Raw genomic sequence first — 61620 nt, forward strand, 5'->3', positions numbered from 1 at the left:
ATTTAAGATTTTATGTATGTATGTATTTATTTATTTTTGAGTGAGGGGAGGGGCAGAGGGAGAGGGAGAATCTCAAGCAGGCTCCCCACTGAGCACAGAGCTCCATGCAGGCTCAATTCCACAACCCCGAGATCACGACCTGAGCTGAAATCAAGAGTCGGACGCTCAACCGACTGAGCCACCCAGGCGCCCCTCAGCTCCTGTATTCTTGAATCAGGAAAGGAAGGGTGAATGTTAAGAAGTGAAGAGAGTGTATGAGAATGAGCTTTTCTTGCTTGATCTTCCAGTGTTCGGCTTCCAGTTTCACTGTATAGAGACCATTTCTCAGCAGTGCAAGCGCCCCTGAATGCCATCATTTTATTTAATTCACGGTTTAAAATCTTCAGCACGTCAGTGGTGCTCTCTCCGGACCCAGAGTCATCTTCTCCTTCCCCTAAGTTAGAGAAACAGCGGGAGGGAGAGGGAATGTGGGAGGAAGACAGAGCACGGGGGACAGGGCGGACAGGTCATTTGGGGATAGGGAGCAAGGAAGGTTGGGTTTGTTTTCCAAGGCATAGATCCCAAGGCGTGCTCTGAGCCAGAAGGCGAGCGGGGAGGTGGCGAGCAGCCTCACAGGTGTGCACGGGGGTGGTGACAGCCTCAGACAGAGACCGTGTGGGCGGTGAATCAAGGTGAGGGCAAGGTCCGGGGGCGGGGGAGGCAGGGGTGGGCTTCAGTCTACATGTTCAGTTCCTGTGCCAGGGTGTGGTCCATGTGGTCAGTCTCCCACCCTCCTTGAGGCCAGCTCAGGCTTACATTTGCATTCCTCCCAAGAAAAAAGCAGAAGTAGAGGTTAGATGACTCCACTGGGGTTTTTTCTTTTTTAATCATGATTAAACATGCTCGAATCACACAGAGTGGCTCTTCCACTTCTGCTGTGACTCCGCAGTGGGGCAGGTGGAAACTACAGGGGTCCCTTGGTTGGCGCGGCCTCTAGGGATGGCTGGATTTGGGAAGTTAGAGGTGGGCAGGGGAGCAGAAATCCTTTGTCTAGTACACGTAGTACACGTCTACCGGCAGTAGCTGTGTTTCCAGAAAGCTCCCTGCCCTTACCTCTCTTTCCCCCCCAAATCTACTCTAGGCCCATCTCCCTGCCCGCAGCCCTTTGAAACCCCTTCTGCCTCTGCCCCTGATGGTCCTAGACTGGACGGTGAAGGCAACTTTCTCTGGCCTCCACCCGTCCCAGGCTCCCTGCCTTGGAACTCATCTACTCAGCATGCACTAATGTGGAAGGTGCTTGATCTGGGTTGGCCTCGAGGAGAGGGAGGCTCCGGTCCCCATGGTCGCTTAGCTCATAGGAGGGAAGGAAGATGTGTTGGTGCAGAAGGATGTGAAGAGCAGAAACACGTTACCTGAAGTGTGACTGTTGTAACTGGCGGAACAGTGCCTAGGCCCCCCCCTCAGGCACCCTACTCTGACTGCTTCCCCCCCCGCCCCCGACTGCCAGGGGTCCCTCTCTCAACCTCAAAGCCTCTTGCTCTTCAACCTCACGGGGCAGACATAGGTGCTGGTCAAGGAGGCTTGTCCCAAGGACAAACTGGTCCACCCTCAGGCAAGGGGCTGCCAATTGAATTCTTCACCTTCCCCCACGTTCCTTGTGCCTCCACTGTTGCGATGGCTTGGGGGGGACCAGAGAAAATAATATATAAGGATTGAACTTGCCTCAACAAGAGGCTAGAGGGACAAAGAGACAAAGACACATAGGAGTCAGAACTGCAGCGAAGGGGAGAAAAGGGAGAGAGTGAAGGACAAGGCTGGTTATTCAGGAGCTAGGATCCTTTTTCCTTTTCTGGAATCTCCGGAACTTGCCCTGAATAGCAAGGGCAGCCTTCTCTGTTTCTGGCGCTGTCAGATCAATGTCAATCTCCTCCTCCTCCTCAGCCTTCTTGGCACCACCAGCTTTCCCTGCAGAGAGTTGAGAGATTCACTGATGAGTAAACCGGCATTGTCCCTGCACCTTTCTCCAGGCCCCAAATACAGTGGTTAGGGTCCACTTCCTGCTGGGCTCTGGGAGGTTCTCCAGTCTTTGCTAGGACCAAGAATGCCTGATCACTCTCCTGGAAGCTTGAGTCAGGGTACTGAGGCCGAGAACTAGCTCTAGTTACTTAGGAGCTTTGCTACTCTTAGACCAAGATGACAAATGTCTTCTATCATCACTTATTCCTCAGTCTTACAACTCAGAGTCCCAGAGCATACTGACTTTCCCCAGCTTTCCCCCAATTTCTGATTGAGACAGTGGCTGGATTATCTCACGAGCCTCTTCCTATCACAGTGCCTGTTTCCAAGCACTCCAGAGCCAGCTTCCACAATCAAGGAGTAAATACTGGTAGGTTTACTTCTTAGGAAAAAGTGGAAGAAAGCCTACAGGTATAGTGGTTCTAACCTAGTGCTTTGTTTCACTTGTCCATATTCCTATTCCAATTACATCCCACTCTAGGAGCTTCCAGACTTATAGCCCTACCTGTCCTCACATCCCTGTAATTACCCACTCTACAAACCACCTGGGCCAACCCCACTCACCCTTTTCCTCTGGGCCAGGTGCCTGGTTGGTTGCTGGGGATGTTTTGGTATTAAGCTGGAAAAGAGAAATCAGAGTATTAGATATTCATAGAAGTATTAAGGTGCCATCCCTTTAGACTCATCATCAACAATTTAAAGTCCTGCTATCATTAGGTGCACTCCTTAATCTTTTGAAGAAGTGGGTCTGAAGATCAGAGAGAGGGAGAAAAGTCATCAAAATTCATTCAACAAGCATTTATTGGTGCTAGGGACATTGCAGAGGACAAAACAGACAAAACCCCTGCCCTCATGGAGTTTACATTCTAGTACACAGAGAGACTAATAAAATATTAGGTTAGGTGGTGGGAAGTGTTACAGAGAAAAGACAGGGAAGCGGGTGGTGAGTGCTTGTGGGAATGGAGAAACACAGTTTTATACAGAGTGGTCAGGAAAATTCTGTCTGAAAGTGGCATTTGAGCCAAAAGCTAAAAGAGATAAGTGAAGAAGGGTTACCCGAGTCTGGGCAGAAGCTTCCAATGACCGTGGGTGGAAGTGAGATGAGCTTATTTGAGGAATAGCAAGAGACCGATGCAGCTGGAGTGGAGAGAGGAAGGAAGCAGGAGGAAGGGGGCTGGAGACCAGATCAGAGATAACTAGGGTGGGCAGATGACGTAGGGCCCCGGGAGTCCTCTTAAGGAGTTTGACTTTTATAAGTGAGATGAGAAGGCATCGGAGACCATCAATTTGCACAAAGCGGGCACGAGGGAGGAAGCAGGAAAACCTGCTAGGAGGTTATTGCAGACAACTAGGCAGGAGGTAATGGTTGCTGGGGTCAGCACCGTGGTGGTGGAGGTGGTGAGACGTGGTTCGATCCTGGGTATATTTTCAAGCTATGACCAAAGGGACTGGTTGATGGGATAAGTGGCATTTTGAGAAAGGGGTCAAGGATGACTCCAAAGTGTTTGGCCTGAGGAACTAAAAAAAACAGAATTGTCATTTCCCGAAATGGAGAAGACAGCAGGAGCAGCAGGTTTTAGGAAAAAAGAGAGGCCTATTAATTACTCAAGAGGAGATGCTTTTATAAGCTGCTGGATATCCAAGAGGAGTTAAGGAGCAGGATCTGGCCTAGAGATATAAATTAGGCCTTTATTAACATATGGATGACATTTAAAGCCATCAGACTGTGAGATCACCATCATAAAGAGAAAAGGATCAAATCCTGGGGCATTCCAGTGATGAGAGGTTGTAGAAATGAGGAAAAATCAGTAAGGAAAATTGAGAAGTCAGGTAGGAGAAAAGCCAAGAGAGTATAGGAATTTAGAAAGCATGTGAAGAAACTATTTCAAGCAGGAGAGAGTGATTAGTTGTGTCTAATTCTGCAGGTAGGCCAAGTAAGATGAAGACTGGGGATTGACCACTGGGTTTTGTTGTGTGGAAATCACTGGTGGCTTTGACAAGAGAAGTCACAGTGGAGGAAGGGAGCAAAAGTCTGGTTAGAGTAGGTTCATGAGGGAAATGGAGAAGAGAGATTGAAGCAGCAAAGAGAGAAGGAGTTCCAAAAAAATGGGGGTGGGAACGTGGTTTGAGGGGGATATGGGGCATGAGAAGATTTGACTTAAGATGGCAGAAATTATAGAATGATTGTGTTTTATGAAAATGATTCAGGGGCGCCTGGGTGGCTCAGTGAGCTAAGCATCTGCCTTCAGCTCAGGTCATGATCCCAGGGTCCTGGGATTGAGCCTGGAGTCCAGGCTCCCTGCTCAGCAGGGAGTCAGCTTCTCCCTCTGCCTCTGCCCCTCCCCCTGCTCATGCTCCTTCTCTCTCTCTCTCTCTCAAATAAATAAAATCTAAAAAAGAAAGAAAGAGGGCGCCTGGGTGGCTCAGTTGTTTAAGCGACTGCCTTCGGCTCAGGTCATGATCCTGGAGTCCCTGGATCGAGTCCCGCATCGGGCTCCCTGCTCGGCAGGGAGTCTGCTTCTCCCTCTGACCCTCCCCCCTCTCATTTGCTGTCTCTCTCATTCTCTCTCTCTCAAATAAATAAATAAAATCTTTAAAAAATAAAAATAAAAAAGAAAGAAAGAAAGAAAATAATTCAGTAGAGAAGGGCAAAGTGTAGGGACAGAAAGAGGATCCTTGGGGTGCCTGGGTGGCTCAGTCGTTAAGCGTCTGCCTTCGGCTCAGGTCATGATCCCAGGGTCCTGGGATCGAGCCCCGCATTGGGCTCCCTGCTCGGCGGGAAGCCTGCTTCTCCCTCTCCCACTCCCCCTGCTTGTGTTCCTGCTCTCACTATCTCTCACTATCTCTCTCTCTGTGTCAAATAAATAAATAAAATCTTAAAAAAAAAAAGAAAGAAAGAGGATCCTTGCTGGAGGAGAAAGGGGGTGAGATCTAGTGCCTAAATAGTGGGTGGCCCTGAACAGGAGCTAAGCACAGATCACCCACAGTAACTGGAGGGAAGGCAGATCTTATAGGCCCAGAGGCAGGCAGGTGGGGACATTTGCAAGGTCTCTTCTCATTGCTTCTGTTTTTGAAGTAAAATAGGTAACAAGGTCATCATCCAAGAGGAGGAGGGAAAAGGTCTTGAAGGAAAGAAGGGGGAAAGAAAGTATGAAATACTCATCTAAGCAAAGTAGGAAAGTGAATGAACTAGGGGACAGTAATATTCCCATTGCTGGGAAGCACTGGGGCCCCTCCTAAGGCCATGGCCATGAATTTGAAATTGGATTAATCAACTGATATGTGTGCTTTTTTCTAGCTTCTCTGTCCAGATGGAGAGTTAAATTTAAAATAATAGGAATTCCCCTTCCTTGGAATTATATCAATAGAGCTGCTCCATCTGGACATTCCTATCTCAAGGTACACTTGATCTTGAGACAGAGTCACGCCTGTGGGCTCCTAGGTACCCTTGGAGTCTGTTTACTCATTTCACAATTTGAGTACTTGCTATTTGCTAAAATACAGGCTTCTCACGAAGGTTTTGCCATCGCATCCTTAGAATAGTTCAGTGGAGTATACTGTATTCTCCCTCATTTTATCGATGCAAATCTTGGTTGAATGACTGCCAGATATCAGGGCTCTGCTTTAATAAGCTGATAGAATCCAGTTTATGTTATGTAGATTATGCCATTTAGACCGGATTTTGATAAATATTTATCAGCCACTTACTTGTGTTTTGTTCTATGCACTTACAGGGTAGAGAAGGAACACGAGATTCATTTATTCAACCAAGATGTCAGCGGCTCATACATGCCCAGTATGATTCTAGACACTGGGGACACGGCAGTGAGCAAAATAAAGTTCCTGAACTCATTAAACAACTATGCCCGCTAGGGACACGTTCCAAGAAGGAAAATAAAACAGCGCCGTCTAGGAAGGCCTCTCTGATGAGTGACATTTGAGCAGAGGTTTCAGTGACATATAGAAGGAAGCCCTGTCAGTGTGTAGGAGAAGAGCCTTCTAGGCAGATGAAACATGAGGTGGAAAGTCCCTGAGACAGGTTTTGTGCCTGGTTATGTTCAAGGAAGAGTAAGAAAACCAGCACGGCTGGAGCTGAGTGAATAAGGGAGAGAGCAGAAGAAATGAAGTTGGGTGGGTGGCCAGAATATGAATATCTCTGGACCAGAGCAAAGGCTTGGACTTTTTTCTGAGTTGATGGAAAAGCATTACAAAGTTTGGGGCGGAGGAAACATGGTTTGACCTGTTTCTAAGAAATCACTTTAGGGGCGCCTGGGTGGCTCAGTCGGTGAAGCGTCTGCCTTCGATCCCAGGGTCCTGGGATCGAGCCCCACATCGGGCTCCCTGCTTGGCGGGGAGCCTGCTTCTCCCTCTCCCTCTGCCTGCTGCTCCCCCTGCTTGTGTTCTCTCTCTCTCTCTCTCAAATCAATTAATAAAATATTAAAAAAAAAAAAAAAGGTTTGAGGAGAAAAGAGAAAGAGTGAGATAATCATGTAAGAAAGTAAGAGAGTGAACAATGAGACATGGTAGGTAGGATTACCAGGCAGCACTTAGGGCCCACATGAGGGTAATGGACATGGATTTAAAGTGAAACCAGTTAAGAGATTGTCCCTAACTTCCAGGCTGAGTGAAGAGATAAGACAAGTACCCAAACAATATTTACTGAGAATTTATTACATGCTCAACATTATCCCATTGAATCCTCTGAAATTTCCGAGGTGTCATCCGCATTTTATAGTTGAGGAAACAGGCTTTGAGATGCTAAAGATCTTGTCCAAGGTCAAGCCACACTGCTAGAAACCAGCAGAACTGGCTTTGGGACCCAGAGCAGCGGACTCCACATTCAAACCACCAAGCTCTACTATTCCCACAAGATGGAATATTGTCACATGCTCGCCCAAATATGGTAACATGCTAATAATGACTGAATCTAGGTGAAAAACATATGGATGCGCACTGAACTATTATTCTTTCAACTCCAATACATTTTTCTAATAAAAAGTTAGGGGGGAAAAAAGAAAATATTAATTTAAAGTAAAACAAAATTATTATTTTTAAAAGTAGGATGTAGATTGATATGGTCCAATTTTGTAAAAGATATAGACTGCTTATCTATCTATCTATCTATTTAAAAATCTGGAAGAACTGTCACAAAATTGTTCCTGAAACTCTATGGAATTCTTGCTAGTCCCCCTTTGACCAAAAGAAAGGATCCATGAAAAGAAAGGTTGTTCCTGAGATTCTTGGGAGACCGGCAGGTCATTGCTTTCTTCCCCCATGATCTTCCTGTGGTCATAGTCATTATTTATTTATTTATTTGTTTGCACACGATTGATGTAATGGCCCAGCAGTCACCTACTTGACACGCTCCACTCTGGTACGCCATCACCACAAGAGGTTCGCCCATACTGCAAAAGCAGGCCATGGATGGGTAATAGGCTAACAGTCGATAGTCCAGACAAGAGGGTCAGGGGTCAAGAGGCAAATTCTATAGTCCCATGATCTCTGACTTTAAATCCTACTTTCTCGATTGCCAGCAATTGAGACTCTGACCTTGCTTTGTTATCCCTCTGTCTGACTCTAAGCCTGTTCCCTTAATCCACTGACTCTTTTCTCTCACCCCAGCCCCTCCCCTTTGGAGGAAAATCTGGTCCCAATTCTAAATATCTCCCCTCCGATGGCTGTCTCTTCCTCTACTTTGCTTCTTGGATCAGCTAATCTTGAGCATCCTCCAAGCCCGAATATGTGTCAGGACAGAACCACCCGGGCCACGCTTCCCTCCACCCAGCAGGCTGTCCCCCTGCCTGAGTCTCCCCTGACATTACTGACCCTGGAATGGAGTCATGGCTCAGCTGCTGTCTGGTCCTCCAGGGCTTCCCAGCTCCATTTGGCTTAAATGTATGAGAGGGCGCTGGGGAGACCAGAAAAGGGTGCTATAAGGAGGAGAAGACCCCTATTGCTCACCATGCCCCCTTGAAATCTCCCTCGTACCTCCTGCTGAAAAGCACTATGCTGAGTCTTCTACCTCCTGCCCCTCCTCCCTCCACCCTCTCCAGCCAGTTCTCAAAATAGCCACTCAGAACACGGGATTTCTAGATTTAGTTTTTGGTGATTTGCTGAGGTTGGGGGTGGGGACGGTTAGATCACAGGTTGTTAGCTCCCACACTCTCTATAGTTCTCAGCCCTTTCCTGGTCCCTGGTCTCTGCCCCAACCCTCTGTTTGTTTTCCAGAAACTCAGCGATTTTCGATGAATCAAGGTCCTCTGGTACATCACCTGTAAGCAATCAGACTAGCTGCACTGTGGGTAAACCAAGGAGGCACGGAGGTCCGCTCTGGGTGAACCAGATACCACATGCTCCGTAAGAGCATCTCTCCGACAAACTCACACCTCCGCAGGATCGATGCTAACCCACAGGAGCTGTGACCAGGGAGGGTTTCTCAGCCTCTCTCTGCCTCACATCCTAGCCAGGTATGGATTACAAACTCTCGGGGGCTCTTCTGCTTCTTTCAACACTGAGCTCTTCTGACCTGTAATAACAACAGTGAAGTGGGTTAGCAAGTCCTTCCTTTTCCTCATAGGACTCAGCAGGAGAACGCAAGGAGATCCCGGACTGCAGCACGCCACCTCCCCTGGCCTTGTTAATAACCACATGTGTCATACCTTCTACGTGCCAGTCACATCTCTACACACTTCATAAACACTGGCACATGAGTCATTATAACAGCCCCATAAGAGGGCTATTGTAACTATTCCCATTTTACAGGCATGGAAACTGAGGTAAGAGAGGTTCATTAACTTGCCTACGGTCCTACAGCTAAGAAGTAGCAAAGCCAGAATTTGAATCAAGACAGTCTGACTCCATGGGGCCACTGGGTGGCTCAGTCGGTGAAGCGTCTGCCTTTGGCTCGAGTCATGATCCCAGGGTCCTGGGATGGAGCGCTGGGCTCCCTGCTCACTGGGGAGTCTGCTTCTCTCTCTCCCTCTGCCCCTCCTCTCATGCTCTCTCTCTCCAAATAAATAAATAAAATCTTAAAAAAAAAAAAAAAAGGGCACCTGGGTGGCTCAGTCGGTTAAGTGACTGCCTTTGGCTCAGGTCATGATCCCAGGGTCCTGGGATCGAGCCCCGCATCGGGCTCCCTGCTCAGCGGGGAGCCTGCTTCTCCCTCTCCCACTCCCCCTGCTTATGGTCCCTCTCTCGCTGTGTCTCTCTCTGTCAAATAAATAAATAAAATCTTAAAAAAAAAACAAAGGGACAGTCTGACTCCAGAGTCCGTGCGTTTGAACACCATGCTATGCTATCTCCTCAAGTCTAGCCAAGGAAGGAAGGTAGGAAGGAAAGTCCTAGGGATCGTGACTTCCTACCATTCCCACTGTCAAGGACCGGTCTGTCTCTCAATCCACAGTCCCCAGCACTCTCTTCACGTGTGCTCTACCGGGAACATGTCCGCCCATTATGGGGAAATCTTACCTGTTCTTGCAGAACCTGATCCCAGACCATGCCTACTGACTCAGAGTCCTACTCTGCTAGCTGAGCAGACCACCCTGATTCTGCCTTTTATCTCGACATGTGTTCGGTGGGCCTCCTGGCACACGCTAGGCTGACCTCTGGGCGACAGCTATCACCTGAGGGTATGCTCGTCACTCCCAGGGCCAGATGCTAGCCCTTCAGATTCTCAGAATTCCGTGGGTAGGACCATCCCACTGGTTTCCATTCCAAATGACTCCCTCACCCACATTCAGGTCTGCTATTCCACGTTTCTAGTGAGCTTGGAGCTTGGTTCAGTTCAGCCTCACCGCGCACACAGGACTCAATGTTTCTCACTTCTCAACACGCACCAAACACTAATTAGCAACCCTGAGGCCCATCTGCTCTCGCCTTTCCCCAAAGGGCCCTAATTTTTCCCCTTGCCTACCTTCCTATATTCCTTCTCTCCTCACCTCTGGGCCTGACAATGTTCCATTCCGTCATCCTGGCGGTGGCTGCCGGGCCCCTGTGAATATACCCTTGTTTCCTCTGCAGTTCGAAGTTGTGGACTCTCCCTCCGCACGGGGGAAGGAGAAAAAGGGTAGGCAAGGCCTGTTAGCCTAAAGAAAGGCTTGGAGAGTGCCGAGAGGGATCTGACATGGCCACGGCCTCCCTTTCCCTGGATGACACCTCCTCCCAGGGCATTCATCAGCATTTGGATGAACTCCTGTCCTTCCATCTGAGCTTAAGATCCCATTCTCCTTCCTCCTTCTCAGGAGTCCTTACAATCAACTCCCCTCACTCTCGTATATAAAACCTCTCCCTCTTTTTAAAAAAGGAAAAGAAGGCTTCCTCAATCTGAATTCCTTCTTCAACTACCATTAGAGGGAAAAGAAGCAGGCCTAGGACCATGCATTGAGGAACCCCAATATTTAAAGGTCAGAGGGATCTTTTCAAAAAATATGAATAGCCATATGCAAAAAAACCCCAACAACCAAAAAAACTGAATCTAAACCTTGCACTTCATACAAAAATTAACTCCAAATGCATACAAAACCTAAAACTATAAAACTTCTAGAAGAAAATATAGAAAAAAAAATCTTTGAAACCTTGGGGTAGGCAAAGATTTCTTAGACATACCAAAGGTAGAATTCATAAAAGAAAAAAATTATAAATTAGACCTTGTCAAAATTAAGAACTGCTCTTTGTTTTGTTTTGTTGTTTTTTCAAATTTTTATTTAAATTCTGGTTAGTTAACATATAGTGTAATATTGGTCTCAGGAATAGAATTTAGTGATTCATCACTTACATACATACCCAGGGCTCATCATAAGTGCCCTCCTTAATACCCATCGCCCATCTAGCCCATCCCCTACCCACTTCCCTCCATCAATCCTCAGTTTGTTCTGTATCATTAAGAGTCTCTTATGTTTGCTTCCTTCTCTCTCTCTTTTCCCCCCTTCCCACAGGTTCATCTGTTTTGTTTCTTAAATTCCACATATGAGTGAAATCATATAGTATTTGTCTTTCTCTGACTGACTTATTTCACTTGGCATAATACACTCTAGTTCTATCCATGTCATTGCAAATTGCAAGATTTCATTCTTTTTGATGGGTAATATTCCATTTATATATATATATATATATATATATATATATATAGAGAGAGAGAGAGAGAGAGAGAGAGAGAGAGAGAGAGAGTCAGTCATACGGTTAAGAAGTAGCAATCCAGGGCGCCTGGGTGGCTCAGTTGGTTAAGCAACTGCCTTCGGCTCAGGTCATGATCCTGGAGTCCCTGGATCGAGTCCCGCATCGGGCTCCCTGCTCAGCAGGGAGTCTGCTTCTCCCTCTGACCCTCCCCCCTCTCATGTGCTCTCTCTCATTCTCTCTCTCTCAAATAAATAAATAAAATCTTAAAAAAAAAAAAAAAGAAGTAGCAATCTGTATTTTTGTATCCTCTGGGCAAATACCTAGTAGTGTAATTGCTGGATCATAGGGTAGCTCTATTTTTAACAAGAACTGCTCTTTGAAAGACATTCCTAAGAGAATGAAGAGACATGCTACAGACTGGAAGAAAATATTTGCAAATCATATATCTGACAAAGGACTTGTATCCTGGATTTTTAAAGAGCTTTCAAATCCTGGTAACATGAATGCAATTTGCAAAAATGGGCAGGATATTTGGACATGTCACCAAAGATACATGGATGACAAATGAGCACAAGAAAAGATATATAACATCATTAGTCATTTGGGAAATTCAAATTAAAATAACACAGATACCATTACATACCTATTAGAATGGTTCTTTTAAAATGATAATGCCATGTGCTAGCAAAGATATGGAGTGTCTGGAGCTCTCATACATTGTTGCTGGGAATGCAAAATGGTGGAGCTACTTTGGCAGGTTAAGCACACCTTTATTGCTAACACCAGCAATCCTACTCCTAGGTATTTACTCAAGTGAAATTAAAACCTCTACACATAAACCTGTAAGTGAATGTTTCTAACAGCTTTACTTATAATCACCAAAAACTGGAAACAAACCAAATGTCGCTCAACTGAGGAACGGATAAACAAAGTGTGGTCCATCCATACTATATGATACTACTCAGCAATTAAAAGAAGGAATAAACTACTGATACACACAACCACGTGGATGAACCGCAAATGCATTATGCTAGGGGCACCGGGCTGGCTCAGTCGGCAGAGCATGTGACTCCTGATCTCTGGGTTGTGAGTTCAAGCCCCACGTTGGGCGTAGAGTTTACTTAAAAAAAAAAAAAAAAGTAGCATGAGGCTAAGTGAAAGAAGCAAGACCCAATTTTACGACATTCTTGTAAAGGCAAAACTATAGCGAAAGCATAAAGATCAGTTCGGTGCCTGATAAAGGCTGAGGTCACAGGAGGGGTGACTACAAAGGGGAAGTGGGGAATTTGGGGATGATGAAACTGCTCTGTATCTTGATTGTGGTGGTGGTTTCCTGACTACATGTTTGTCAAGTTCACAGACCTGGGGCATCTGGGTGGCTGAGTCTGAGTCCGTTAAGTGTCTGACTCTTGATTTGGGCTCCGGTCATGAACTCAGGGTCATGAGATTGAGACCCACGTCAGCTCTGTGCTCAGTGGGGAGTCTGCTTGGGATTCTCACTCTCCCTCTCTGTCTGTTCCTGCCCCTGCACACCCTGTCTGTCTCTCCCTCTCTCAAAGATAATATCTTTTTTAAATACATAAATCTTAAAAAAAAAAAAAAAAGATTCACAGAACTATACACTGATAAGGGCACATTTTACTGCATAGAAATTATACCTTTATGTTTTAAGTGTGAAAAACAGCGAAGGAGAGGTCAAGAGGCTGGCCAAGACTGAGAAGGAGCACTTAGAAAGGCAGGGGAGAAAGGTGTACGGGGCGGGGGCGGGGGGGGGGCAGGCCTCTCCCAGCTCCCTTCTCTTCATAGCTGAGCCCTCTGAACACTTACTGTCTCCCACTTCCTCAGCTCCCACACTCTCCACCCCACTTCAGCCTCACTTGTCCCCCCTCCTACTCCCAGAAACTCCAATGCTCTCTCTGATAACCAATACTCTCTCTGATACCAAGTCAAATGCAAAGGGGCAAGCTCCATTTGGCTTGACCTCTTGAGGCATTTGACGCTCAGTCATGTCACCTTCTTCTCCCATCTTCTTTCCTTGGCTCCTGAGGCATCATGGTTTTCCCTGATTTTCTCCTACCTTTCTGGGCATTTCTTCCCAGTGTTTAAGTATTGGAGACTCTCCAGGTTTAGAGCTAGGCTCCCTTCTGTTCTCTCTTCCTAGGTGATCCTCTCTGTACCTATGACTTGTTATCATTTATACCGGCTCCGTCCAGTAGCATGGGGGTTGACAAACCACAGCCCCCTGCCAAATCTGGCCTCTAGCCTGTTTTTGTAAATAGAGTTTTGCAGCCATACCCATTGTTTACGTCTTATCTTTGGCACCACATCAGCAGAGATGAATAGTTGCAACAGAGGCCATATGGTCCACGAAGCGAAAAATATTTAGTATCTGGCCCATGACAGAAGAAGTGTGCAGTAGAACTGCAACAGAACTTTCTGCAATGATCGAAATGTTTTCTACCTGTGCTGTCTGATGTATGGCATCCACTAGATGCATGTGGCTGTTGAATATGTTGTAATGTGGCTAGTGCAACCGGGGAATAAAATTGATAATTTTATTTAATTTTAATCAATAAGTCAATCATTTTTCATGAAATAATTAATAAGGAGAATAGCTACATGTGGCTAGTGGCTACTATATGGAGCAGCACACCAGGCCACTGAGGGCTCAAATGCACATCTCTATCCCAGACCTCTCCTTCGTGTTCTAAAACACCTGCACCGGATGTTTTACAGACACCTCAAACTTTAGGGGCACCTGGGTGGCTCCGTCGGTTAAGCGACCAACTCTTGATTTCGGCTCAGGTCATGATCTCAGGGTTGTAGGATTGAGCCCCGCATCGAGTCTGCTTGTCCCTCTCTTGCTGCCCGCCCCACATGCTCTTTCTCTCTCCCTCAAATAAATAAAATCTTAAAAAAAAATCTTAAAAAAAAAAACAAACCTCAAACTCCATGTGTCTCAAACTGGATTCATAATTCTACTGACCCAACCTAATCTTCTGTAAATATTCTCTATCTCATCTACTTGTACAAGCCAGAAACCTGGAAAGCATCCTTCACACCTTCTTCCCATCACATTGCATATCCAGTTGGGTGTTAACTCCTGTTAACTTTATCTCCCATCTCTTACTCCATTCACGTCTCCCCACTGCGACGGCCCTCACACAGCTGTTTCCTACGTGGACCACTGCAATAGCCCAAGTGGTTACCGATGCCCTTAGGATAAAGAAAATCCTTAATGTGGTCATAAGGGCCCTACGTTTGCAGCCTCTGATTACTTCAGTAACCTTGTCTCTGGAACATACCTTGTCCCTTCCCATCTCAGGACCTTGGCACATGGTTCTCTTTTTTTTAGTTATTTATTTAGTTAATTCCTGCTTATCTTACAGAGCTCCCCTCAAGGGCTCCTCCCAGGAAGCTCTTCTCAGCTCCCCAGATTCAGCAAGGGCCTTCATTTTTTTTTAAGATTTTATTTATTTATTTGTCAGAGAGAGAGAGAGAGAGTACAAGCAGGGGGAGCAGCAGGCTGAGGGAGAAGTAGGATCCCCACTGAGCAGGCAGCCTGATGTGGGGCTCGGTCCCAGGACCCTGGGATCATGACCTGAGCTGAAGGCAGACGCTTAACTGACTGAGCCACCCAGGCGTCCCATCTAGGGCCTTCGTTATGTTTTAATAGCACCCAGATTTCTTCTCGGCAGCACTTATTACTCGTGTAACTAAATTAATTCCGTGGTTAGATACTGAATGTATTCTCTTCCATTTCCGTGCAAGTTCCTATGCGGGTGGGGGCTCTACGTATCTTCTTCACTGCTGTACCCCCAGGGTCTAGGAAAGACCTTACACATGATATGCACCCCATATCTGTGGGATGACTGAAAGGCGCCCCCACTCTGTTCTTTTTGCCACTGCATCTAGGTTTCTGAAATCAAAGTTGTTTCCAGGTTGCTGAGGGCCTCAGCATCACCGGTTCGGAGATGGTGAAGATACCAGAAGCCAGGTCACTGCTTTTCCTCAGCTCAGCCTATGGGCCTGAAAAGGAGCTGAGGATGAAGGAGAACTTCTCTAGAAGTGTATTTCCCATTACCTGGATAAGAGCTACTGTGTATTTGCCTTTCCTTCGCCACCCTCCTCACCCACCAGATTGCCATTCCCTCCAAAGCAAAGTCCACAGTTACCGTTTATTTGTATATCATGGTAACAACAACCTATGTCTTGCATAGAGTAGGTACTCCACATTTATGTGAATGAAAATTTCGCGAGCCTCAAATTCCTGGGAGGAGCACCACGGCATATTAGGTAGAGCTAGACAGATCTGGTTTCATATCCTGGATCTGCACTGACCCTCTTCAAGCCCCGGCTCTGCCATCCCTAGCTGTGGGACATTGGGTTGTGCTCAAATCTCTCACTGCAGAAAAGGCTAATATACTGTTTCGAAGGGGGAAAAGAACTGGAGACAATATATGTAAAATGCCTAGCATATATGAAATAGTTATTGTTTTGAAGTAATGTAACTCTGGGTTATATATAAGAATAGGTCAAGGGGGATGGGGCGCCTGGGTGGTTTAGCCTTCGACTCTTGGTTTTGGCTCAGGTCGTGATCTCAGAGCCGTGCTCAGCACAGAGTCTGCTTGAAACTCTCTCTCCATCTCCCTCCCCTCCAAAATAAATAAATAAATCTTAAAAAAAAAAAAAAAAAAAGACCAGGTCCAGTCCCTGGGGTAATGTGTGGTTAAGGTCCTGGGATCAAAGCCTAAAGTGGCCATCGAGTCAGTCTTCACTAAGTAGAACTGAAGGAGGAAGACGATGCCCAGGATTGCTCTAAGGGCCCTTGAGGCTTATTCTGCCACTGTGGGAGCTTCATAACCAATCTCTTTTTACTGTAAACCGACACTGGAAATCAAAGTCTCCATCTTCCCTATGTTTGTCCCCAGAAATGCTGATGAGGGCCCTAAGCCTCTGGTAAAGGGCCCAGCAATGGTCTGCTGGGCAGAAACCGCCTTCTGTCCAGCTGCTGCCCATGTCTGGAGCCTGGAGCCTCCTGGAGCCCCTCCCAGGTGCACAGGAGGGGTGTCGTGAACCCCCGTAAAAGTTCACATTTCATTTCAAAGAACCCTAAGACACGACACACACGTTTTTGTTTTAATCATAAAGATGGTTGTGCAAATCTACCCGCTATCTCAGAGAGATGGTTGCGTGGTGTTGTCTCGGCAAAGAGCCTGAGAGCAGACAGGCAGCGGTAACTGGGGAAGAGAGACCTTCTCCCGCTGGGCCTGGCTCCCCCTGCCTCCTGCCCCGGCTGTGTCTCTTCCTTTCTTTGTCTTTTTCCTCAGTGATGCTGTTGCCACAGCAACCCGTGTTACCAGAAGAGGCAAGAGGGTGTCACCCCCTCTGCTCCAAGCAGCAAGTGAGACCTAACCTGGGGAAGGGAAACTGCGCAGATTTCCCTGTACCCCTCTTGCCCCGGGGCTCTGAAAAGCAGCATCACAGGTTGTTAGCGGCAGCAACAGAAGGAACAAAGGAGCACCTCCGCACACTCTGGATTTGCACGATCCGGCTTGGGTGCTTTGCAAATGAAAACACATCATATACACAGTTCGGCCGGAGTCACTTGGCTCACATGAATGGGCACAGGTACTCAGAATCCTGTCCTGCAGTCCACAGCAGGAAACCTCCAAAGGGCCTGAATCCTAAAAGTCCTAAATAGAGGAGTCCCAAAAGACCCTTTCCTCACTGGTGTATTGTCAGAAATCCTAGGCTCTGTCAGCTCCCGGCTTGCTTTAGAGGTGCAGAAAGTGAAGGCGGACTGGAGTGAGTGCATCTGCTTCCAAGTGGTGACGAAGAGGGTCCCCAGGGACCCTTCTCCCCCTGCTGACGTATCCTCCCCCGATGCTAGACGAAGGTCGCTGCTGCAGGGCTTCCGAGGGGCCCCAGGAGCCGCCCGGCTGCCTGGGAGAGACCCCAGCCGGCTGTTTGGAGCGCGGCTGGAGCCTTTCCAATTCCTCCAGTGCGGCAACCAGCTGCAGTCCTCAGACAGCCTCGGAAAGACTTGTTCAAGGTCACCCTCCACATACTAACAGAAGGAGAACCAGGAATTCTTCCCTCAGGCTCTATATACACACATTCTTCTCCTCAAATAAGGACTACAACCCAAATACCTTATAACTCAGATGCCTCCCAAGACAGGAATAGAACCCAAGCAGAGTCCAGCTCCCAAGCCCCCTGTCCCCTCAGCCACCCCAGCCCTGTTGCCTGGAATAGCAGTAACCCCCCACCGGAGTCCAAGGCAGAGTTCCTTGGCCATGCCAGCTCACGGTACGCAGTGAGTCAACAGCCCCGGCCCTTCCCCCCAGCATGGGCTGCCATGGTTTAATGAGTGGTTATTTGTGGTGCTCTGCACACAGCTTGGAGCTGTGCCTTCTACCCCACACTGAGGGCAGGGGTGGGGGAGAGCGAGTAGTGCCAAAGCATCATTTATTACTATAATCTTCAATGTGCATCCCACCCATGGCGTTAATGTCCCAGAATAAACGTATTAATCCCCCCACAGCCGACAAAGGAAACACTCAGCTGGAGGGCTTTGTGTGGGAGGGAGGCAGCAGCAAGGACGACAGAGTGGTAAACGGCACCTCTTTTCCCTGGGGCATGGGGGGGAGCTGGGAAACCAGGTGGGCAGGCCTTTAGGAGTCAGCCTGGAATGAGGCAATCGTTAGACCTCGGGGAGGAGAACAGGTCAAGGGCCAGCTTTTGAGGCACTGGTTTATAGGCACCTGCAGGGATGCAGATCTCCTAGGAAAAGTGGCTTCGGATCTGCTTCTCACTTGGCTTACTCTTGCAGGTAAAACAAGTCTGGGGCAAGTCAAGGCATTTTGAGCAGCCGGTCCGGGGTATGGATGTAGAACACCATGCACTTAGGATCCCGGGATCCCAGTAGGCTCCCATCACTTACTTAGCAGGTCGAATACATTCTCCTGTTCCCCCCTTCTTAGAGTTTTCCTCCCAAAGCCTTTGTACTCTTCTTGGAAGTCAAGGAGCCCAACGAAGGGCTCAATGTTCAGCGCCTGTTTGGTTAGCAGGGACACCAACTCTACTTCCGGCACTGGGTCCTCCAAGTCAAGTACTTTAGAGTTAAGAGTATTGCTCTCATTTCTTTCATTTCAGAAAGAAAACTGCTCCTTCTGGTCCTTGATGCTCTGCAGTTATGGGGATCAATGATGGACACCAGGAACTAAGAACCACAAAAGGGGGCCTCCAGGCTTCCCACGTCACTTCAGCACCCACTTCCAGGATGACCAGACATCATCCTGCATCAGGAAGGATAGTACTCGTCCTGCCTAGTATTCTACCCAAATGTCCACTGCTGATAACTCTTATCTCATGCTGGTCTCTCCTCTCTCTCTCCCCTCTGGTTCAGCATTTATTAAATCACACTGCTCAGATTTCCTGTAAAAAGTACTTGGCGATCTATTCCTTAACAGTTGCATATAAATTAAAGCATTCTAAACTCACCGGGGTAACACATTAAAGGACTCTTAAGGAATTCTTTTGCTGTGAGAAGTCTGTGCCCCTCGTCTTGGTTCTAGCATTGTGTAAACTTACATAAGGTTTGGGCCTCAGTTTCCTCATCTATAAGATGAGAAGATGGGGTCAGATGAGCTTTAGGGCTTCTTAACAAATCTAAAATTATATCACTAAAATGTCTGGATATATTATTTGAGAGTCTCTTGGTGAAAGATATACCTGTATTTCTATCTGAAAGAATTTTTGCAAACCAAGTTCATTTTTTTTCCCATGATAAAAACAGACTCATGAAAGACAGTTTGGAACTACATAAAAACAGAAAACGGGGAAAGGCATTCATAGAACACTACCTTGAAAAGACAATTACTGACCTGATCCTTCTTCCTCCCTCTCCCCCTTCAACCCTATCTCCATCCAGTTCATCGGTTAAGACCCTCCACAGACAGACATGAAAGAGGCATCAGGTTTGCATATCTGGACTCCAGCCACATTATTTATGGGTGCCTGCCCTTATAGAGACTTGCCCTTCTGAGAGGTAACAGATCCCAGCTGCAGCTTAGGAGAAAGACTCGTCCATATCCCCGGTTAGAAGACAACTGTCATCCACTTTTCCCAGTGAGAGGCTCCTGCTCAAGCAGCCAGAGACAACAACCTGGGATCGGTGACTAAGAAAGGGACGAGCAAGTTCTAGAACCAAGTTCCGGTTTCCCTTACTTTGGAAGACAGATTATTTCCAGAGGTGGAAGGCATCCCAATATTAAGTAGCTAGCCCTTCTATTTTATATGTCCAATAGAACCATAATCATAGGGCTCCTGGGTGGCTCAGTCGTTAAGCATCTGCCTTCAGCTCAGGTCATGATCCCAGGGTCCTGGGATCGAGCTCCGTATCGGGCTCCCTGCTCGGTGGGAAGCTTACTTCTCCCTCCCCCACTCCCCCTACTGTGTTCCCTCTCTCGCTGTGTCTCTCTCTGTCAAATAAATAAATAAAATCTTAAAAAAAAAAACATAATCATAAAAAAATACCAAAGAGAGAGAGACACTTGGATTTCCTCCAAGTCCCTACCAGGTTCCCTAAAAACTGGCTCACAGAAGACAACCTGACCAAACTTCCGTTGTGGGGATGCTGACAGATATGCACAGGAAAGAGAATGTGATCCCCCAAATGTGATATCCCATTCCTATTACCTAAGAGGACAGCAAGCAGAATAATAAAGGAGGAGGTATCAGTTCTAAGCTCTCTCCTAGTGAGATTTCTCATTGATCTGTTCCTTGGTCCAGCCCCTGCCAGCCCAAACACAAGACAGACACCATGAGGACAGTTCCCAATCATCCATGACCCCCATTGCAACAGAATGACTGCCAGACCAAGGGATTCCCCCAGCTGGGCTCCTCCCGGTTGAGAAATGCAACAGGATCACAGGAGAACTTACAAGTGTACCTGGAAGCAGCCAGCTCCACCATATGACAAGGGATTACAGGCAAGAGCCCCCAGGGAATGAATGCATCGCCCATTCCCATCCCTCACTGAAACTAGCGAAAAGTTAGGAACTCTCAGAGATAGACTGTGATTCACAGCAATCAACTCCGGCCTGCAGCTGTGAATACGACAAGCTGGGGATGAGTCCCCGCAGCTCCTCTGTGCACGAATATACACGCACATGGACAGGGAGATGCTCTGCTGCCGTACTGAGGGACAGCAAACAGCCACGAAGGCAAAGTAGAGCTGGAGATCCTCCCCAGCGGCCCCACCAACACCCTTACTCTTCGGTCGCGCCAGGTCTGAAGACTGCTCTCCAGTTTTTATTCTTCAGTTGAAATGCGAATCTCTTCATGAGATCCCAACTCCTCTCATTTCATGCAGTTTCTCTGAAGCAAGCAAAAAAGCAGGTGGGGGAGGTGAAGCTTATGTAAGATTCAGGGTGCACAGGGCTTTCCTGGGCTGGGCACTTCTGCCTGAGCAAGGAGCCCCGTGGGGATGCACCGAGAGAAATGAAGCGGTCGGGAGTCTCCCTAGAGCTCCAGAGCCCTGAGCAATACTTCCGCTTTTTATCAGAGCTCTTTCAAGAGGAAGAAAACAGGCCTGATCTTGGCCTCTAGGGAAGCAGAGCCCCTCTGGGGATCTGGCTCAGAAGGAGCTAGTCTCTGTGTACACCCAGGTGGCTGCTTCTGGATTTTATAAATACTCATCCCTGAAGCCAGGCTCAGCTCCATATTAGAAGGCAGCTTTGACAGCTAAATTGTTAGTTAGAACCAACTCACTCTGACAGCCTGGAGGCTGGGCAGCCCTGCACACACACTGACAGCTAGTCCCCATCCAAGGATCCTATTGTCGTCATTCTGCTGAGCTCCTGAGTGAGGCTAGCCAAGTTCAGCAACTAAGTCAAGACTTGACTTTCCCCTCAAACACGAAACTGTTTTCCGTGTTGCTGAAACAGCTTTGAACTCCACCAAATACCACCGTAGATGCCAGCCCCTGTGGCATGTCCTACAGAGTCTGTGCACTTGCCCCCAAAAGCTCAGACCAACCACACATCTTCATGTTGGCATAGCCTTCAGATCACAAACTCCCAGGGGATGGCTTGAATTGCAACTTGCAGATTTAGAAACTCTAGAGGGGGCCTTGAACTCCAGCCCTCAGTGAAAAAGAGGGCAAAGAACACCTCTCTTCTCATATCACAGCTGCTCATGTTAGAAGCAAGAGGAAAGAAGACTGAACAATATATATATTTTTTTTCCTTTTCTTTCTGAAAGGCTGCCATGGTCGCAGTCACAACCAGCTGAGGGACTAGAAACCACTTTAGTTCATCTGCAGGCCCCAGACTAGCCGAATTTTCCAGGATAAACTCAGTGGACATGGCAACCAAGACAATATAGCAATTAGCACTAATGGGCTCCCTGGATGACAACTTTTGGTGGGAGGTCAGCAGAGCTCCTACTAAAGATAAAGATCTAAACTGAGACCCAGCTCCAGGGTCCTGTCCCCCCACTAGCCTGGTATTCTTGAGAAGTCTTGTGCTCATTTTCTGTAATATTCCAAAACAGAAAAGAAGAAACAGGGACAGAATAACAATAGCTAAAGTAGATTGAGTGCGTCCTCTGTGTCATGTCCTAAGTACTTTTCATATATTATCTCACTGAATCAGAACAATCTGTATTACCCCAATTTTATAGATTAAACACTGAAGCAGAGAAAGGTTTAGGAACCGGCCTAAGGCCACATAGCTAGTAAGTAGTAGGTCTGGGACCTGGCATATAGCCGAGAAGTTGGATTTATCACAAGATCCGGGCACTGGGAACGGGGTTGCATGGAGCAGGCTTGTGATGCTACCGTCCGCACTGACTTCACTTGGGAAGGAAGATCCTTGATCCTGGATCCTACGGAATGCATTCAAACAATGGAAGAGGTCTTTCTAAGTCTCTGCTTTGACCCCTCCCGACCTATGGATGGTGTTCTGGGAAAAGAGAAAAATCCCAGTTAATGGACTGGCTCTGGCTCAGATGAACACGGTGGATCCCGACAGGAAGACCTAGGATGTAACAAGCACTGCAGAGGGAGGTCTCTCTTGAAGGGGACAGCTCTCCAGGAGTGGACATGCCCCCGCTACAGGGGCTCCGGAATATCAGACATGGTCCCTCCAATGGTTGGTTCCGGTCTGAATGAGCGGAGGGTGGGATGCCCCCTTCCTAAAAGGGGAAATGTGGCCACCCCAGGGGCCTAGGCTGGAGTTCTTGCTGAAGGCTCCCTAAGCAGTGCAAGAGCAACACAGCCCTCGGAGAAGGACCATGCAGGCGAGCGTTTCTCTCCGAGGTCCGGGGACTGAAGGGAAGCCCGAGTGACCTCGGAGCGGCAAGACAGATGCAGAGGGTGGAATCCCGAGGAGGCGACTTATCGCCTGAGACCTCAGTCCCACTTCACACCCGATTCCAGTACCCCCCCCCCCCGCAAAAAAAAAGCTCCCTGCACAGTGCGGGGCTTGAAGCCTCCGTCTTCCAGTCGCTTCCCAGCGCCCGAGGTGGGAGCTTCCCGGGAGGGGCAGTGGGGCGCCCCCGGAGGTCTCCGCGGCTCCCGGCTGCCGCGCCCTCCCTGGCTCCCCGGGACCCGGGCCACGGCTTCCCCGCCGCAGGCTCGCCCGGAGCGGGGGGCGGGGGTGGGGGGTGGGGGGCCGGCAGCGCCGCTCACCTCGCTCATCGCGGCGGCCGGACGGGGCGCGCGGGGCGCGGCACGTGCAGGGGCGGCGAGGGGCCCTCGGGGCTGCGCGGGCGACTGCCGCGAGTGGCCGGGCTCCGAGGGGCGCGTCCCGGCTGACGAGCAGGGCCGAGTCTAGTGCGGGGAGCCGCTGCTCCGGAACCCGCACCCCGGCTCTCGGCGACCAGGTTCCCGCCAGGTGTCCCCCTCCGACCCGGTCCAGTCGGAGCCGCTCCGCGCGCCTCCTCCGGGACCACCTTTTATAGTCAGCTCCGCACCCGCCTCCAGCCCGACCAATAGGAGCTCCTCCTGCCGCAGAGTGACGGCCCCTCGCATCCAATGGTGGCAGGCCCAGAGGTCTGCTGCATTTCCAAACTAGGGTAAGACAGTCAGAGAGCGGGAAGGAGGGGGAGACCGTCGGGGGATGAGAGCACGGAAAATGAAGGAGCGCGAGCAGAGGAGGAGAGGAAGGAGTAATACACGAAGGAGGAAGGAGACCGAGGGAAAGGAGTGTGCGAATTTGTGGGAGCGAAGAAAGAAGAGCTGGAAGGAAATCAAGAGGGTACATGAGAAGCAGGAAACCGTGAGTGGAAGGGGTAAAGCCGAGAGATGTTGCAGATCAAGGTTTAGTCGTAGGATGGCAGTCTGATTAAGAGTAAAATCTTTTAAAAAAAAAAAAAAAGAGAGGAAGAGAGAGGGAAGAGGAGAGACAGACAAAAAAGCAAGTGGCGTATTCCGGGGCAAAGAACAGGGAAATTGTGAAGTGCCTGTTTGATTGGGAATATTACAGATCTTAGGAGTAGAAAGACATTTTACGATTCATCAGTCTTACCTCCCACAAAATGAAAAAAAAAAAATCCTCTCAAAAAAAAAAAAAAAAAGATGGTCCCTTAGCATCCACTTGAATAGGTAATGGGCTCCCCACCAAAGTTAATTTACAACTCCTTATTCAGGGGTGCCTGGGTGGCTCAGTCGTTAAGGGTCTGCCCTCGGCTAGGGTCATGGTCCCAGGTTCCTGGGATTGAGCCCTGCATCGGCAGGAGCCTGCTTCTCCCTCTCCTCCCTGCTTGTGTTCTCTCTCTCTATCTCTGTCACTATCTGTTTCTCTCTCTCAAATAAATAGATAAAATCTTAAAAAAGAAAAGAAAAGAAAAATCCCACAACTTATTTTTAAAAAACAAACGAACAAAAAACACAACTGCTTATTCATTCAGTCTCACTGTGACAATGTGCCCTCCGCTGTGCCAGGCACGATGGTGAAACTATAAAAAAAGGAGACACACTTATTATGGCAACAACTTACTTATTATGACTTTGCACCTATTGTTGCCTTTAAAATGAGTTTCAGCCGGGGCGCCTGGGTGGCTCAGTCGTTACTGCCTTCGGCTCAGGTCATGGTCCCAGGGTCCTGGGATCGAGCCCCGCATTGGGCTCCCTGCTCCGCGGGTAGCCTGCTTCTCCCTCTCCCACTCCCCCTGCTTGTGTTCCCTCTCTCGCTGTGTCTCTCCCTGTCAAATAAATAAAAAATCTTTAAAAATAAATAAATAAATAAATAAATAAAAATAAAATGGGTTTCAGCCTGCAAGTCCTGCCTCCTAGAGTCTAGCTTGCATCTTCCTCCTATTCAAGGAGCGACCCATCTGGTGGCCCGTGTTTGAGAACCAGAGTCTACTAGCCAAGCGGGTGCAGGGAGTGGATGTGAAAGGTGAAGCCCACAGTCCCAATCTGTAGAGATTATTTTTCAAGAAGATGGAATTTTACTAAACAATTATGTCATATAAGTTTCAAGGAAAAAATACGATTCGAGCAAGATGAAGAGAAGCAGAACACCTAGGGAAAAGTCATGAACTCCCTGATAACTTCAACTGCCATTCCTGTTTATCTAAATATCTAGCCTTCATTTCTGTTTTAAGGAAATCCTTCAAACTCTCTTGTCTGTGATACTTCTAGGCATTGCAAAACCTCTTAGCCTACATAAAGCTTCAGTGAGTCAAAACCAAACTCTCTCAGCTTCAGCTACGACACCCTTTTGATAATTTCCTTCATGGCCTGTAATAACTGAGTCATTAATAGCTGAGCTACTCTCAGCCAAGAACTACTGATCTCTTTTCAATAACCAGATTCAGATAAGACCTCAAATACCCTTTCTCTAGCTAGCTCCTCTGTACTTTTACATTTTCTTTCTTTTTCCTTAGTACTTAAAAATTTTTTTTTCAAGATTTTACTTATTCATTTGAGAGAGAGAGTGAGAGAGCATGCGTGAGCAGGGGAAGGGGCAGAGGGAGAGGGAGAGAAAGAATCTCAAGCAGACTCCACGCTGAGCACGGAGCCCCACGCAGGGTGGGGCTGGATCCCTGGACCCCAAGATCATGGCATGAGCCAAAACCGAGAGTCAGATGCTCAACCGAATGAGCCACCCAGGCGCCCCACTAATTTAGTTTTTTTTAATTCCAATATAGTTAACATACAGTGTTATATTACTTTCAGGTGTACAATATAGTGATTCAACACTTCTATACATCACCCAATCTGCTTTTACACTTTCTCTGCCAAATCAGAAACAGAGAAGAAGGGGACAGATCAGGTCTTTTCCCCCATCCACCTGAGATCCTCTGACTCTCACTTACCAATGGGATGCAGTTGCCTAAGTTACCCAGTTTCTAACTAGGCTAGCTCCTACTCAGTCTATGCAGCCTATTCTTCTGTTTTCCCCCACCTTTCTAATGAATTGCTAACTAGCATTGAAAAGATTGTCTTTAATGAAGCAGACCTCTCCAAATTTCTTAAACAGCTATGCAGAGATTATAAAGAGAATCTAAGATCCTAGATCAGAGATCTGCAAGCTTTCTCTGTAACAGCCAAATAGTAAATACATTAGGCTTTGCAGGCCTGATGGTCTCTGTTGAAATGATTCAAGCCAACCACTACAGCTTGAAAACAGTCCTGAACAATAAGCCAGTAAGTGGGGCTCTATTCTAATAAAACTTTATTTGTGGACATTGAAGTGTGAATTTCATATAATTTTTATGTGTTATAAAATATTCTTTTTCTTCTTTTTAAATTTTAATGTAAAAACCATTCTTAGCTCATAGGCTCTGCAAAAAGAGGCAGCAGGCCAGATCTGGCTCACCGGCCATAAATGATTACATTACCTAAGTGTGCTACAAAGTGTAAGTTGTATAATAGTAAATGGTAATAGATCAAAGAAGAAAGACATGGTCCTGGGCCAAAAGAGCCAAAAGCTTCCTGGGGAAAATGGGATTTGGGTTGGGCCTTAAGGGAATAATAAAATTTAGGCAAATGATGGAAGGAAACGGGAAGAAGGAAAAAAAGATGTATCCATCTGTCTTCTGGGTGTTAACAAGAGGAAAACGATGAAATAAGGTTGTGGTTGATGACAGGGAAGCTGCAGGAGACGTGTGAGGGCCTTGAACATCAGAACAAGGAATATAAACCTGACCCTCGCACAAACAGTGTGTTTAGATTATTCTTGCAGAGGAAACAGGACTAATTTGGCAAGGGAAAGATTAGGAGCCAGGAGAACAAGATGGAGATGTTGCTGTTGTGCAAAGTATAAGACTCTGGGTGAGTGTAGGGAAAGTAACAGAAGAGAAGGGAAGTGTTTGAGCCAGAACCCGGGATTGGGGGGGGGGGGGCGGCGCACAGGAAAAAGCAGGCTGAGTGAGACTGGAGATTGGGCTCCATGGACACCTGAGTGAGGTCAGTGACATGTCAAATGCAAACATAGCAGGTGGGAACCGAAGCCAGCACTGGTTCGGAAGTCAGAATGGAGTCAGGAATCAGACTAGAAGACTAAGTATCCCGTCAGAGAATCAGGATAGCAAAGGATCAGGATCCTCTCTGAAAGACAGCGACCACAGAGGGAAACAAGAATGTATCCAGGCGACCCCACGGAACCTGCGCTGCTAGAACAGGCCTGGCACAAAGTAGATTCCATTAAATATTTGCTAAATGAATGAGTGCATTCCCAAATAATAACATATGAGCCACGTGGGAAGGGCATGAGCTTGGAATCAGACCTTAATGCATATCCTAGCCTATTTACTCATTCCATAAACATGTACTAAATGTGCCCGGTGTATGTAAACCTTAAGGATCTAAAAGTGACAGAGGCGGCTCTTGGCTTCAACAATTCACAGTTGATTGACAAGAGTCAGAAAGAAACAGACAACTGCTCTGCAACGTGGTAAGTGTTGTGACAGATGTGTGTGCTGAGGCGTAGCTCTGACCCCCAGGCTCCCAGGGCGATCTTCTGTGCTCAGGCCTGCAGGGCCAGGTGGATCAGGAGGACCGGGGAGGAGGGGTGTGGTGATTTGGAAGTGGAGGCGTATATGGCAACTCCAACCGGATGGAATAACAAGGGCTGACGCTCAGAGGTGAGTGAACATCGCGTGTTCAGGGATTTCTAAATGTTTAAGCACATCTAGAGCCAAAATGTGATGTGTTGGATCAGGGGAGGGAAGTGGGGTTGGAGTAGATGAGGCCAGAGTGATAGATCAGGGCCAGATCACAAAGGATTGTGTGTGACATGCTAAAGAGATTGGATTTTATCCTGAAGGTGATGGGAAGCAAATGAAGAATTTTAAGCAGGAAAGAGACATGATCAAATTTGCATTTTAGAAATAGCAACAGCATGGAGGATGGGCTGGAAGGAGATGAGGCTGGGTGTAGGGAGAATAATTTAATAGGTTACTGCAGTAATAAGTGGGAAATGGAGGAGGGCCTGAATTTAGCTAAGAGGCTGGGAGATGGCATGACAGGCTTGACATCTGATCATTTTTAGGGAGCAAGGGAGAGAAAGAAGGCTAGGGGACTCCCCAGCTTCTGGCTTGGCATCTGGGAGCAGGTGGCAATGGAGAGGAAGGAAAGGAAGAGGGTAAGAGAATGAATATGTATCGACTTCCTTCCATGTTCCAAACACTAAGTAACTTTACATATATTACTTTATGTAATCTTCACAACAAACCTGGCTAATGGGTGTTATTAACCCCCTTTTCCAGATAAGAAAACTGAAGTTCAGAGAGTTTAACTCACTAGGCCATAACCAACACAGATGTTTTTCAGACGCTGGGACAGGCATGTGGGAAGAGGCTAAGGACACCTGAAAGCCTGCTCACTGTGGAAGTCAGAGGCATACCCCAGCAGCTCCCAGCCTCAGTCTTGCTCTGTGGGAGAGACTCTAAGACTGGGATCACTTCTTTTTCTTTTTTTAAGTTTTATTTATTTAAGTAATCTCTACACCCCACATGGGACTCAAACTCATGACCTCAAGATCAAGACTCACACATTCTTTCGACTGAGCCAGCCCGGCACCCCAAGGCTGGGAGCACTTCTGTACTTATTCTGTGCTCAGAGAGGCATGTCCCAAAGGCACCTACAAGAAGAACAAGGCTCAGGGCGATCCCTGGGCCCCAGAAGAAGGGACAGCACTGGGCCAGAGCATCTCTCCACCAAACTGAACTCCCCTCTCAGCATGTCCTACGGATCTGGGAGGAGGAAGTCAGCTTCCCTTCCCTTGTCTGGGATTGGCCCAGCCTGGTGATACCAGACTCTCACGGAGCTGGGTCTCAGTGACGTCAAATAGTTAGGGAAGGAGGAACAAAAGTAATTCAGCTAACGACAGCCTGAGTCAGAATTTAAATCTAAGTCTGTATGACTCCAAAACTCACGCACTTTCCACTTTCTCATGCTGGGATAGTCACCAAGTTAGGTAATACAGAAGTTAGTGGGGGTTGACAGTGGTTCATTTTATTTTATTTTTCAGTATTATTAAGATATACTTGACATATAACATCATATAAGTTTGAGGTATAGAACATAATGATTTGACATATGTATATATTGTGAAATGATTCACCTGATATAGCCCTAAATTTTTTTCCCTGGTAATGAGAATTTTTAAGATCTACTCTCATAGCTGCCTTCAAATATACAATATTGTTAACTAGAGTCATCATGCTCTACATTACATCCTCAGAATTTTTTTATCTTTTAACTAGGAGTTTATACCTTTTGACCACTTTTTAAAAAATATTTTATTTATTTATTTGAGAGAGAGAGAGAGCACGAGTGAGAGAGCACAAGCAGGGGGAGTGGCAGTGGGAGAGGGAGAAGCAGGCTCCCCGCTGAGCAGGAAGCCCCCCCGACACGGGGCTCGATCCCGGGACCCTGGCATCATGACTTGAGACGAATGAACGAAGGCAGACGCTTAACCAACTGAGCCACCCAGGCGCCCCTCCTTTTGACTACTTTCACCCAATTCCCCCACATCCCCCACCATCCACCTCTGGCAACCAAAAATCTGATCTCTGTTTCTATGAGTTTGTCTTAGATTCCACATATAAGTGAGATCACACAGTATTTGTCTTTCTCTGTCTGACTTATTTCACTCAGCATAAAGCCCTCAAGGTCCATCCATGTTGTCACAAATGGCAAGATTTCCTTCTTTTTATGGCTGAATAGTATTCCACTGTGTGTGTGTGTGTGAGTGTGTGTGTATTCGCATCTTTATGCATCTATCCCTTGATGGACACCCAGGTTGTTTTCATTTCTTAGCTGTTGTAAATAATGCGACAATGAACACAGGGATTCACATATCTGTTCAGGACAGAGATTTTATTTCCTTTGGATATACACCCAGAAATGGAATTGCTGGATCAGATGGTAGTTCTATTTTTAATTTTTTGAGGAACTTCCATACTGTTTTCCATGGTGGCTGTGAATTTACATTCCCACGCACAAGGGTTCCCTTTCTCCACATTCTCGCCACCATTTGTTATCCCTTGTCTTTTTGATGATCGCCCTTCTAACTGGTGTGAGGTGGTATCTCACTGGGGTTTTGATTTGCATTGCCCTGATGATCAGTGATGCTGAGCACATTTTCATGTGCCTGTTGGCCATTTAAACATCTTCTTTGGAAAAATGACTATTCAGGTCCTTCGTTCATTTTTAATTGGATTATTGGTGGGGGCTGTTTGTTTTTGGTTTTGCTTTTTGCTATTGAGTTTCTTATATAGTTTTGATATTAACCCCTTACTGGATGGGTCCTTTGCAAATGCTTTCTCCCATTCTGTAGGTTACCTTTTCATTTTGTTGATGGTTTCCTTTGCTGTGCAGTTTGAGGCAGTCCTACTAGTGTATTTTTTAGTTCATTGCTTGTCCTTAGATATCGTAGAGCACCATTTTAAGACCTACTGAATTTGAGATGCCTATGTGACGTCCAAGTGAAGTCCGCTAATAAACTGGTGGGTGTATGCAGAACACCGTCCTCCTGTCATCTCTCTGCGAGGGGATGGTACCCGCATCCACTTAATCACTCATGCTAGAAACCTGGAGTCATGTTTGACTCTTCCTCCTCTTCCTCAGCACACGCTAGTAGCCACCAAGTTCCAAAGACAGCACCTCCCATGTATTTCTCAAAACCCTCTCTTCCTCCGCAGCTTCCTACTGGGCTAGCTCAGGCATGATCTTCTCCCAACTACATTATGGCAACAGCTTCCTTCCTGGTCCCGTTGCCTTGGTCCTGCGCCATCAAATCCGTCTTCCAAACAGCCGGCAACGTAAGGTATTTAGAATAAGATAGATCTATCCAGAATAGGTCTGCCCATGTCCTTTCTCCACTTCCTCTTCAGAAGCTTCCTGATGGATGCAAGCTACTTAGTCTGGGAGACAGGGGGTCCCCCGTGAACTAGCCCTGCGCACACCTCGGCCTCCTAGACCACCTCTCCAGAATCCTCCCCTCCCACTCCCAATCTGAAGTGCTGGGCTCCAGCAGGAGAGGCTTGTTTGTGGCTCGACAACACACACACCTTTTTGTATCTGGCTTCTGGAACTTTCTCAGGTTGCACTCTCTGCATTCTGAACTGCATTTTGTTTTCACCTAACTCCTCATTATCTTTTCAAAATCAACCCAGTTCTCACTCCTCCAGGAAGCCTTTCCTGCCTCTTCCTCAACACCTTTTTGCCAAAGCGGATTAGGTGCCCCTCCTCTGTGGTCCCATATGCTCTGTGCACAGCACCGTCATTGATCTGATTATGTTTCTTTATGTCTGTGCAAAGGTCTGTCTTCCTCACTAGCACATTTAAGTTCCATAAGGCCAGAAAAGCATCTTATTCATCTTTTCACCCCTCCTGTCTACCACATAGTAGGTTGTCAGTCAATATTTGTTGATTAAATGAATGAGTACACATTCTCACAGTCACACTCAGGCGAGCATACCAACAGATGCACACACAGAGATGTGCTCAGCATCTCCCAAGAACCAGATCTAAGCACCTGTGCTCTCTGGAACCCCACTTATTGCAAAATGTAATAGTTTATACAATTCATTCTGGGGACCTAAGCAAGGCTCTGTCTCTTCCCTGTCTCTGTGTTTTTATGACTCCAACCTGCACGTGGGTTTTAAACTCATATTTAGGGCAACGTTAATTATAATTGAACTCTTAATGGAAGAAAAAGACAGGACCAAAAAAAAGGAAAATGCTTATTTCTAGTGGGAGAGGACTGTACAGTGCAGAAACAGCAAACACCCGGGGAGATCTGTAGTGAGAAGGACCTTTCAAATTAGAAGACTCAGCTTTGGACTTTATTCCAGTGCGTGTATGATAACAGATTTATCCAACATAGATGTAACCAACATATTGTCCATCCCCAAAACATCCAAATAGCTTTTGAGATACTTTTTCTGTTCATAGATATTGGGAGAATACACACACACACACACACACACACACTCACACTCACACTCACCCCTGCAAAAATATTCTGCAGTGCCAATGAAGCACTTAGACAACCCTGGTGAAGACTCCTACTTGCGATTCTTAAACCTATTCATTAGAAGTCCATCTTGGCTCCAGGCAGGACCGAGAGCGTAATTTGTGGCACCCACTGAAAAATGAAAATGCAGATTCCCTTGTTCAAAAACCGTTGAGAATTTCAAGACAGCAATGGCAGAGCATGAAACCAAACCCGAGACCCCTCAAGGTCAGGGTCCTGTGTACCTGCACAGGTCACGTGCCCACGAAGCCAGCTCGGTGCAAGAGTCCTCAAATCAATCCTAACTACTACCTCTAATTTGTTAAGAGGCCACTCTGACGTAATTCTCAGCCCCCCCTAGTTAGGAAGTGTAGATCTCACTAGCTCTTCGCATAAGCTCTTAATTAGACCCTGGTCTCTTTCCAAGAACCTTCCTTTTGGGAGCCTTGTGCAATTGGTATGCCTATTCTTTTACTATTGTCAAACTGCACGTGAAAAACCTTGCTCTGTCTCTCCCTCTCTCTTCCCAGCTTATCCAAGATCCAGGTTCAAAGGAGGCCTACAGATCTAGCCTGAAGCTCAGTAGTAGGGAAGATCTCCATGGGTCTGATAAGCAGCAGCTTCTAGTGAGTCATGAGGTCCCCCAGGTGCCAGCAACCTACACCATGGGCATGCTGGGAAAACCTCCCACCTGGGCCTTTGCCCTGGGTCCAGAGTCTGTGCCTTATCTAGGTAGTCGCTGAGAACAACTGGAGGCCACACACAGCAGAAGTTCCTTGTTTTCCAGGTACAGAGGGCCATAATCCCTAACTGCAAACACTGGCAGGTCCTGAGACCAAGGGGAAAGCAGGGGCAGAGTGGAAGTCTGGGGAGAGGCAGCCCACACCAGATTCTGTGGCCTGCAGGTGACAGGCCTAAGAGTAGCAGGTAGGAAATCTTTTGGGGGCCAGAGACTAAAAGCAATAAAGTACAGACAATGCAGAGGGTCAGGCCCAGGGCAGGTTTGGGAAGAGGTTCTAAAGAAGCGGGAGAAGAGCATCAAGGGTGGCCTCCAGCTAACCGCTAACCCTTCCCACATCCAGGGGCCTACAACGGCCATTGCAACATCTGAAGCCATGGCCAGTGGGGAGGATGGGCCGAGGAGCTGTATGGTATGTGGGGACCGAGCCACCGGTTATCACTTCCACGCCCTGACTTGTGAGGGCTGCAAGGGCTTCTTCAGGTAAGAGCCTCCTCCCCAGGAGAAACAACCTCCCAAACTGCCCACCAGGCAGTCTTTGAGCTGTGGCACATGGCCGAGCTCGTCCAGCTGTGTTACTCCTGCCTCTCGGAGCCTAACTGCCCTGTGGCTAGCATGCTACATCTTGCCAACCTCAACATCTCATAAATAGGTGCGTGAATAGAATAATAAGGGGAAGGCTGTGTCTGTCCTGTGGTCACAACCCCTTAGTCAAGAGCACTTCTTCTGTACTCACTACCTGCAAAGCACCAAGCCAGTGACCTTGTGCGCCTATGCTCCAGATGTGTTGTACCCTACCCACCCTTAGGGACCCTTGGGCACAGCTCAGGTTAGCCCACGTCCCCACACATCCTTGTAGATCATGTCGTCTCAGCCCCTCACATAGCCACCTGTTCACTGCCATCTGCGACCACCCTCCCAGACGTCTCCATCTCTCACAGACGAACAGTCAGCAAAAACACTGGTCTCACCTGCCCCTTTGCTGGAAGCTGTAAGGTCAACAAGGCCCAGAGGCGCCACTGCCCAGCCTGCAGGTTGCAGAAGTGCCTAGATGCTGGCATGAAGAAGGAAAGTGAGTTGGCCCCCTACCAACACGAGAACCCACTGACTAGGTCTCTCTGCTTTACCCTCGTTCCCAAAGCATATTCTCCACGCAAGAGGAGTAAGCTTTTGGAAACAAGTCAGATGATGTTTCTATTCTGCTCAAAACCCCAGTGGCTCCCCACCTCTCTTACAGTCTGAGATCTCGTGGTCTAGCTCCCCCATAGAGCCCCCCAGATTTCCTCTCCTACTCTTCCTGCCTTGCTCCATCACTCAGAGCCACACTGACTTCAGTGACACCCTCAAGCACACCAGCACACCTTCCTGGGGACTTCTGCACTTGCCAGTCCCTCCACCCAGATTGCTCTTCCCCTAGATAACCACATGGCTTGAATCTCTGTCTCTCACATAAGGTGCATGTCACTTAGTAGGTACTTGATAACTGTTGAATGAATCATTGCACGCCGTTATTGTGTGCCACATAATTAGGCTATGCTCCCAACAGACCATGTCACCGGAACTCACAGAAGTCAATGTGCCGGAGCTCACTCAGATACAAAGTTACTGTGTCCATGTTCAGACTCTTCCATCTGACTCCCAAGCCCTTGCTTTCCCGTGATAGCACACTACTTTTCAATATGGAGCAGCGGAAACTGTAGAAGTCAAAAAATCTTGGCTTGCATCACTTTAGTGTTTTGTGACCTTGGACCTGCCACTAGAATGCCAGCCCGCTTATGTATCTGAAAAATCTGGATAATAACATCTGCCTTGACTACCCTCTACCCATAGGGTTGTTTCATCCAGCGAGATTTAACCTCAGAACCCTTGACGTTATAGGGCTATGTAAACAGAAGGTGATGCTTTAGGAACCAAGAGCCCTCCCTCTTCAGTGGTTTCCCAGAAACCAGACATCTCCTTTCACTGCGACCGCTTTACTCTCTACCCCTCCTTTCCCCCGGTTGGTGCCTTGTTTTCCGCGGTGGGGCCTCCCGGGCTGGGGAGGGTGGACAGGGATCGCCTACCCCCTGGGGCCTCTAGGACTTCAGCCGCACCCAAGGAGGCCGCAGGAATGCTGCTCCCTCCCCACATCCTTCATCGCTCACGGTACCCAAAGGCTCCCAGACAGGGGGCTGGCAGAGAGAGGTGCTCCCCACGGGTCTCAATGGCGCTGGCCTTCATCTTCCCTGGGCACAGTGATCCTGTCGGCAGAAGCCCTGGCCCAGCGGCGGGCGAAGCAGGCCCAGCGGCGGGCACAGTGGGCAGCTGTGCAGCTGAGCAAGGGGCAGCAAGAGTTAGTCCAGACACTCCTGGGGGCCCACGCCCGCCACGTGGGCACCATGTTTGACCAGTTCGTGCAGTTCAGGGTGAGACTTTATATGGACTTTGGTCTGAAAGGGGACCAACGGGGCGCCTGAGGAGGCTGACCCGAGGGAGGGGGCGGGTGTGCCATGCCCCAGGACGGAGGACGAGACTTCCCCAGAACCCCACCGTCGACAGGCTCCTCGGCCCAGAACTCTTCCAGGAGAGGGCTGGAGAGATCCCTGGGGCCAGGGCCACTCACTCGGGCTCTGATCTCTGCAGCCGCCGGCTCATCTGTTCATCCACCACCAGCGCCTGCCCATCCCAGTCCCCCCACTGCCTCTGCTCGAGCACTTCGCAGAGGTCAACACTTTCATGGTACAGCAAGTCATCAAGTTCACCAAGGATCTGCCCCTCTTCCGGTATGTGACCTCCCCTTACCTTTCAGGAGGAAAACCCTCCAATAAATTATAACCACGCACACACACACACACACACACCAAAAACAGTCACTGACCCTCTAAACCCATCTTGCAGCCTTTCCAAGCACCAGGTCTTGAATTCCCTCTTCCGGTTTTAAGTATCTCAAGCAGCACTGGGAGCTCCTCTCCCTCTCTGAAGTTCAGGGCAGAGCCTAAAATGCTCTTGTCTGCTCCGTACAGGTCCCTGCCCATGGAGGACCAGATCTCCCTTCTCAAGGGAGCAGCGGTTGAAATCTGCCATATCGCACTCAATACCACTTTCTGTCTCCAAACACGAAACTTCCTCTGTGGGCCGCTCCGCTACACGCTGGAGGATGGCGTCCACGGTGAGGCCCGCGGGTACGCGGCCCTTGCCGAGCGGTCTGTGGCGGGGTGACCGGAAGGATCCTGAGGCTAGCATCTCCCACAGTGGGGTTCCAGGAAGAGTTTTTAGAGTTGCTCTTTCGCTTCCATGCCACATTGAGGCGATTCCAGCTCCAGGAGCCCGAGTATGTGCTCATGGCCGCCATGGCCCTCTTCTCTCCCGGTGAGCATCCCCCAAAGCCCAGAAGCTTTTGCTCCTCCACCTCTGCCCAAACTCCCAGCCCTGTGAATCCCTCTGTGCCAGGGCCTTGGCTTCAAACCCAGCCTGGGTCCAGCTGTGCTATAGGCCCACGCCTGCTCCCCACCTGTCCTTCCCGCCCCCTCCCCCCTCTTACAGACAGGCCTGGGGTTACCCAGAAGGAGGAGATCGATCGTCTGCAAGAGATGATGGCACTGACCCTGCAGAGCTACATCAAAGGCCAGCCGCCAAGGCATCGGGATCGGTACGGGGGAGCCTGGGGGCTTGGAGCTGCGCCGGGGCAGGAAGGCGAGGGAAACACTGAGCTCAGGAGGAATGCTTTTACTTTCCTTTCCTCTGGGAAACCAGGTCCCTTGGGGGCTCTAGTCCTTCCCTCGCACCTCATATGGTTCTGGCATCCAAATCGCTCCTACTGCTGTTTCATCTGATTTTTTCCAGATTTTTTTTTTTTTTTATTCAGTAGAGATGCAAAGTCGTAGCTCGCAGGCTCCGTATAATAGCATTCCTGAGATTGGTGGCATCCATCACCTCACCCACCCAACTCTGCGGGCTAAAGCAGCCTTCCAAGATTCTCATTTGCTCTCTTTCCTTCACCCTTCCCTTCCTCTCCATTGGCCCATTCCTTTAATTTTTCATCCCCCTTGAAGTTATTATGGTCATTCAGTTTCATGGCCAAAGCCAGTCCCTGGCTCAACAGTCCATGATCTATCCAGGCTCTGAGGTACACTCTGCTTGTTCTCGTTTGTTCCTCAATGAGCCAGTCTGGCCAGAAGAGGGATGCTTTAGACCATAGAACACACCCACCTTCTAGAACCTCCTCTAGAAGGCCAGATCCACAGATTCCACACAGGTGAAGTTCTGACCAAGTCTGGGGCTTTCTTCACACTTGGCCCTCAGACCTCTGGGTTCAAGAAAAACAGCATGGTGAGAGAAGACCTCGGGGACCTTTGGAATTTTTGATAAATTTGTCAAACCAGAGCATGAGTTTCTCTAGTGTTCAGACCTAGCTTCACTGAGGGAAAGTTCAGGGGAGCAAGACCTCAAGACAAGACTCTCGGCTACCTAACTTTCCTCTTTCCCTGGTGACCCCACTACTTCCTCCAAAGGTTTCTATATGCGAAGCTGCTGGGCCTGTTGGCTGAGCTCCGGAGCATTAACAACGCATATGGGTACCAAATCCAGCACATCCAGGGACTGTCCGCCATGATGCCACTGCTCCAGGAGATCTGCAGCTGAGGCCCCAGCTTGCCTCCTCCCCCAGCCCAGCCATCTGCACACGTTGGACTGGAAAGGGGAAAATGCTGGGGCCAGAGGTTGGAACCAGTAGAAAGGGAGCCCAGTGGTTGCAATGAAAGACTAAAGCAATAACTGCCTCTTCATGCAGTCTTGGGGTTGGTGGGGATGATCATGGGGACAGAGTTGTTGTCTGGAAGCATGGAAGATGGGGAAGGAGGAAGCCTCAGGGCTAAGAGGTAAAGAAGCTCCTTCTGGGAATGGGGGCGGGGGGCACTTTCTGAGGTCAAAGATTTAGCCCTTCAGCCGTCCTCTTCCCAGCCCTGGGAGACTCTGGGATGGAAAACAGGATAGGGAGCTAATCCCATGCAGACTGTTCTGCTCTGAAGAGGAAGAACCTAGGAGCTTTAATCGATAGGGAAACGAAGAAGGGGGGAAGTGAGGGGAGAAAAGTTGGCCAGACACACCCCTTAATCCTTCTCCCTTAGTCCAGAGCCACAAGAGCATGGGAAGAGGAGCCTGGGGCCGGTGGCAGAGGTGGGGGCCTCACACCACTGCCTCAGCAGCTGCCCCTGTGGCAGCTCCAGTTCTGAGGAGGGCACGGTCCTGTCCCCCACTCTGCTCCTGGGACCCACAGGTCACCCGGCAAGGTGGGCTCTGGAGAGGGGGCCTAGTCTCTGGCCCTAGGGCACCTGACTTGGAGGTTCCAGCGTCTGTGGGGGCTGGCTCTGGGACCCCTCAGCCCACAGTGATGCTGAAGCCACAGTGGAATCTGTTGCGCCAGTGATTGAGGAAGGCTCCAAGGGCTAGGGTGACAGGCAAGGGGGGCATCTTCTTCTCCAGCACAGCACCCACACACCAGTTACTGTCCACCAAGCCTGTTGGGGAACAGGATACACACGAGGTTATTTCACAGGCTTGGAGACAGGGGTCAGAAGCAAGGTCAGAAGGACGCTTCCCTCCTCCCTCTGTCCGCCCAGTCCCTCAGCACGTCCGGACGCCATCTTCATAACCCTTACCTCTAAATACCATGTTGGCCTGGGGCAGAGTCAGGTGGTAACCAAAGGAGAAGGTTGTGTCTTGTAGCCTTGTGTTGGCCTCAAATTCCACTCCAACCTGGACCTGAGAACCATGGGCAAGGATGGGAGAGGGATGTGCGTCAGTGAGGACCAGAGGAGTCCTGAGGGGGAGGGGGCGGTCAGTGAGACGGAGGCATGCGTGAAACATCTGTGCCGTGTGGGAGGGCAGAGCCGCAGGGCAGCGCGGCCTGCAGAGGTGTGCAGGGGCACCAGTTCCCCACTGACTTGCTGGGGCGGGGGCGGCATCGGTAGTCTCACCTGTTCGTTTGCCCTGTGGTAATAACTTGCATGGGCCCCACCTGATCCCACATTCAGTGTAGCTACCCAGTGTACCGCTGTAAAAACCAAAATGCGGGAGACAAGGAGCGTTACTGTAGCAGGACGCAGGCCAGCAGCCCTCACCGAGTTCAGAATGTCCCCTCCCTGTCACGATTCCCCCTCACCCCGTACCCGAGTACTTCCCAGCCAGTGTCAGGATGGCGCCCTCTTCGCCTGGCCTCCGGTGATAAACTAGCTCTCCTCCCAGCACCAGCCGATGGGTGAGGCTCTGCAGGAAGTGAGCCACCACGATCACTGCGGGGTAGTGGGGAGACACGGAGTCGGTCCCAGCGGCGGCACCCAGGCCAGCCTGCCCAAGAAGTTTCTAATCCCTCAACTGTACAGACGATGAGAAGGCAGAGGCGGCCAAGATGCAAGCACCCCGCCCCAGCTCCTCACCCGATTCCCCGATCAGGTCGGGATTCCCCAGGGTCAGAGTGGCTGTACAGTCATCTCCTCGGTACTCGCCATCAAACTGCCACGTCAGGAACTTGGCCTGCTGCGTCTGGGGAGGGAGAACAAGGAGTAAAGCCCCCCGACCCCCGCCCCCGCCCGGACGATCACTCCTGCCCTGCTCCTCTCCCTGGAGCCCCCCCTGAGCAGGACACTCATGGGGAAAGAGGAAATGCTTCAGGATGGAGGCAGGAACCATGGGTCACCTGGAAGACAGCCTTGGCTCGGAGCCGCTCTGCCAAGAGGAGCAGGACCTGGGCGTTGAGGCTGCCACTGCTGTCCATATCCCCTACCACAGTGGGGAACACCTGTTGAAGAGCGCGCACAGTAAGCCTGAGCTGGGGGGCACCACTCAGCTTCCATGCAACCGGCCAGGATTTCCTAACAGTACCCAGCGCCCCCTAGTGGAGCCACAGAGACAAACTCCGGCTCATCACAAATACTTCCCCCACTCTCTCCCATTCAGAGGAAACAGAGAAGCAGGTGCCCTGTACATTCTTCCCCATAACGCACTCATTTCCTCCTCCTCTCCACCCGCGTCCCGGCTGGGCTTTGAGGGAGATGACCCAGGTGTGAGGAGTCCTCACCTCGGTGGGGCTAAGTTGCCGGTCCCCTGCATAGGCCGCATGGAGGTGATAGCCTGGCAAGCCCAGGGCACTCATATGCACCGTGTGAGCCACCTGGGGAAAGAGAAGTCATGGAGGAAAGCATGCCTGCCCATTTCAATCCCCGTTCCACCCTTCCTTTTCTCCCCATCTGGAAGGCCTAATAAGAATCCCAAATATCCCAGCATACACAGAGGGTCACCAAAACTAAAAGCAACAAGTCCCCAGGCAAGGGAAGTAAAGAGAGCCCCACATCCTCCCTCATTTGTCCCACATAGCCTGGTTAAAGCTTGAGTACAAAGGCAAGGAGGAGAGGATCCAGGGATAGGCAGGCAGGAACCGTAAGGAGGGCCAGAGAAGTGGGAGCACCTGGAAATGGCTGCTCAGAACCTTGTTGACAACGAGCTTCACTCCCTCCATCTGTGCTGGGAACACATCTGAAGGGCGTGGAGGGGAGGGGAAGGGGAGGAACATAAGCACAGACAAGGAACCCCTACCCCAAGAAGTAGTCTCCCCTTGCAATCCCATTGAGAGCACTCTGGAGGCACTGACCTCCTTTCAAGTCCTACCGCGAAATGTTCCACTCCATTCGGGCACCCGATCCTCCCTGAGGCTGGATGCCCCAGCTGGGATCTCCCCTTTCCTGCTCCCATCACAGGACACCCAGCATTCAAGACCCTCCCCTCCTCTGCCCCTTCAACGTGAGACACCCAAATGCCAACTTCTCACCTTTGCATAGCCGGTGCAGCTCATCGAAGCTCCCAGGGTTGGGCAGAGGTTCCTCTCGACGGGGACTCCGGCGGGGCAAAGCCCCCATCGGTGCCAGGCCCAGTGTGTTCCCCATTTCACTCCAGAGAACAGGGGAGGGGCCGGGTTAGCCTGAGAAAGGACGCTATTGCTCCCTCTCCCCCCCACGGGTCCCACCCCCCATCATCCGACTCCCCCGTCCCAGAAACTTCCACATGGTCCGATGCTAGACCTGGAACAGGAAGAGTGGGGAGAGGGTACCGGTGGGGAGATTGAACCCCAGGCACACTCCCGTCCCATCTTTGATTCTTCACCCCACCTGTCACCCCGTCCCCTCCCCCATTCTCTAATCCTAGCTCTCATCACAGACCTCACCCAGCTTCCCAGTCTTTCTGCTCTTCATTCCTAGGCCCCAAGGCGAGGCTTGCAATGAAGCAATAGCCCTTACCGTCTCAGATTATCATGCTGCCCCTTTTCCCCCGGCACACCCCGGTCATCTTGATGGGGGCAGCCATCTTGAGTGATGGCAGTACTGCGGCTTCACGCTGCATTATCAGCGTGGTCATGAGCGCCATCTTGGAATCGGGCAAAAAAAGACATCAAAGACCCGACCCTCCCTTGATTGGGCCCCGCCCAATCGATTTAAAAAAAAAAAAAAAAAAAAAGCTGCCTCCGTCTCCCAGGGGCCAATGGGAGAGGAGGAAGCAGAGGAGAGGCAGAGTCAGGTCCAAGAGAGCTCCAACCCAGGCACTGCAGAGGCGGGCGGGACTTGATTGGCAGCTCCTCAGACTTACTCAAGTAGATGGCCTTAGATCGCCCGGCCTTAACAAGGTCGGGAAAACGCCGGTGAATGTACTAGACACCAGAGGGAGCATCTTGGAGCTTGGGCCAACTCCTTTCGCCGCACAGCCTGGAGGCTTCCGTTTTGTGAAGGGTGGCAGAGGGAATGATCGTGAATACTGCATTCGAACCCTGGTTCATATGGCTCCCAGGTGCCCCCTACTTCGAGCCCCTTAGGGACTCCTCACAGCCCCCCATAGTACGCCACAGAACACAATACACACCTCCAGATGAGTACCACTCGCAAGTACCGCTCTCCCTATGGAGACATGGAGGTCTACACCTCTCAAAGTTCACCTTGTAGTTCTCTTGGTGGAATGGGACTGGGTGAGAGTTTGGGATAGAGGAGCAGGGGTCGCAGCCTTAGTTCTAGCAGAATGATTCCCTGAAGCAACTGCCCCCTGTCGGCTAACCCTTCCCTCATTGCCCAGGTAGAGTTGGCAGATAAAATCAAGGAATATGGGCTCTGGCCCCCAAATGCACTCCACTCCAGAGCCAGGGACAGTCAATGGAGCACCCTTCAAGTACTAAGCACTCTACAGAGGAATAATTGTAGATGGAGTAAGATTTTTTTAAGGCCCTGGTCACTTCCCTCACACCTCCATCTCCATCTCTCAAGAATGTTCTATGTACACTTTTGAGGGCAAAAGGGTAAAAGATACAAATGCTTCTGATATCTATTTAGCTGATTTCACCCAAATGCCTTGGGCTTGGGGAATGTACCTTTGTCCTCCCTCACAATTAGGGCTGGCACAGGGGTTGGGGCCTTGGTCAGAGGGATGCTCTGGCCCCTGCTGACTCATATTGGGTGACCATCACCTTAGAATGATAAGGTAATCCAGTGACCAGGGAACTTCAACCTTTATCCTTGGTAGAAGACTCTCATTCACCTCCTTTCTTGCCAGAGCCCACCATTTGGGAAGGGGAAGGCAGGGGCTACTTTCTGAATTTGTTTTATTGGGGGTAGGGTGTACTCATTTATCAGCACTCAGGAGGGTCATTCTGGGCTCTCATGTTTTCTCCCTCATCTCATTACACATTAACTGAAAACAGGACAGATTCAATCACACCTGCCCTCTGGCCCTAACCCTTATCCTCCTAATCCTCATTCCCCTGCCCCTGATTTCAACTCCTTTCCCCTTTCTTCTGTTCCCCAATACCTCTCTACCAAGCTGCAGTGAAGGGGATAGGGCTGGGGAGACAAAATCTAGCCACAGTGGGACAAAGTTACCAAGGGCTGAAGGCTTATATGTCAGGGCTTTCTGGAAGAAAACTAGGAATCCTGCTTCCCGCAGCACTCAAATCCAAAGACTGCTAGCCCCAGACCCCAAAAGAATGAGAGTTGAATAAGCCTGAAGTATACCCCTTGGCCTCCACTAAGACCTGCACCCCCTGCCTCCCACCTCATCACCATGATCCCCCACACGCGTGTCCTCTCCTCCCCCATTTCTCCCACTTGTTTACTCCAACGTGGCCCCTGCCCCAATGGCGCTCTTCCACAGTCCTTATCACCTGACAGGGGGGTGGGGAAGCAGAAATATATATAGCTCCCATCTCCCCAGCCAGGCCAGACACAGACAGCAAGGGCAGAGACGCCGACCAGGTAGGGTAAGGGAGCGAGCGGTGTGGCCAGGATCCAGAGCGGACCAGGTTTTAATGGTGGGAAGCGAAGGAACCAGGGTGGAGTGGGCACCTAGGTAGGGGTCTCTGGGGGGGGGCTGAAGCTCATTCCTCCCGCACCCCCAACTGTTTCCAGGCCACCATCCCCACTGTTACCACCATGAAGCTGCTTGCCTTGGCTGTGCTTCTCCTCGCCGTCTGTAGCCTTGAAGGTGAGTGTGATATGGAGAGGGGTCCCAGGAAGGAGAAGGTGCCCTTAGGGGTCCTAGCTACCCATCTGCCTGGGCTCCTATGCCAGAGTGCTCCAAAGGAAGATCACTCCCTCTCTAAAGCTCAGAAAGCTCATCCAAAGACCTGGAGCTGGGTAGCTGTTTGGGGAGGGGGCTGAGAGAGGGGGCTGGCTACTGACAGAGGTATGGCAGGAGGCCAGGACTCATTGTTGGGGACCCAGCTGACGAGGTGTGTGTGTGTGTGTGTGTGTGTGTGTGTGTGTGTGTGCGTGCGTGTGCAGGGGCTTTTGTTCGGAGACAGGCGGAGGAGCCGAATCTGCAGAGCCTGGTCGCTCAGTACTTCCAGACCATGGCCGACTACGGCAAGGACCTGGTGGAGAAGGCCAAGGGCCCAGAGCTTCAGGCCCAGGCCAAGTAAGTCTCAGTGAAAGGGGCTCAGGGGGTGCACCCAGCTGGCTCAGTCAATGGAACATGCAACTCTTGATCTCCACGTTGTGAGTTCAGGCCCCACATTGGGTATAGAGATTGCTTAAAAATAAAATCTTTAAAAAAAAGAAAAGAGAAGAGAAGAAATAAAGAAAGGGGTTCAGGAACCAGGGAGCTATAGAGAGAAAGAAGAGAAGATGGGAGGTTGCACAGAAGATGGAACTCAAGGGTGAGAGTTAGAGAGGGTGAGGTTTAAGTTGGAGAGAATAATTCCTTTGCCACCTTGTAGATCCCAGGGACCTCTTGGACAGATAGGGCCAGCAGGAACTAGGCTTTGAATTTCTCTCTCCAGAATCTGTTCTTCTACTCAGTGGAGGGCTTGCCTCCTCTCCTGGGAGCATTGCCATGCCAGGATGGACCAGGCCCTAGAGTTTGGGGAGCCGGGTCTCACCTCCCACGAGCCACGAGGCCCCTGCCAGCGCCTACAGTCTAATCCTTTGAATACACAGGGCTTACTTTGAGAAGACGCAGGAGCAGCTAACACCCCTGGTCAAGAAGGCCGGAACTGACCTGATCAACTTCTTGAGCAATTTCATGGACCTCAGAACACAGCCTGCCACCCAGTGAGGCGTCCAGACCATTGTCTTCCCTCCCCTGCTGGCCCCTAGAACCCCCACTGGCCAGGTCTGGAGCCCTCTCCCAACATGCTCCTTGTTTTCTACAATAAATACTGAAGGAGTCAGGTGTGAGCCTGGTGCTTTGGGGGACTGGGAGAAGTAGGGGTATTGGTGAGGGGAAGACCGAGAGGCCTGCTCCTGCTAGGAGAGGGGTTTGGTGTGAGGAGTGGAGGGAGGGATGAAGAGACAGATGGTGGAAACAACGGGGAAGTGGTGTCTGTGATTCTTCTCCATGCCTGACGCATCTTCCCCCAGCCTGGGATCTGCTCTGCACAAGGGACGGTGAACAGCAGGGAAGTTTCACAAACTGAGGCCCTAGACTACTGGAGGTCACAGGAAAGGAGGGCACCCCCTCCCCCAGAACTTCCTCTTGATCCTTCTATGAAGAGGAGAAGGCTTCCCATAAATGAACCCAGAGATGTCAGCCGAGACCCTGGCTTCCCTTCTGAGCCAGGGGAATACCATGCTTCCCCCCATCCTACAGAAAAGATAGATTCACTCTTCTTCCCCAAAAGTGCTCAAACCCTCTTTCCATTTAAAATCTCTCACCTAGACCCCCTGTCTGGGGAACACATATTCCAAACCTCTCCCCCTATTATCTGGGTGCTAGTCACAGAACTGGCCGGGTGGTCAGATCTGGAACTCATAGACATGAGGCCGGCTAGGGGCCAGACAGGTCTCCTGGATTAAATCAAAATGGAGTGGAAATCAGGCTGGGCCAATGTGGGAGACTCACAATACCAAAGTGGAGCTCAAGGAAGAGGAGGCATCTTCCAATAAAAGTTTGTTCCCACTTCACACTTAAAGCAGTTACCTCCCTGGCTCATTTCTCATAGCTCATCTGAAATCACTGCTTCCCAGACACCAGACATGGCTCCAATTCCTTCCGTGTATCCATCAGTCTTCAGTCTGGCCTTCAAGGCCCTCACCACTCATGGCAAGTTTCTTCCCTAGTTTCTGTTTTTCTCTCACGTGGCAAGATGTGTGGGGACAAAGAGAGCTCAGTCTGTCACTTGCAAGATGCCCTTGGACAGGTTAATTAACTTCAAAGAGCTGGATCTTCCTCCCGGGGTCAGTGAGCAGATCCAACGGTGCAAGAGAGCCAGGAACCATAGTGGACGGTGTAAGTCGCTGTGCAGTGCTGAGTCTTACCCAGTACGGGTGGCGCCAGGGGTCAGCCCGGGGACCTGAGACCCATTCTGCCGAGGCTGCTGGGTCGGAGGTAGGACCTGCGGCATCTGATGGGATGCAGGAAATGCTGCCTCCTGGCGGAGCCGGAAACGGGACCAGCATGGACCTGACCACGGCAATTCCTTAGTCACCCGCCCCGGCACTCAGAGGAGCTGACCTCCCATCTAGACCCCATTGCTCCCCTTTGCCTTACCCACCTCCAACCCTTACCTGGCCCTCTAAGGTCCCTCTTGCCCCAGAACCCACTGAAAACTCACTGTTCCCATAAATCCTTCCATCAGGGGCGTCACACGAGGCTTCATCGGGCCATCCGCTCTGCGTGTTTGGCGTCTCAGCTGTGCTAATGCCCAGATGCGTGCGTGCTGGGAGCTGTCCCCACGCTGCTCCCTGAAGCTCACTCTGATCCGGGTTGGTGACTGGTTGGGGTTGCACAGCCAGGCTACTCCACAACCCAACCTTGGTTCAGTTGCCGGACACGGAAAGCCAAGCTGGGTGCAGACGTCATTTCTTAGGTTCCGATGTTTCTGAACGTGCCCAGACTCCCGACACCTCCCTCCCTGTTCCAGCTCCATGCCAGCGGACCTGGGGCCGAGGGTCTCATCCCTGCCCCAGCCACGGTCAGCTTTCACCCCTCGAGCGAGCAACCTCGCCCCGACATCTACCAGACTGTGAGCTCTGTGAGGTCGGGGGCTGGTTACTCAAAACGGCATCTTCGGTCCCCAGCCTAGCACCTAGTAGAGGCTGAATAAATATATGGTAAATGAATAGAGTCCAGGTTGCGGCGGCTTTATTGGTGGTACTCTCTTTCCATTGTTGAGTGGGAGTGGGAGACGGGAAGGAGAAGGGTGGGGAAAGGTGGTGAGATTAGAATATAAACATTAATGATTAGCATCCGAGCAGAGGTCTTCGGTGGGGAGGAAGAACCACTGGTGTGCAGTAATGGGGGACATAGCATCATTAAAGAGGTGGCCAGCTGGCTTTAATGGGAGGCAAAGGAGACGCCGACCTGAGGGCTAGGAGAACTAGGAGGGGAAGGAGGTGGCCAAGGGCATCTGTTCTAAAGTTACTGGGGTGGTTTCTCATGCTTCAGGGTCTCATAAGTCTCCTGGTTCCGGGTGCTCAGGCCCTGGAGGTGGAGGTCAGAGGATGGTCAGGAGCTTGAGCCCATCGCAGGGCTCCCACCCACCCCCATAGACCCCATGTCTTCCAAAGATCACACAAAACCCCACCCTCTTCTGCTGACTTCCCAGGACTGGGGGGTGGGGGAGAAGGCAGGTTCACTCACCGTGTAAATGCCATCTGATTTCTGCGGAGGCAAAAGGGACAAGGCATTAGACACCCACGCCTCCTGCGGGGTCCCTCGGCCCCTTCTTCCCCACCCGGTGAGGTATGTGGCCAGGGCTGGCTGGCCGCTTGGGCTAGAGGGCACTGGGGGCTCCGGGGCATGGATGCCCGTTGGCCCGCGTGGCTGCAGATGCACACACACCGCATACGACTCTCACGCACTCAGTGTCACTGTCCACTCGCCCTTGTCGCCTGCTGAGTATTTTACTTGTGACTTGGCTCGGCGGCGGGGTGGGTAGGGGAAGTGGGAGGGGACCTGGGAAGCTTGGCGTCTGTAGCCCTGACACCCGGGCGCAGGAGGGGCCATACCTCGAAGCTGGTTACAGCTGCCTTCCGCACCTGGATCTGGAGCGGGGGAAAGGTCATCAGGAAAGGCGAAGTGAGCGGCCCAGCCCCATCCCCCCCAACTTTGCGGGGGACCCGTTACCCCCGCTCCTCAAAGCCGAGCCCAGCCCTCCCAGGCCTCCCGCCAGCCCCTCCCCCAGCCTCACCTTGAGTCTGCAGTAGAGCAGAGTGAGGACGATACCGTACAGAAACAGGATGGCGTCCAGGATATAGCAGAGCTGAGGCTCTCCCAGCGCGGCTGAGGGGACAGAGGGTGCCCGCGGGGTCAGGAGCATCAGGCAAGGTCCGGCGCTCAGAGGACAGGACCGGAAGGTGGGACAGGGCCTGGTGGGGAGCCTCCCCGGAGAGACACTTGCTCTTCCTCCCTGGAGCCGATTTTTCCCAGCTTTCCCCCTTCTCCTCACCCTGGGGCAGGGCTGGCCAGGAAGTGGGGGGCGCTCTGCTGCCTGCTCTGATGGAGCTTACAGGCGCTGAGAGCCCAGGAGGGAGCCCCCTCAGGGCCCCCCGCGGCCCCCAGCCCTCTGGTTTTCGCTCTGTCAGTCCCTCAGGCACCACTGAGCTCTTCACAGCCCTCAAGGGACTTATTTGTGTTCACTGGGCGAAGACCAAAACCTCAGCCCAGAGCGGTAGGGTGAGGGCCATGCAATGACAAATTTCACTGAAGAAACCACAGGAGTGTCTCTGCTAAGTCCTGTGACCTGTGGCTGAGGGCTGGACAGGAAGGATGTGAACCGAGGGAGGGAGGGAAGGCAATTACTCGGTTATTGGTCATCTCTGAGCCTCAGTCTCATCACTCTCCGGCCTGCTGTAGGGGGCTTGAAAAGGGGAGAACAGGTATCTGCTTTCCTAGGCCTTCCAGATCCCGACGGCTCTGCGCACGGCCAGGCGAGCGTCTCTGCCCAGGCTCCGGGGGGATGACCACAAGCTGGATTCCGTCTCTGGGCACTCTGCCCTGTTACTCACTCACTCTGGGCCACAGAGAGAGGAAGTTTTGTGCAATTTAAAAAATCAAATAAGGTCTGAGCACCAGCCTCTATCGGGCCTCAGTCGCTATCTGAAGGGCTCACAGGCACGTGCCATGACGCCCTTTTGCACAATATTTCATAAATCGAAAAACTACCGGCTGGGGGGTTGGGGGGGGGCACGACATCATTATCGCCATTTTACCGAGGATGAAACGCAGGCTCGGGAAAGCTAAGTAACTCCTTCAGGGCCAGAGGGCTACGTGACAGAACCGGCACTCAAATCCAGGCTTTCTGCTTCCAGAGCTCGTGTCCTAACCTGCCTCGGTGCCCCCGCTCTGTCCTCATCTGGTGACAGCATGCCGGCACCAACGGGATCCTTCCCTCCACCTCACAGCTGGGCTGCTGGACTCCCCGGCCGGTCTCTTTCAATTTCCCACTTCTCTGAAGTTTCACGACCCCCCTCCTCCCCAGCCCCCAGCTGTAACCCTCGTCAAAACACACACACAGCGAGCCCAGAGCCAGCAAGACGTGACAGTTCAGAAATTGAGTGACTGACTGGAGCCTTGGGCTGCTGAGACTGTCCCGTGTCTGCCTCCATTTCTTGGCTGGTGCTCAGGCCTCTAGAACCGGGCATTGCGTGCTGCACACCCCCCCCCCCCCCCCCCCACCTGTTGGCAGAGTGGCCCAGGCAGGTGATGACCCAGAGAGGCAGAAAACAGGTCTACTTTGACCATCCTTGCCTCACTCCCAAGCCGAAGGACAGGCTCCCGCCTTCCTAGAGGGGCTTTATGAATATTATTATCCAGCTAGAGATCAGCTCCCAGTGGACTAGCCCAAAGGCACCACACAGGAAACGCTGATCGCGGGAAAAGGAGCTTCTCCCCAGCTTTTCATGTCATACAACCATTCCCTCCCCTGCCAAACTGAAGCTTTCCCGGTGATCAATCCTGAAAAAGTAAGGAGACGTGAAAGGAGGGAACTAGGACTCTTGTGCCCTGAGGGGGACCAGAAGGGACCAGCCTCAAGGTCTCAGTGCCCATCCGAACCCTGCGCTCACCTGTCATCCTTTCCCGATCTGCCCCTGCCTCGGCCCTCAGACGACTGCCCTCGATTCCCACCCTGGGGCCCAGCTCCTGAGCCCTCACCAGACCCTCTCACCTGCTTGTTCAACCAAAAGGAGTAAGAGCAAGACCACTGCTGGAATCATCTTGGGCAGGGGGCTGAAGGGCCGTGAGCCGGGGATCGGACGCTCTGCTGCCACTGCGCAGCTGTGCTCGGCGGCTCCCTGACCACAGAGTTCCCCCCTTCCTGCCCCGCCTTCCCCCAGCTTTGGCCCCTTCCCCTTCCTGCACCAGAGCCCGGGCGGCTCCCGGAAGGCCAACTAAGGGAGTCAGATCTGGGTTCTCATGCCTCAGTCCTTCGGTGACCAAGCCCCAGGCACTGAGGGATGGGGGGGCGGGCGGGCGACGCCTGTGCTGGAGAAAGGCTAAATCGGCCATCACCCCGTGTTCAGATATACATCTGGAATAAACTGTCCCTTCAGGGTCCCTGAGACCCCACCGCAGCCCTTTCCCTTCCACGTGGAATTTTACCCCCGTCTTGATTGGAGAGGTTTACCAATTTGTGTAGGCAGCCAAGTTTGGGCAGGGGGAACTGAGGGGAAAAGAGGAAATGGGGAATGGAGAAGTGGACAGGCCAAGAGTCAGAGAAGGGGGTGGAGATGAACGGGAAAAACTGGCGATAACTGAGTTTCACAGAGAACTGGAGGGTTAATTCACATTCTTAACTTTTCCAACAAAGTCAAAGACGGTAAGATACCGAGAAAGACATATCAGAGGTTTGGGCAGAGCGGCCAGAAGGCGGCTAATTTATTATAATTTCTCCTTTTCTAGTACATGCACAGAAAGCCTGACGGCTGAGTGTTCACGGTGTGCGCGCGCGCACACACACACACACAGTCCCTGTCCAGGGACGGCCAGGCTCCGAGGAGGAAGCAGACAGGCAGGGGGATCAAATGCTTTCCCCAGCTCATCGATCCACTTCTCCAAACACAATATCTTGGGTACCTAAGAGATCAGCGGGAGGAGAAAAAAAGCGGTGTTATCAAAAATCCAGAACTCACGACTGTGCCCAGCGGACTGAGGAGCTGAGTCCATGCCCAGTCTCTGCTGAACAGCAAGCGTTCGGTTTCTGCCCCAGTTAGAGTCCCACACTCCCTCGTCTACGGCGTCTTGTACCTATGATAGCAACAACATCCGCCAGCATGTGTCCCTTCGACATCTTGTCCAAACCAGCCTGGAGAGACGGAGACAGCAACAGTGGTGGCAAGATTAGCGGGGTGGGACGAGGAGGAAGGAAAGTTCATCAAAATCTCACCCAACGTGACTAATGACGGATTGATTCAGTGGAGTGAGAATCCCTGGGGCTCAGTTCTTACCAGGTGGGCAAAACCAGGAGCCTTGATCTTGCATCGGTAAGGGCGGCTGCTGCCGTCGGACACGAGGTACACCCCGAACTCTCCCTGTCCGAGGAAGAAGGTTAGCTGCCTCCGTGAACAGGAAGAACACTCTTCTCTGCCAGTGAAGCCTCTCTACTCACCCGCGTGTCCCTCTCTCGCTGATGCCCACGCCTCTATTTGCGCACCTGTCTCCAGCCCCCCAGGCCCTGGGCTGCCTTTTCCTTTCCCGACTCTCCTCACCTTAGGAGCCTCAATGGCAGTGTATGTGGCCCCCGGAGGGACTTGGTAGCCCTCCGTGTACAACTTGAAGTGATGGATCAATGACTCCATGGAAGTCTGGAAAGAGGAGAAAGGGAGCAGCAGTGAGCCAGATCCAAATGTCTCCCAGGCCTTCCCGCAGCACAGGAAATAACCTGCCCCCTGGGGGAGACTAAAACCCACACTGTGAGCAAAAGAGGAGTCTACGGGAGGTTAAGACTCCCACAGTGAATTCTTTCAAAGAGGAAACACGAGAAGTAGGGCGCAACCCAAGGACACTCATCCCTGGCTGCCCGCCCCTCCCACCCTCCCCTCTCGCCAGAGCCAACCTTCATCTCTGCTCGCTTAGGGGGAGACACTTTGGCATCATCAACCTTGATCTCCCCGGCAGGCATCTTGTTCAGACACTGCACGATGATTCGAAGGGACTGGCGCATCTCCTCCACCCGACACAGGTACCTGAAGGGGATGAGGCAGGTTCAGAGCATCAGATGTGAGGATGCCCTTGGCCGGCCCAGAGGGCTGGCTGACTTGTTATCTCCCTCTTTTCTCCCAGTGCGGCATCTCTGCCTGCCTTGGCCGCCCCGGTAAAAGCTCTAGTCTTCTGGTTCTGGTGCTGGCCCCTGCCCCAGGTCCTCTCCTCATCTTCTCAGCCCATGGCCTGTAGTAGTCCCCTCTTCAATTACCCTCTCAGACACTTCCTGGACTATAGAACGGGGCAGGGTCAAATTGGCTCGAAAAGAAAACAGAAGCCAATCTTACTCAGGGCCAGTAAACAGGAATGGAATGTGAAGCTTAGAATCCAGTGTAAAGAGCACCGGATCAGGAGGATTCTCGTCTCAAGCACCACGAACAGGATAATCCCAGGCCAATCTCTAACTTTTACGCCTCAGCTTTTTCAGCTATAAGAATGCAGCCCAAACTAGTTCCATCTAAGAGACGTGAGGGTAAAAGAAATGGCTCTGAACAACAACCTAGTTTAACAGACACAAGAGCTCCAGGAGCTGTCGGAAAATACGGGAATAAAGAAAGTAGCCAAGAGAAAAGTCAGACAGGGAAAAACAGCTGCAAAATGAGCTGAGACATCTGGGCCTTACCTATCGTAGCAGTCCCCTCGAGAGCCAATAGGAACATCGAAGTCCACCTGGTCGTAAACATCATAGGGCTGCGTCTTCCGCAGGTCCCACTGGATGCCTGAGCCCCGGAGCATCACGCCACTGGGGAGTGGGACGGGAACAAGGGTCCCTTTCCATGAACCAGGAAAGGAGGCGCACTCTCTTCCTTGGTCTCCCTGCCCCCCAATACACACACACTCTGGGCGCGGGATCTAATCTCAGAGCACGGCACGGACGGCGCCACACCTTCCTGAAGCCAAGGTATTAGGCTGGAATCCCCCCACCCAAGCGCAGAAATCACATTTCTCTCACCTAAACCCATAGTTAAGCGCGTCTTCGGCTGTCACAACCCCAATGTCAACTGTCCGATTTCGCCAGATCCTATTGTTGGTCAGCATCTATTGATCAAGAAAACTGGATGTGAACGCTCTTTATAACTCTCTTCAGATGCCTCTGTGGTTCTTTACGAGGGACTAAAATCCCACGAGCCTTTCTTGAGGGGAAAAGAGGGATTTTCCCCACTGGCTGCTATCTTACCTCTTCCAACTCATCAACCCGAAGAGAGAAGTTCTTAGAAAACTCATAAATATCATCCAGAAGCCCAAGGGGTAGGTCCTAGGAGCCAAATGGAGAACGACAGTGAGCCGGGCTCAGCCTCCCTGCCCCACGGCTTCAGGGTCAGCGGTTCCACCGGCCAGCGCTGCCCTCCAGTGGCCATGGAGGATATAGGCGTGGGCTGGGAGTTTGGGGAAGGCAGGGGAGCTGGCTCACCTGGTGCACACCTCCTGGCCGGACGTAAGCAGCATGCATCCGAGCCCCGGACACGCGCTCGTAGAATTCAAACATCTTGATAAGACACACTGGGAATTAGTGACAAAGTCCTGGGCCCCAAGTCCAGCAACATGCTGGTCCACTCCCCTGCCCCCTGCCTTCTGGTACCCAACCAACCCCTCACGACACAGAGTTCCTTAAGAATAGAATCCAAAGGGACGCCTGGATGGCTCAGTCCTTAAGCGTCTGCCTTCGGCTCAGGTCATGATCCCAGAGTCCTGGGATCGAGCCCCACATCGGGCTCCTTGCCCCGCGGGAAGCCTGCTTCTCCCTCTCCCACTCCCCCGGCTTGTGTTCCCTCTCTTGCTGTGTCTCTCTCTGTCAAATGAATAAATAAAATTTTTAAAAAAAGGACTAGAACCCAAGTTCGGAATGCCTGGGGGGCTCAGTGGGTGAAGCGGCTGCGTTCGGCTCAGGTCATGATCCCGGGGTCCTGGGATCGAGCCCTACATCGGGCTCCCTGCTCAGCAGAGAGCCTGCTTCTCCCTTTCACTCTCCCTCTGCCTGCCGCTCCCCCTGCTTGTGAACTCTCTCTCTCCTCTGACAAGTAAATAAAATCTTTAAAAAAGAAAAAAGAACATAACCCAAATTAATTAGACCTTCTTCCTTTAAATGTTCTATGTTCTCTCTCCTTTTAATCTCGTCTCTCCTTCAAGAACCTTCTCTACTTCTTGTACCCCCTTGCCTATCCTATCCTCCTTCTCTTACCTTCTCCCTCTCTTCAAACATCCAGAAGAAAGGGGTCATGGCCCCAATGTCCAGGGCATGTGTAGTCACAGCCATAATGTGGTTCAAAAGCCGCGTGATTTCTCCAAACAGCACTGTAGACAGGTGAAGACAAGAAGAGAAGGATAGGGGCGCCTGGGTGGCTCAGTCATTAAGCGTCTGCCTTCGGCTCAGGTCATGATCCCAGGGTCCTGGGATCGAGCCCCGCGTCGGGCTCCCTGCTCTGCGGGAAGCCTGCTTCTCCCTTTCCCCCTCCCCCTGCTTGTGTTCCCTCTCTCGCTGTGTCTCTCTCTGTCGAATAAATAAAATCTTTAAAAAAAAAAGAAGAGAAGGACATAGGAGCCAAGGATCGACGCTGACACAGCAGTTGTGGGCGGAGCCTGGGGTCTGCATACTAAGCTTGGGTGCGATGCTCCTAAGCTGGGCAGCGGCCGGGGAGGGCCACGGGAAGGTGATGGGGCTTACCTCGGATCCACTGAGCCCGGGGCGGAGGCTGGATATTGAGCAACTTCTCCACAGCCAGTGAGTAGGCCTGTTCGTTGCACATCATGGACACGTAGTCTAGCCGGTCAAAGTATGGAAGGGCCTGGGAAAAGGGAAGAGCGTGGGTCACAGCTAACGGGCCAGGAGCCCTCAGCCAGCCACCAAGAGCACTGCTCTCCACGGGCATCAGAGTTAGTGCTGCACAAAGCCTTCCAGTCCCCGGAGCTGAGCAAGGCAGCAGCCAATACCAGTGGTACATGCTGGGAAATGGTTAAAAATCAGATCTCTGAAGGGCTGGGAGGGAACCCTATGTGTTGTGTGTGCCAACTTCCACGGTGAAACTCCACTTCGCAGGGCCAGCTGTAAGCCACGGAACGGAACCCGGTGCTGGGTAGAGTAGCTCAGCACTGTGTGGTACTTCTGCCAAGCAGATACAGTAACATAACTTCAGAGCACCGCAAAGCAAAATAAGAAAGGGATGAGCTTTGAGGACTTCTTACCTTTTGATATAATTTATTAAACTGCGAGCTACCATAATCTAACTTTTAATAATGGCTCTGTTTAACAACTGGCTCACAAAATTCCCGAAAACTTAACCATCTGTTCCTGCGGGCCGGTAGGAGCTACTCCAACGTACCTCTGGTCACACTCCTCCGGCCCACAACAGTCTCAAACAAGAGTGCCTCTCTGAGGCACTGGAGGAGAAAGGTAACCAGTCTTAGGACTAACTGGGTGGGAGTGAGGGATTTAAGGAAGACAGAGCCCCGAGAAGGACTGGATTGGCTTCTGATCGGGGAGAAATGGTTCTTTCCCTAGAATGCCAAGAAAGCCAGTCAAGCCGTCTGCCGAACCCGCTTCAGCTTCCAGGAAGGAGGCGGGGCTGGGAGGCCCGTCTTTGGGACAGCCAGTTCTTGTCCTGATGTCACTGTGACGTGGGTTAATGCTGCAGGGTTTAGCTCCATACTCTCTGGGACCAGGCACCATCCCTGCCTGCACTCTCTGGGGGGATCACGTCCTAGTCAGCTGGTTGTATCCTACCTCCGTCACCCTCTGTGAGCAAGACCTTTCTTCATGACAGTAAGAAAAAACTTCAGATGCCTGTCCCAGCTCCAATTCCTTCCAATCTGACCCTCATCACTTGGGTCACAGAGCTCTCCTAAAAACGGCACACAGCCACAAACTCCCTCCCGGTCACTCTGACTCACTGAGTGTTTCGAAAACAAACTTAAGACAGCTGGAAGATACAAGAATCGGCTGTTAATCCTAGGAAGCTTACGTCTCCTCTCTTCCCCTGTCCCCAGGGACACCGGCTTTGACGTCCTACTAGGATATAAGAACAGGGAACCTGAGGCACTAGAGAAAGGGTAAAGGGGCCAGCCAAAAGTCATCCGGAGAAAAGCTGGGGTGTAGCTCTGGCTCCCAAGCATTTCTGCTGGATAAACCAAATCTAGATGGATTTCAGTCACGCATCCCCTGGAACATCCCTCCATCTCCCCAAGACTGTCCTCATGTCCTCAACACCCTCCTCCCTGGGGCTTTGGAGGGCAGCAAACTGGCAAAGTCCCAGGCCACGGCATCCCCAGGTCCCGTCAGCAGGCCCCTGTTCACCCCCACACCTGCAGATAAGTCTTGTATTCAATGAGCTTCTCAGTGCCTCGGTGCAGCAGGCCGATGTGGGGGTCACACTTCCGCACCATCTCCCCACTCAATTCCATCACTAGTCGCAGGACACCGTGAGCTGCTGGGTGCTGGGGCCCAAAGTTCAGGGTCAGGTTTGTCACCATTGTGTCCTTTGGAGGGTCCACATCTGAGAAGTGGGAAAGAGTTCAGAGCCAAATGGTAATTCCCTAGAGAACCCCCAAGAGACAGCAAGGAGTTAGCCTCTCCCTATAGATCTTCCATGTCACCATTCCACACCCTGTTAATTCCCTAATCGCCAACATAACCAGGAAGAAGACCATTACATGGGAAAAAGGGGAGGAAGATCTAAATTTTTTGACAAGAGGAACCACACACGAACCTTACTCTTTCCATGTCTCCCAGATACCTTTCTAAAGATGGTAATACTGGGGGCACCTGGGTGGCTCAGTCGGTTAAGCGTCTGACTTGATTTCGGCTCAGGTCATGATCTCAGGGTCCTGGGATCAAGCCCTGCATTGGGCCTGTGGTCAGCACAGAGTCTGCTTGAGGATTCTCTCTCCCCCTCTCCCTCTGCCCCTTCCCCCACACGCACATGTGCTCTCTCTCAAATAAATAAATAAATATTTTTTAAAACCCCAGAGATATTACTAATATCATTCATATAGTCCTTATGTGCCAAGCACTACCCTAAGCACTGATTTTAATTAATTTAATTCCCCTAACAACCACATGAGTAGTGGGTACTATTATTATCCTTATTTTATTGGTGAAACTGAAGCCAGAGAGGATAAATGACTTCTCAGAGAGCTAGCAACTGGCAGTCAGGACCGATCTCAACCTGTTCAGCTCCACAGTCCACATTCTTAACCACTATGATACACTGCCCTCCTAATCTATCTGATGAATGCCCAGCCAATCAGGAAATGCATACTTAATTCTTACTACTACCGAATGGCAGTGTTTACCCTCAAAAAGCATAGAGTTTAATTTGGGAAGTAAGTACATGTGAGGAACGAGTAAGAGAGACCAAATTCACAAGGTACCAAGTAAATGGCTTAGCCGTTAAGTATTTAAAGGAAGAAAAGAACACTGTGAAGACTTCATGAAGGCAGGATATGAGCTGGTTCTTAAATACAGGGAGATAAAAAACTTGATCAAGGACTCCTACATGGATTTGTACTCGGGTCTATGTGACTCCAAAGCCCATGGTGCAGAATTTTGGTTGAAAAGTTAAGCTCTGGTTTCAATTCTCTGCTCTCCCATTTACCAGTGAATAAAGTGCCTATTTCATAGCATCACTGTAAGGATTAAATGGGATCATAACATGAATCAGTTAGTGTAGTGCCCGGGACATGGTAAGTCCTCTGTAAGTGTTGTTACACTTACAATATACTAATATTATAATATTAAGTATACTCAAACAGGTAGACAGAAGAGCATCCCGGGCTATGGAATCAACAAAGGTGAAATCTTGAAACAAGGAAGTATCTGTGGAACTCTCTATCTACCAAGAGGCAGAAGGTGAGTGTTGGCAGCCAGGAGGGGGTAGTGGTTCAATTATCAGTATCATTAATAACAACACTTACAGAGGACTTACCATGTCCCAGGCACTACACTAACTGATTCATGTTATGATCCCATTTAATCCTTACAGGGATGCTATGAAATAGGCACTTTATTCACTGGTAAATGGGAGAGCAGAGAATTGAAACCAGAGCTTAACTTTTCAACCAAAATTCTGCACCATGGGCTTTGGAGTCACATAGACCCGAGTACAAATCCAGGTAGGAGTCCTTGATCAAGTTTTTTATCTCCCTGCACCATGATTTCTTCAAAAGTGGTATAATACTAGTATCGCTCTCATGGAGTTGTTGCAAGGACTAAGTGAAATAATGCACACCAAACACTTGACACATGGTAAACACTTGGCTACTGTCACTGTTAAGATTTTTGAAAAGTAACTGGAAGTGCTTCTGAAGGTTTCTGAGCGAGAGAATGAATGCCATGGTAAAATGATGTTTGGGGAAGATGAAGGTGATTACATTGTCCTGCATAGCTGGAGGGGGACCAGATCAGTGGGCAGGAACCCAGTGAAGAGACCCCTGACTAATTAAGGTCTAATACAAAATAGATCTGAACAAGAAAGGAAAAGATGATCTGATATGTAACATTATAAAAGAATCTGCATGGTTTGGTGACTTCTTGGATTTAGACAGGGAGGGCAAGAGAGAAAAAAGAGCCAAAGATGACTAAAATGTTTCATTCCTGAGAAATTAGGAGAATGTGGGTACCACTGATCAAAATCAAAAAGTCACAAGGAAGAGCTACTTCTGATGGGGGCAAAATGCTTCGTAGTCTGGAAGATGTCATTTGAGTACCAGTGGGAAAAACCTTTTCTACCAAAGGAAATGGAAATATATTGAACCTCCAGAAAAAGCTGAAGCTAAAAATATAAATCTGGTAGGGATCTCCAAGGGCTGACTAGGACCTACTCTTTTTCTCCTGGGATGTTCTTCCTTTCCTTCTCTACTTGATAAATACCTGCCCTATTATCAGTGTTCCTGTGTTTGTTGAAGCGCTGGTGAGAGAAGCAAAAAGGGCGAGGGCGCAAACTTGCCTTGACAGAGCTCAGGAGCACTCAGAAATCAGCTTGGGACAGGGATGGCTGTGAGTCGGGACAGCGGCTCTGGGAACTCACCATTCCAAGGTGGAGGCTTCCAGTGGGCTGTTTCTTTGGTGGGGTACATGACAGCTCCCCCAAACTGCTCTGCCCATTCCGCATCTGGCTGCCATTGCCGAGCACCTCTGGGGAGTTAAAGACAGATCCTAGACACAGGGCCTCAACAGCGCTTGGTTCCTCTGTTCCCATGCACTCCCGGGTGGGCCCAGGGAAGGGCCCTGGGATTCCCCAACACCAAGCCCCTGGCACACAGTGTAGCTTTAGCAGAACAAGCTGGAACTCCAGACGTTCCATTCCTACTAACAACTTACTCTTGCAATCACTGCACCCATCAGCCCTGTGCACGCAAGGCTGGGGATCCTAGCTCCTTCAACTTCTCATCACGTTCGCATTTCCACCTTGGGGAATGTGAATGCAAGCAAGGTGTGTATTCAAGGTCAACCGAAGACGAAGAGGTGTGCGGTGCCCGTGCAGGGGCGGGGGAGAGGGGCATGCTGGCTCCTTGGCTCGGCCCGGGTGAGGCCTGAATGATGTCCTGGGGACCAACGGGGGCGGGGGGAGGCCGTTGGGGGAGTTGTCTGGGTTTGTGTTCCTCCTTTAACCCCATCAGGAGTGCTTCCCTCTTCTCGTCTGAGGAGCCTTTTCACCAGCCGCACGCCGCCCTCGCACGCCGCCCACGATGAGGTTCGGGAGAAGCAGCGGGGCACGAGGGCAAGGTGACACTATCACTAACGTTCAGGGGCAGGGTCCCCCGGCAGCTGGTTTCACCCCTCTTTCCTCCCTCGGCCGGAGCGGGCGCCACTGCATCCTGGAGCCCGGGACAGCAGGCCTGGGCGAGGGGTCACAGGCCTGGGTCATTCTTTCCTAGGGGGTCACGGGGCCCGCGGAGGCGCCAGACCCGAGAGCCGCTGGCGTCGGGGGCTACGCGTCGAGCGCCGCCCGGAGTCTCACCTGCTGGGCTGAACCGGCAGCCGGCCCCCGGGCCGCAGCGCCCGGGCCGCGACGCCCCGGAGGCTGCGCAGAGCCCTCAGCGCCGCCATCTTGCCCCGCCGCGGACTGCGCGAAGGAGAACGGGCGGAAGTGCCTCCTGCGCGCCTCCTCGCGGCTTCACGCCTGTTGGCGCCACGGGGCCGCCCTCTTGGAAGCTGGCGGGGCCGCCGCCGCGAGCCGGCGACATCCGGGTTCTGCGCCCACGCTTCGCGTTCGCTCTCGGAGCGGCGGCCGGGCGCCGTGCTTGTCGCTGCTCGTGACTGGCTCGCCGAGGCGGGAGCCGGAGAAACTTACGGCTCCCGCGGGGCCCGGCGCTCGCTCGCGCGCGTGCTTCCCCGCCTCCCGCCCGAGCCCCGCTCCCGGTGGCGGCGGCGGAGCCCGGCCCTCCCGGACAGCCCCAGGCTTTGCGGGGTTCCGAGCGGAGAAAGCCCGCTAGTTACGAGGTGGCCCAAATGGGCTAGGGAACGGGGGCCCCAGCGCGGCTGGGCGGCTCTCAGAGCTCCCGCCAAACCGAAGCGAAGAAAGAGGAGGACGCCAAGGCCACCAGCACTGGAGCAGGCTGCTGGGTGTAGAGGAGCCACCTCCGCCCAGATCGGGAGCGGGGGGGGGGGGGGGGCTCTGGGGACCCTGATGTCTGCCAGGTTTCCAGAAGCTGCAGAATGACAGACCCAGGAAGCGCCCTTGGAGATGTTTCGTCCCCTACTTCCATCCTGGGTCAAGTCCTCTTCCCCTCATGTCTTTCTGACCCTGCCTTAGTCCTAGTGCCACCAGGAGTCTGATGCCAGTTCTGTAGTGGAAGAGACCAAGAGTTTTGCAGCCTTGGAGGCTAGTTCCTGTTCGCTCCCTCTGCTTCCAAGCGCAGCTGCAGCTGGGCCACCCGTTGAGTTTGCACATGCCTCCCACTCTGAGCCTGGAAAGAGGCAGTCCCCAGATCGATCCCCCCCAGACAGGGTCCCTGAGACAGCCCACCAGCAGTGCAGCAGGGTGGGGCAGACAGACCAGGAAAGTGGCAGAGAGGGAATTCTTAGCTGTGAAGAAAGAGGGGAAAGCCAGACTTCTAGCCTGGGAGTTGACCTAATGGGAACCGTACCAAAGGGTGGGGCCATATCCCTGGCTGTGGGAACTGACTGGAACCGGGGTGGACTGGGCAGCCCCCACAGCCAGGCAGAGGCTCTCCCTCATTCCCCCCCACCCTTTCCCTGAGCCTGCTCTCCCTCTGTAGTTGGAACACAGTGACCGTGATGAGGGGGCAGGGCGATGCTGGAGGTATGGGGACTGCGTTTATTTGCCCTAATCCAAGCTGGGAGAAGTCAGGCTAGAGTCCGGGCTGCTTGGCCCTGGAGGCGACTTGAGCTGGGACGGGGGTGAGGGCTCCTGGGGGGCTACCTAGGACACTGCATCTTTTGTGCCTTCTCCCTGCAGCCAACACCCCCACACACTGCTGCTGTGACTCTAAGGCCCTTTGTCTCTCACTGCTTAGTCACCCCCTTTGTCCTCATCTCAGATGGGGGGTTGGAAAGGGGCAGTAAGAGTCCTCTGGTGATAGCTCCTCTTGCCCCTGCCCCTTCTGGTCTCCTGTCCTTTGTCTGACTCCCGCAGCCCCAACCCCCTCCAGAGTTAGGACCAGGGTCAGGGCACGTGGTGGGGAAGAGGTAGGTCTGGCAGTGGTGGGCACCAGGGCAGGTATTCATGACCTGAGCAGGAAGGGAGGGGGAAAGGAAGCATTCTGGCGGATATGATCTGGGAGACAGGAGGTGACAAGGCAGAGAGTGGGTAGAGGAATGGGGGTAGGGGCAGGTGATGTGCCTCTGGGAAAGGAAAGGGACCGCTGACTGCATTCTCTTTCCTGGGGATATCCTGGGGAAAGGAGTGGCCATAGCATTGAGTGGGCAGAAATTGCCCCTACTTCTGTACCCTTTACTTCCTTATCTCGAGAGTCCACCCCCAAGACCTCTTTACTGAGTTCTCTCCCGTCCAGAACCAAACCAAGGGAATCATTTGGCTGCCTTGTCCCACCACTACCTCTTCCTCCCCAGGCACTCTCCCCACCTCAGGCGCTGGGTTCCCGTTTCTCAGTACGCTAATTTCCCTCTGTACACAGTGCATCCTCCACCTTCTCCGTGTCCCCTGGGGAATGAGAAATAAAAAATTACTAGATATTCCAGGAGCGACTGTGTTCTCAGGGCAAGGTGGGGCCAAAAGAGGGAGCCAGGTGGGGATTCCCTAGGATGGATTGACTTTGGGTGCATCTGGGTTTCTAGGAGAGCAAGTCTTTCTGTGCTGGGGGCTGGCTGACTTGAGGCTGGGGGAGGGTTTGGGGCAGTTGGGAGTGGGTAGGAACAGGGCCAAGAGCCTGGGGGAAGCTACTGGGAGCTGGGCCAGGGAAATGGGGAGTCAGGAAGTGGGGAGGGGGAGCCCTGGGGGGAATGGAGGCGGATTGGCTGTTCTGGGCTTTGGAGGGGGTGGGTAGTGGTAACTCAGGAACAGGGAGCCTGAAGGAGAGGAGTGTTAAAGAAGAGGAGGTGCCACCCTGGATCCTCCTTCTATAAAGGAAAAGTCATTAACCCCTCCTGCCTTCTCCGCTGCCTGCTCCATGTGCCCATTCTAAGCAGACCCATCCTACCTTTGGGCAGTAAGCTCCCTGATCACTGTC

The 61620-nt window shown here is 51.0% G+C and overlaps 6 protein-coding genes across 10 annotated transcripts; 2 read left to right on the forward strand and 4 right to left on the reverse strand.

Annotated features, from left to right (window-relative positions):
* Positions 1 to 343: 343 nt before the first annotated feature.
* On the reverse strand, positions 344 to 23056 carry PCP4L1 (Purkinje cell protein 4 like 1). Its single transcript, XM_032397287.1, has 3 exons — positions 22808 to 23056; positions 2560 to 2614; positions 344 to 1944 (listed from the first exon to the last, which is right to left on the reverse strand). The coding sequence occupies exons 1-3, from the start codon at positions 22814 to 22816 to the stop codon at positions 1802 to 1804; spliced, it is 207 nt and encodes a 68-aa protein (XP_032253178.1). The 5' UTR covers positions 22817 to 23056; the 3' UTR covers positions 344 to 1801.
* Positions 23057 to 29816: 6760 nt separating this feature from the next.
* On the forward strand, positions 29817 to 37073 carry NR1I3 (nuclear receptor subfamily 1 group I member 3). 2 transcript variants are annotated; one of them, XM_032397260.1, is made up of 7 exons: positions 29817 to 32811; positions 33270 to 33400; positions 34564 to 34733; positions 34951 to 35090; positions 35331 to 35476; positions 35548 to 35956; positions 36819 to 37073. In XM_032397260.1, the coding sequence occupies exons 1-7, from the start codon at positions 32705 to 32707 to the stop codon at positions 36946 to 36948; spliced, it is 1233 nt and encodes a 410-aa protein (XP_032253151.1). In that variant the 5' UTR covers positions 29817 to 32704; the 3' UTR covers positions 36949 to 37073. The 2 variants fall into 2 exon arrangements, with proteins under 2 accessions (XP_032253151.1, XP_032253152.1); XM_032397261.1 differs by having other exon boundaries at positions 35560 to 35984; positions 37005 to 37064.
* On the reverse strand, positions 35976 to 40715 carry TOMM40L (translocase of outer mitochondrial membrane 40 like). Of its 4 annotated transcripts, none has more exons than XM_032397258.1 (10): positions 40596 to 40715; positions 40130 to 40248; positions 39770 to 39837; positions 39383 to 39475; positions 39002 to 39103; positions 38742 to 38847; positions 38475 to 38597; positions 38283 to 38359; positions 37965 to 38067; positions 35976 to 37823 (listed from the first exon to the last, which is right to left on the reverse strand). In XM_032397258.1, the coding sequence occupies exons 2-10, from the start codon at positions 40242 to 40244 to the stop codon at positions 37684 to 37686; spliced, it is 927 nt and encodes a 308-aa protein (XP_032253149.1). In that variant the 5' UTR covers positions 40245 to 40248; positions 40596 to 40715; the 3' UTR covers positions 35976 to 37683. The 4 variants fall into 4 exon arrangements, with proteins under 4 accessions (XP_032253149.1, XP_032253148.1, XP_032253147.1 ...); XM_032397257.1 differs by having other exon boundaries at positions 40130 to 40279; XM_032397256.1 differs by having other exon boundaries at positions 40130 to 40379.
* Positions 40716 to 42562: 1847 nt separating this feature from the next.
* Positions 42563 to 44005, forward strand: APOA2 (apolipoprotein A2). Its single transcript, XM_032397255.1, has 4 exons — positions 42563 to 42590; positions 42744 to 42819; positions 43119 to 43251; positions 43773 to 44005. Exons 2-4 carry the CDS (start codon positions 42768 to 42770, stop codon positions 43888 to 43890), a joined length of 303 nt encoding a protein of 100 aa, XP_032253146.1. The 5' UTR covers positions 42563 to 42590; positions 42744 to 42767; the 3' UTR covers positions 43891 to 44005.
* A 1891-nt stretch (positions 44006 to 45896) lies between these two features.
* Positions 45897 to 49074, reverse strand: FCER1G (Fc fragment of IgE receptor Ig). Its single transcript, XM_032397237.1, has 5 exons — positions 48944 to 49074; positions 46967 to 47058; positions 46785 to 46820; positions 46417 to 46437; positions 45897 to 46257 (listed from the first exon to the last, which is right to left on the reverse strand). Exons 1-5 carry the CDS (start codon positions 48990 to 48992, stop codon positions 46195 to 46197), a joined length of 261 nt encoding a protein of 86 aa, XP_032253128.1. The 5' UTR covers positions 48993 to 49074; the 3' UTR covers positions 45897 to 46194.
* Positions 49075 to 49629: 555 nt separating this feature from the next.
* NDUFS2 (NADH:ubiquinone oxidoreductase core subunit S2) lies at positions 49630 to 59055 on the reverse strand. The gene is made up of 14 exons (XM_032397202.1): positions 58929 to 59055; positions 57996 to 58102; positions 55273 to 55463; positions 53639 to 53759; positions 53156 to 53268; positions 52388 to 52462; positions 52154 to 52231; positions 51929 to 52014; positions 51599 to 51718; positions 50831 to 50960; positions 50484 to 50579; positions 50223 to 50306; positions 50023 to 50080; positions 49630 to 49851 (listed from the first exon to the last, which is right to left on the reverse strand). Exons 1-14 carry the CDS (start codon positions 59015 to 59017, stop codon positions 49814 to 49816), a joined length of 1386 nt encoding a protein of 461 aa, XP_032253093.1. The 5' UTR covers positions 59018 to 59055; the 3' UTR covers positions 49630 to 49813.
* Between the last annotated feature and the right edge of the window lie 2565 nt (positions 59056 to 61620).

The sequence above is a fragment of the Phoca vitulina genome, unplaced genomic scaffold (assembly GCF_004348235.1).
Source record: "Phoca vitulina isolate PV1807 unplaced genomic scaffold, GSC_HSeal_1.0 scaffold97, whole genome shotgun sequence".
In the NCBI taxonomy this organism is placed as follows: domain Eukaryota; kingdom Metazoa; phylum Chordata; class Mammalia; order Carnivora; family Phocidae; genus Phoca; species Phoca vitulina.

Excerpts from the sequence above, each read along its gene's own strand:
- APOA2 (XM_032397255.1), top strand. The coding sequence starts at position 42,768 with ATGAAGCTGCTTGCCTTGGCTGTGCTTCTCCTCGCCGTCTGTAGCCTT. Across the intron at positions 42,820-43,118 it reads CGCCGTCTGTAGCCTTGAAG|GGGCTTTTGTTCGGAGACAG; the intron begins GTGAGTGTGATA and ends GTGCGTGTGCAG. Across the intron at positions 43,252-43,772 it reads GAGCTTCAGGCCCAGGCCAA|GGCTTACTTTGAGAAGACGC; the intron begins GTAAGTCTCAGT and ends TTGAATACACAG.
- NR1I3 (XM_032397260.1), top strand. The coding sequence starts at position 32,705 with ATGGCCAGTGGGGAGGATGGGCCGAGGAGCTGTATGGTATGTGGGGAC. Across the intron at positions 32,812-33,269 it reads GGCTGCAAGGGCTTCTTCAG|ACGAACAGTCAGCAAAAACA; the intron begins GTAAGAGCCTCC and ends CATCTCTCACAG. Across the intron at positions 35,477-35,547 it reads GCTGGAGGATGGCGTCCACG|CATCTCCCACAGTGGGGTTC; the intron begins GTGAGGCCCGCG and ends TCCTGAGGCTAG.
- TOMM40L (XM_032397258.1), bottom strand. The coding sequence starts at position 40,244 with ATGGGGAACACACTGGGCCTGGCACCGATGGGGGCTTTGCCCCGCCGG. Across the intron at positions 38,360-38,474 it reads ACTGGCTGGGAAGTACTCGG|CGGTACACTGGGTAGCTACA; the intron begins GTACGGGGTGAG and ends TGGTTTTTACAG. Across the intron at positions 38,068-38,282 it reads ACCACAGGGCAAACGAACAG|GTCCAGGTTGGAGTGGAATT; the intron begins GTGAGACTACCG and ends CATGGTTCTCAG.
- PCP4L1 (XM_032397287.1), bottom strand. Across the intron at positions 1,945-2,559 it reads ACCTGGCCCAGAGGAAAAGG|GGAAAGCTGGTGGTGCCAAG; the intron begins GTGAGTGGGGTT and ends AACTCTCTGCAG.
- NDUFS2 (XM_032397202.1), bottom strand. The coding sequence starts at position 59,017 with ATGGCGGCGCTGAGGGCTCTGCGCAGCCTCCGGGGCGTCGCGGCCCGG. Across the intron at positions 50,307-50,483 it reads CTGCCATTGAGGCTCCTAAG|GGAGAGTTCGGGGTGTACCT; the intron begins GTGAGGAGAGTC and ends TTCCTCGGACAG. Across the intron at positions 50,081-50,222 it reads CTCCTGGTTTTGCCCACCTG|GCTGGTTTGGACAAGATGTC; the intron begins GTAAGAACTGAG and ends CCGTCTCTCCAG.
- FCER1G (XM_032397237.1), bottom strand. The coding sequence starts at position 48,992 with ATGATTCCAGCAGTGGTCTTGCTCTTACTCCTTTTGGTTGAACAAGCA. Across the intron at positions 46,821-46,966 it reads TGCTCTACTGCAGACTCAAG|ATCCAGGTGCGGAAGGCAGC; the intron begins GTGAGGCTGGGG and ends CCCCCGCTCCAG. Across the intron at positions 46,438-46,784 it reads CAGCTGTAACCAGCTTCGAG|AAATCAGATGGCATTTACAC; the intron begins GTATGGCCCCTC and ends TTGCCTCCGCAG.